At 45.2% G+C, this 72,089-nt stretch overlaps 1 protein-coding gene and 1 pseudogene across 1 annotated transcript; both read left to right on the top strand.

Annotated features, from left to right (window-relative positions):
* Positions 1–11,435: 11,435 nt before the first annotated feature.
* LOC124250284 (leukocyte immunoglobulin-like receptor subfamily B member 2) lies at positions 11,436–50,069 on the top strand. Its single transcript, XM_046682102.1, is given in 23 exon segments — positions 11,436–11,635; positions 12,109–12,170; positions 17,907–17,957; positions 18,105–18,206; positions 25,426–25,710; positions 26,100–26,402; positions 26,626–26,901; positions 26,904–26,951; positions 27,213–27,500; positions 29,414–29,464; positions 29,617–29,661; positions 44,112–44,201; positions 44,363–44,398; positions 44,590–44,874; positions 45,023–45,325; positions 45,640–45,690; positions 45,973–46,020; positions 47,044–47,160; positions 47,474–47,549; positions 47,639–47,676; positions 47,923–47,975; positions 48,770–48,814; positions 49,015–50,069. Coding segments are annotated over 23 exon segments (2,997 nt in total). The 3' UTR covers positions 49,159–50,069.
* A 10,518-nt stretch (positions 50,070–60,587) lies between these two features.
* The window catches only part of LOC124250285 (leukocyte immunoglobulin-like receptor subfamily B member 5), a 19,028-nt pseudogene continuing 7,526 nt past the window's right edge, over positions 60,588–72,089 (top strand).

The following is a 72,089-nucleotide window of genomic DNA, read 5'->3' on the forward strand; positions in this document are numbered from 1 at the left end:
TCTCTGCTTTTAGGGCTCTTGAGATCAGATTGGGCCCACCTGGACAATACAGGTGTATCAGTCAGGGTTCTCCAGGGAAACAGAACCAGCAGGCTATATATATATATATATATACATGTGTCTATATATATGTGGATATATATATGCGTGTGTGTGCGTATATATAATATATGTATACTATATATATAGTACAACAGTATATATATACATACTTATATGCTCACACACACATATATATATCCACATATATACTATTAAGATATATAATTAAGATATCTATATATATAAAATATATATATATATATATATATATATATATATATAAAATATGCACCCAAAATACATATATTTGGTAATGGAAATGTCATTTACATATATGACTTACTTCAAGGAATTGGATTTTGTGTGCCAGGGGCTGGCAGGCCCCAAATTCATAGCAGGCAGACTGGAAACTCTCAGTCTGCTGCAGTCTTGAGGCAGAATTTCTTCTTCCTCAGTTAAACCCCTGTTTTCCTCTTTGGGCCTTTCAACTGATTGGATGTGGCCCACCCACGTTCTCCAGGGTAATCTCCTTTACTTAGAGTCAACCGATTGTAGGTATTAAGCACATCCACAAAATGCTTCCACAGCTACACCTGGATTCATGTTTGGTTGAATAATCAGGTATTACAGCATGGTCAGATGGACACACAAAAATAACCATCAGGCCAGGATAATCTCCCGGTCTTAAGGTCCATAACTTTAATTGCATCTGCAAAGTCCTTTTGCTATGTGATACAAGTTCACAGGCTTCAAGGATTCACGCCTGGACATCTGTAGAGATGCATTCTGTCTACTCCAACCACCCTCAGAGGGTATGTCCTGGGGGATGTGGGGCCACCCCCAAGGTGGAGAACCTGGGAGGAGGAGCAGGCATGCGAGAGATGCTGGAGACCACGCTAGGGAGAAAGGGAAGCAGGGCCAGCTTCATAGGGGTGACCTGTGCAGTCACTTGGGGCCCCTTGTTCTGAAAGGCCCTGCACTTGGTTTAATGATCTGCCGTGACCATCTTGAAATTACTAATAATTTTGGACAAGGGACCCCCCATTTTCATTTGCAATGCACCCTACACAGTATGTGGCTGGTTCTTGATGGAAGTGCAGGAGAGAGCAGAGGCCTGGGACAGCATCTGAGAAGGGCAGCATTCTAGAAACAAGAAGAGGCAATAGACCTGGGACAAGTTCCTGGCAGCAGAGAAAGAGAAGGAGGAGGAGAGAGATGGGTTCCAGAAGCCTGGGGAGGACGCACAGGCACTCTCCCTGCCGTCTCAGAAGCAAGCCAACTATGAAAAAAGACTGACTGGATTTGCTAACAACCCAGAGGCCACTGGTGGCCTCAGTGAGAGCTGTCGGAGGAGGCTGGGCAAGTGGAAACAGACTGTGGTGGGGGAGGCGAGAGAGAGAGGCAGGAGGTGAGGAAGTGCAGAGAAATCAGCAGAGGACTCAGGAGTGTGCTGTGCAGGAAAGGAGAGAGAGAGAAGATATCCAGCGGGAGAAGTCGGGGGTCAGAGAGAGTTTTGTTTCTGTGGTTGGTTTGGATACATTTGCTACTATTTTGTTTCTTTTTTGAAAAAGTTATTTTTGTTACATAGAGGCTACACAAACACATCTGTCTTGTAAAGAGAGAGAGAGAGAAAAGGACCTTAGCTAGTAAAGTCTTGATGACCTCATCCAATCCAATCTTCATCTCGTGCATCCCCTGAAATTAGTTTGGCGTGTACACCTCCCAACCCGGCTGGGCTCTTAGAAACACATAGACTAGCGTTTTCCCTCCTTGGTGCTACTGACACGTGGGACAGATCACTCTCTGTCATGGGAATGGCACTGTGCTCTATAGGATGTTGAACAGCAACCCTGGGCTCCACCCGCTAGATGTCAGTAGCACCCCCCCCCCCCCCCGCTGTTTGGACAAGGAACAGTGTTTCCAAATGTGCCCTGTAGGGGGGCTACTGACCCTGGATGAGAACTGCTGATCTCATGGCGCTCAAAGAAAACGCATTTTAAATACACTCATGAACTCCTGCTGGATGTTTTTTTTTTTTTTTCCCCACTTAGCAGTTTCTTTTGAGAATCATTGATTGCTGCCACATACAGATTTTAAAAGGAGATTAGAGCCTATTTCAGCATTTTGAAGAAGGCATCTAACAACAAAACAGCAACAATAAGAACCATAGCAGCTAATATTTATCTAGTGCTTAGAATCAACTAGGAGCTGTGCTAAGCCCTTTCTGTATGCAACCTCATTTAATCCTTGTAATGACTTTGTAAGGAGGTTGATATTATTACCCCCATTTTATAGTTGGAGAAACTAAGGCACAGAGAAGTTTTTTTTAAAAAAATAATTTATTTTGATTTTTAGGTAACCTAACTAATGAGCTATTAAGTTGTATAGGTGGGATTTGAACTCAGGCAGACTGACCCTGACAAAGGAGAGACGAAGGATACAGGAGAGAGTATGGTCTGTGATGCAGAGGAGCCCTAGTAGAAGGGAAGAAAGGGATCTGTCCAACAGAACTTTCTGGAATGATTGGAATGTTCCTCTTATCTTCACTGTTCAATACGGTAGCCCCATGTGGCTGTTGAGCACTTGAAATGTGTCTAGTGGGGCTGAGACACTGAAATTTTAATTTTATTTAATTTTAATTGATTGAAATGGAAATAGCCACGAGTGGCCAGTGGTCCAGGATTGGGCCGCCCAGGTCTAGAGCACTTGAGGAGAGTTTAGCCAAGGGCAGGAGAAGCTGCCTCTTGAAGGAACAGGAGGAAGGGTGGAGGAGTGACTTTAACCTCGGCTAGTGTACAGGTGGGGCGGGTGCTTGCAAGGTTCTCTCCCATTGGCCTGGTCTCTCCCACTGGCTTGGTCTCCCCACTGGCCTGGATCTACCTCACTGGCCTGGATATCCCCCACAAGGCTGGTCTCCCCCACTGGCCTGGGTCTCAGTGAGGAGGAAGCTGGGATGGGGAAGGCGAGGCTTTGGTTCAGCTGCACTGGGAAGGAAGGGAAAGCTGGCCTAGATCTGAGCCCCGGGAGAACTGTAGGACAACATCTCCTGAGCACTTGCTATGGGCAAACCGCTGTTCTAAGCACTTCTCACATATTATCTCGTTTAGTCCTCACATCAACCCATGAGGTAGGTGCTATCTTATGTCCATTGAGCAGATGAAGAAGTCAGCGTGGCAGGGCCTCCACCAAAGGCTATGGAGAGGCAGAGGCCATAGCGTGCAGTGACCAATGCAGGGGGTGGCGAGATTTTCTCCTGCAGATCAAGGGTGTGCACAGAGGAGGCTGACAGGTAGGGTGACCCAGGGTTGGGGCTTTGTCATCAGGAAGGATTTCCAACAACCAAAAGGACTTTGAAAGAGCTCCATCTAGATTCAGAGGGAGAGGGGGGAGACCCAGAGTGGGGATGGACAGGGAGAGAGTGACATAGAGAAAGATAGACAGACAGACAGACACATGCACAGATTGAGAGAGAAAGAAAGAGAGATACACACTCAGAGAGAAGAGTAGAGGCCCCAGAAAGACTGGGACATACAATCACACACCCACACAACACAAACAGAGGGAGAGAGATGGAAATAAAGAGACACACTCAGCACTGAGAGAGAGGCAGAGTAATAGAGACATGCAAGGGGGCACAGAAATACAAACACCCAAACGTAAAAACAGAGAGGATGATGAGAGGCTCTGAGCACAGGGAGACGTAGAGACCCAGACTCCTGACAATTGAGAGGGGTAGAAACTCAGAGAAAGAGACAGAGGTCAGGACAGACACAGAGGCAGAGTGCCAGACAGAGTGATGGAGACCTAAACAGAGAAGGAGAAACACAGAGAAAAACCCAGGGAGGAAGACAGGGGCAAAGACACAGCAATATGGGGCAGAGAGAAAGACAGACAGAGACAGGCAGAGAGAGAGAGACACATACACACATAGAGACACAAACAGAGATAGAGATACAGACAGAGACAGAGAGAGAGGGAGAGGTAGAGAGAGAGTGGGAGATAGACTGAGGGACAGAGAGACAGAGAGAAGGAGAAAGAGAGACACAGAGACAAGAAGAGAGAGACAGAAATAGAGAGACAGAAACAGAGAGACACAGAGTGTAACACAGAAAGAGATGCAGAGGGAAGCAGAAGAGGAGAAAGGAGCATGCCAATAGAGGGAGCCTGGGGAGAAGCCATCACGTCATGCCAAGGAGTGGACTGCAGCCAGTCTGCTCACTTCCAAGGACAGCTGAGCGTTGTCTCTGGAGCTGCTTCCTCTTCCAGCTGAGCCATCTCCCAGTGCCTTGTCCCTCTGCAGCCCAGACCATCTGTAGTTTCCTCCCCCTCTGCCCCACAAGCCCACCAGGAAAACTTCCTTGGAGCCAATTGCAGGTTCTGTGAAGGCAAGGAGCATCTTGGTACAGTTGGAAAAGCTGAGGAAGTAGGGAAGGACCAAGAGACAATTGTTGTGAACTCCTGCCCAAAGTACCTCAAGCCTTGCTCTTCCCTCTGGAAGTTGAGGGGGTTCCTAGGGTCCTTCCTGCCTTGATGCTAAATATGGGCAGGTGGGATTGTGGCCACAGCCCATGCACTGGCATCACAGAGGCTTGGCTCTGAGTCCTGGTCCAACCAACTCTTGCTCACGTGGCAGTCGCTTTTCAACACTTAGCTTCAGTTTCTTTATCTGTGTCAGCTGTCCAAGGAGCCTGACAGCAATTCTAACAATAATTCCTGAAAACAGCTATCCACCCTGAACACAGGTAGCTTATCAGGCTGTGTCTAGACACATAATGATTAGGATCATGATGATGACGGTAGTAATAGTAATAACAGCTCACATTCTTGAATGAGTGCCAACTGTATGTCAGGCACCTTACTCCACGCATCACATGATGAAACTGTTTAGTTTCTCACCCAAACCCTATGCAGTACGTCCTAGCATTATCTTCATTCTATAGATGACAAAAGAGAGTCATGTGTGTGACTTTCCCTAAGTCATATAGTTAATAAGAGACAGACCTATGAACACATCCCAGGTTGCCTTGCTCAGTTCCTACCCTCTTAGCTAAACTGCTTGCCTCCTGTGAGAGGCAGAATATAATCATCTCTGACCATCGATCCTCCAAACATTCCTACAAAGCAGACACCATTATCATTGCCATTTCACAGAAAAGAAAAGCGAAACTAAGAGAGATGAAATGATGTTTCCAAGGACACAGAGCTAGCAAGACACAGATCTAGGTTTTGAGACTAGTTTGGTGTGACCCCAGGCCTACTATCTTTTGGTCATACCCCAGTAGCTGGTATCCTGAACCTGGTCTGGTAACAGATATTCTGAGGTAGACAGAGGAGAACTAACATTATATAACACCCTGAGCTGCTCCAGTGGTTGTCAGTGCTGAGTGTGGGGTCAACATCCCGAGCTTCCAAATTCTATCCCTTTTCAGGATGCACTGATTGTGAGGGGAGTAGGAATTAATGTCAACTACTGCCATTTTCTTGTATTTTTCCAATCTACTCCGATGCTCTGATTTAATATCTTTTATTAGACTCCTGTGTGGAGACCATTTAGGGGGACCAAAGATGGGGGCTCAGCTGATGCAAACTTGCCAACTGAGATATCAGAAATCGGTGAAAGCGCCTTTGCCCTCATAGACTCTGACCATGGTGCTGAAACTAGACTCGAGTGGCTAAATCTCAATCAGCACTGTGGACAGCAACCACAGAACCCACCCTCCTGGGATGGGGTTCTCATGGGTGAAACAGGGTAGGTGTCTAGGTAGAGGTCTGGGGGTGTTGGTGATATCCAGAGAAGGAGCCGGAATTATTCATGAGGCAGGGAAGCTCAACATGTAGGTGAGGATCAGACTGACCCCAGAATGCTGTCATCTGACGAACACTATCTCTTTCCTACTCTACCCTGGGGCAGGCAAACAGGAAGAAAAATAGCAGCACCCTGGACCTGGCTGGTGATAATGTTGTCTTTTCTGGATACACTATGAGTGTGCATTATGGGTTCAATAAGAATCCACTTTTAAAATGTCAGGGCTGTGCTGCATGCTTTACAAACATTACATCATTACTTTTTTTCCTATTGCAGTAAAGTTCACATAACAAAGTTAACCATTAACCATTTAAAAGTGTACAATTCAGTGGCATTTGTTGTACTCACAATCTTGCACAACCATCACCTCTGTTTAGTTCCAAGATATTTTCATCACACCAAAAGGAAATCCTGTACACATTGTATTAGTCAGGGTCCCAGAAACAGAACCAATAGGATACACACACACACACACACACATATATATATGAAAAGATTTATTTTATGGAATTGGCTCATACAATTATGGAAGCTGGCACATCCAAAATCTGAAGGGTGGGCTGGTGGGCTGGAGAATCAGGAGTGCCAAGCTTCAGTTCAAGTATGAAGGCCATCTGCTGGCACAATTCCTTCCTTCTCAGGGGAGATGAGTCTTTGTTGTATTCAGGCCTTCAACTGATTGGATGGGGCCCACCCACATTATGGAGAACCATCTGCTTTACTCAAATTCCACTGATTCAAATGTTAGTATCATTCAAAAACACCCTCGCAGAAACATCCAGAATAATGTTTGACCACATATCTACCACGGTCCAGCCAAGTTGATACATAAAATCAACCATCACAAGTCATCCACCCCTTGTCAACTTAGCACCTATACACACCTCCTTAAACCATTCTTTTATTTATTTATTTATTTATTTATTTATTTATTTATTTATTTATTTATCTGTCAGAGCCCCATCCGAAATCCTCTCGCTGAGCAAATGCATCCCCCATAGTCTTCACTCTCCTGCCTATAAGAGGGGTAAGAGCATGTTTAGCTATTGGCGCCTGTCATCTGGTGGAAACCGCTACAGAGAACTTTTAATAAATCTGTGGCAGCGTGTTGTGCTTTGGTTTGGCGATGGCAGGATATCTCTAGAAACTTTCGGTGATCAGTGCAAAACTTCACACTTCCCTCTCCTTTCCTATGGATTCTGGGCAGCAGGATGCACTTTACTGCCCCAGTAATTTCATGTCTATAGAAAATTTCTGGGGTCAGTGTGGAGAAGGGAATTATAGCTCCCATTTAGAGGAATAGAGTCTCCTTTAAGTAAAAATGTGCTAAGAGATTTCCCGGCTTAGGGAGCAGGTGGAATCAGGGACTATATCTGTTTTGAGGTCTCGGTGGGAGTCTGACATGTAACCAGATTTAGAAATGCCTTCATACTCCCCAAACCTCTGCACCTGCCCCAGATCCACCGGGGTTTCTAAAGCTGTCACCCTACTCAGCCTGCAAGGAGTGAAAATTGGGTCTGCTCTGACTGTTCAGCTCCCAGGCAGAAGAGCTATGTGTGTGTGTGTGGGGGGGGGGGGGGGGATTTTCCTGTCGCTGTTCCAGGAGGTAAGATGTCCCTTATTTAGTCCTGAACTGTGCCTCCACAGAAATCACTCAAAGGAGAAAAGTCTTTATTTTTCCATGAAGGACTGCAGTTCTTAAAGGCCACGTGGGACCCATAACCACAGCTGGTCCAGATTCACAGATATTTTCTTGTCTCCATGATGTACCAAAATGTTGTTCTCCTTCCTGCTCAACTGACTTACTTTAGGACAACTTAAACTTATTTTTATGATTCCTCCATGATTTCTAGGGCCATTTCTGTCTTTCTCTTCTTTGAATCTGTTGATCAATCCCCATTATAAATTTGCTAATTTTTTCAATTTGTCTTTATAAAACATTTTATTGTAATGAAATTTTACACAAATTAATGTGCATAAACATGAAATTCGTGTTCTTTTCTCCCCATCCTCCATCAAACAGGGTTACACTGTTGTTAATTATTGTGTATCCTTCCAGAAATGTTTTTGACTTTTTTAGCATCAGTTTCCCTTAACTAATTTGTACTTTACCAAGATTCTCATATTTCCCAAATTTTAACACCAGTTAAATCACTTGTAATTTAGTAACTGGTAATTATTAAAGTAAACAAGTAAAATATTATTATAAACATAAAGACACTTGTTTTTATTGATAATTTTTATTGATACATGACTCACATAATATACAGTTCATTTTTAGTATATAGACAATTATTGTTTTGAGGAATCCTAATTTGATTCTTTAGAAAACATCTAAATTTTAGGTGATTATAAAATTTCCTGTCAAATTAAATGTGACTAGAACAACCATATCTTTTATTTCATAGCACTGTGTAAATGTAGAAGTCTGCCCTCCTCCTACTTTAAATAATACCAAACTGAAAAACTATAATTAATTCACTTTATTTTTGTCTAGAAATGGTGATGCAAAATTCCAATAAGACTATTCATTACACAAAGTGAAGCTATGAACCTAAATTAAAAATTTGACAAAGAAATGTATTTATATCTCTTTTGGAATTTATTTTGTATTTGCACAATAACTTCTGAGAAAAGCATATTTTATATTTATGCATTCTTTTGTCATGAGAAATGCTCATCTATATAATTTTCCTGCTTAGAAAACACATGCTTTTTAATTTAACTGTTTAGAATGGGCATTTAAATCTTAAGGACAGTATCCCTTTTTCTATTTTGCTATATAAAATATTTTCTAATATTCTGAGTTACATCTTTATATCTTTCCTGTCCTCCTTCCCTCTTTTGTTCTATTGGGACCCTCAGGGGGTTGGATGATGCCGCTCACACTGGTGAGGGTGGATCTCTTCGCTCAGTCTTCTGAATCAAAGCTAATCTCCTCCAGAAACCCCCTCACAGACACACCCAGAAGTAGTCTTTTACCATCTCTCTGGGTGTCCCTTAATCCAGTCAGGTTGACACATCAAAATAACCATTACAGTTAGAATGGTGCATTTTCACTTAAAATCTGGCTTGCCTAACTCTGATCCCGAGGCAGACAGGCGGGTACACAGGCTCCTTAGCAAGGAGGGGGTGGAGAGGCGGCATTCATAGAGAGTGGATTCCTGAATATTCCACTCCCTCCAGAACACAGGACGGCTGAGCAGGTCCAGCGTCTGCTCCAGTGAAAAGGCGTCCCGTGAGTCCAGGCAGTGAGGCCGCAGTGGGGACAGACACGATTTAGGGGAAATTAAAACCGAAACCTTTTCCATCTCGGGGGATGGTGGGAATAGGAGGAGGGCTCAGAGAGAGAGCAGAAAGGCAGATGTCAGGAATAGTCTTTGCTTCTTGACCCTCAGGCCAGAGAATGGAGGGGCCAGGACTCAGGGTCTTAGGAAGCAGGGACGTTCCTGTGTGGAAGGACTTCCCACAAGCACCATCCAGAGGACGAGCCACGTTTAGCACGCCTTGTGTTGCAGAGAAGCCAGCGGGGCTGGGGATGGGGTGAGGGTGGGGTGTCTACCTTGCACTTGGACTCTCCCCAAGTCCCCTGAGGTGCATCCAGGGAGCGAACACCAGGGGGCCACAGTGGGGCCCATCGTGGTGGGAGGAGAGATCCCGCTTGGACCAGATTGGGCAGGAGCAGATGCTCAGACATGTCTACTGAGTCCCTGGGACAAAGTGGACGTTGACATGGCCAGAAGGGTCCCCAGGCCCCGAGGGAGCAGAGAGAGGATGGAGCCCATGACCAATGGGGACAGACATCAGCAGGGTCTTCAGCAATCTGGTGAACACACCCCAGAGATCCCAGTCAACTCAGACCCAGGGCCAACAGGAGGACACAGAGCCGTCCATCCCCCCAACAGTCACATCAGCCACCTGCTCCCTCCACCTGGACCATCCTGGGAAGGAGCATGGAGATGGGGACCCTGAAAGAAGGAATTAAAGCTGAAAGAGCATTTACAATGACAGGGAGGGGCTGTGTATGTGTGTGTGCATGTGCATTCCATGTTATTTAGAGCAACAGCTCCCGAGTGAGATCACATCAATGATGGACAAATAGAAGTGTTTTATTTCTTCTGCAGAAGTGAGTTGCATTGTGATCTTCTACACACGTGCATGCACACATGCACACATATACATGCACACGCATGCACGCCCAAATACATGCACACACAAACCCCCACACAAAAATAATACATACCTATGATGGTACTTTCACTTGTACGTGGTACCATTTTACTCGTCTAGGTTTTAATTTAAGGAATGGCATGTACCCTGTGTGACTTTTAATGATGCTTTGACAAACAAAGCAGCATCACATCAATGGAAAATCATTGATTCAAAAAAAATAGTATGTTGTTTCATAATATAAGATAAAATGATCAAAATGAATGATTTATCAGAATTGTATAAGAGGCTAAATAACATAAAATAGTATAAAATCACTATTTTAGATGTGTGTGTTTTTTTTAATAGCATCAGTTGTGCCCGAACACTTACAGAATCTCTTAGCAAAACCTGGAGTCTCATGACGAATAGATGACTGGATTGAAATCAGATTATTCAAAATTTGAATAACTCAGAAAAAGACCCCCAATTTTGAACAATAAATATTATAAAGTGTTCAAACATGGCTCATTCAATAAGAAAATATGTTGCTATTAACTCCTTCTGAGCTCACAAAGAAAGACACCAAAATGGAAGGTTCAGGAAGCAAAGTTAAAATGGGAACTGAGAGTTGATTTGGGTCACTCTCCGAATCTGCATCTACCGCTGGAAAACAGAGTGAAGAAGGCAAATGATACATAGCCACCGCCCCCCCACCCCCCCGCCAAAAGCTAGACGAATGCTGGCTATTGCTATTGTTTCTCCCAGGTTTTCAAGCATATTTATCTTTTTTTCCTTTGGCAACATAAGAAGACATTTAGAGGCCCTGCTTTAAATTATGTTTCACTTAAAAATCCATCAAAAACTTCCTTCCTCACATTATACTTCCACTCGTAGGTCTGTGGCACGTTCCAGTGAGCGCGAGTCCTCTCTGGAAGGCTTGGTTTGTCTAGTAAGGTTCCCGCCTGTCCCCCCTCACCACCACATTTCCTTCATAGGGCAACATCGTACAAACATGTGGGGCTATTTGGGAGGCAGTAAATGGCGCTACCTGTTCCCTGTGTTTGAGTGTCTTTGCACACGGGTGAGTTTCCACAGAGAGTGTGTGTGTCGCCAGCCTTTTCTTCCTCTTTCGTTGGGAAGCAAGGGTGCTTGTCTTCACACAGAAAGAGAAGTGATTTCTGAGCAGAGTGTCTCTGACCACAAACCCCAGATTCCCTGCAGCACGTGGGGGTGCCCTGTCTTGTGGCCACATCACCCTCAAATCTAGATTCAGGGCCACTTCCTGGGTTCTGTCCCAGGGCAGAGCCTGCGGGTCTGGACCTTCCATTTCTTAGATGCGCTGGGTCAGCTGGGCTGGGGGAGCTTGGAGGTCTTGGCAGATGTGGGGGTTCAGGCCAGGAATAATAAAGTTCAATGAGCCATGATGCCAGGAGGGATGGCAGACACCGAGAGCCTGAGTCTCTTCTCCTTGAACAAAGTAACCACAGGGGCTGGGCTTGAGTGCAAGTTCTGGGGAGAGCTGCAGGTCTGCACCCGTGCAGAGGCAGGGCCCAACCTGGTCCAGGAGGACACCACTGCCAGTGCTGAAGACCCCTCCTCTTCCTCTATCAGACCTCACCTGCTGACCCCAGGACCGTGAGGAAGTCCCTTCCCCAGAACTCCAGCTCTGCCTGTGAGCCCACCTCATGCCACGGCCTCAGCCAGCCACTCCCTTGGGCTATGACCCTAAGAAGGTGCAGGTCTTTCCCTCCAAATCCTGATTCCCTTGTCTGTCCCCTCCTCAAAGGCCTCCCCTGGGAGGTTGTGATGGTAAGACTCAATGTAGTCAGAGATGCGGCTACAAGACTACCCTTCCCTGGTCACAGTGCCCATGTTCTGGCCATAAATGGACACTGGGAAGCCCATCAGGGTCTAGACAAGAATCCAGCCACCATCTCAACCCATCAGGTTCTTTGCAAACTCAACAGTCCAAGAAACTCTGCTCACCAATATTTGGACAGACATAATTGTTTCTTTAGTGTATTTACATCTGTAGACTTAGGGGCTTTCAGTTTAAAATTGGGATATTCGAGACCAAGAAACTCACCCTGTCCCGCCTCCTCCTCCAGACCCACAGCCTCCTTCAGTGCCCTAATGAGAGAGCCTAACCAGCGCAAGCTGGGGGGCAGGGGTGAGTGTGCAGAGAGCAGCCCACAGTCCCGGGACACAGAGGGGCACAGAGGCAAGAGCATCGGACCTGCCCAGGGTGCCACCTGCCCTCGAGAGTATGAGGAAGCCCTGACTGAGTGTTCTTCTGTGTGCCACATACCTCCTGGATGTAATACCATGAAGTTGCCAGGAGAATTTTATGGTTCCCCCTTGCATTTGGGATACCTAAGTATCCAAATTGCATGAGGAAATGTGTGGTTTAAGAGCAGTCAGCCTGTCAGCACCCCAAGCCAAGCCAGAAAGTTTCCCCAAGTGTATATTACACTCATCTGTCTATTTATCTATGTATCTATCTATGTATCTATAAGCCTATTTATGTATCTATCTATGTATCTATTTATCTATCTAGTTATCTTTCTATGTATCTATGTGTCTATGTAGCTATCTATATATCTATATGTAACTGTCCCTGATGAGTTAATACTATGTGGGTCTCCTCTGGACATGGGTTCAGCCTGGTTATGAGATCTCTCACCAGAAATGCCTTCTGGGAACCAAGGCCTCTCTGGACCCACACAGAGGAAGCTAGACTCGTGCCTGGGAACCAACCACCTCCCTTCCTCTGAGACCACAGACACGAGCCCATAATGTGACCTCTGAGAGCCAGTCCTGCACACTTCCAGCCCTCACAGCCCCAGGACAAGGACAGAGCAGACGGTGAGAGGCTGGCCATGTCACCCAGTCTCCCCATCCTCCTGGGCCAAGGTGAGTCTGGAAAGCTGTGGGAGGACTCCAGGGAGGGAGAGGGCTGGAGACTCTGGGTGGGGGTCCAGGCCCTGCCTCAGTCCAGCCTGTAATCCAGGATCTCCTGGGCCCGTGGGGAGGAGAGTCACCCCTGCAGGTCCTGCCCGCTCTGCATCATCTGGGCCTAAGGTGACCACCGAGGGACCAGGGCCTCTTACATGTCACAGACATTGGGATGGGGACAAGTCAGACAAGAGAAAGGCCAGAGGGAGTGTCTGGCTGGGAGGTCACCTAGGAACTTGTCTGGGACTGGCTATAGGGCGAGGGAGCTCTTGTACTGGGAGTTGATGTTGCTTAAGGATGGTTTGGAGATTACTGGTGGCTAAGTCTTTCTCTGCATCATATTGTCCTTAATCACCCCTGGTTTAAGGAAACAAGGCGGTGGACATTTTTCTCACTGGGGCTTTTCTTCCAGTGCTCTGCCCAGGCCAGGTAATCCTCATGCAGGAGGGTGAGTCATTTCTACAAGATTCCTAATCCCCCTGCACCCCAAGGGCAGCTCTGGATGGGAGTCTCCTTGGTTCTGGGAGGGAAGTTACACCAGATGATTATCCCTCCTCAGTCTTGTTCAGAACACATAACACATCATCATCCTTGATTGCCCCCAACTCTCCCCCATGTTGACTCCATCGGAGAATCCTGTGGATTTCACCCCTGCATGTTCTCACGTCTCCCACATCTCCTGCTGGGCACCGTCTCCCCAGTCTGAGGCTCCATCATCTCTCACCTCAACACCAGCTACTGGGGCCTCCAGGGGACGCTGCCCACATCTCTTCATGCCAGCTCTGCCTGTCCATTCTCTCCCTGCAGGTGGATTTAGAAAACACAAACCTGATGATGTTACCTCCAAGCTTCAGCCCTTCAATAGTTGAATTCAGGTCACGTCAGATCCCTTATCAAGCATTTCCTCTGATCCCGTCTGTCTCTAGACACATCCCGCCCTGCTCTCGCTCTCTTATCATCAGGCACATGTTTTCTTTCAGTTTCTCAAACAGCCACAGTCACCTTCCACTCAGGACCTTCTCACAGGCTGAGTTCTGCCCCTCCAACAGCCCGGCCTCCCCTTCTCTGCTCAGCTGAGGTATTTCCTACTCGTCTCCCAGATCTCAGCTCAGACATCTGTTCCCAAGAGAAGTCCCCTGACTCTCCAGTGAGGTAGGGCTTCCTTGTTATGTGCTCTCCTTATACTGGAGGGCACTTATCATGGGTCTGTCTGCCATCAAGCCTTGCTCATCACTCCAACTGCTCTGTACAATAAAGTGCATATTGGCAGTTTATTTCTCTCTCACAGAAATGTGGTCTCTGCGGAGTTTGGCCAGAGGTCATGTGGCAGCCCCATCATGTCTCCAGGGATGCAGGCTCTCTCCATCTGCTCCACAATTTTAGTTCACCAGCACTAAGGTCACCACTTGATGCAAGACAGCTGCTAGAGCTCCAGCCATTGCATATGTTTGCAGACTGGATTTCAAAGAAAGGTCACAAAGAGAAAAGGGCACCTCAGGCTTAAAATTGCCACCCTTTAAGCTGCCTTCCTGAGAATCTCACAGAAAAGTTTCCTTCCATCTCATTGGCACAGACTTGGTTACACAGCTGTACAGCACAGATCTTGGGGTTACAAAGTGTTGTCTATTGTTTCATGAGGCCCTGTGCCCAGCTAAACAGTGATGCTCTGATTTATGAGGATGTAGAGTGCAGGTGTTGCAGAGGCAACAGCAGCCTCTGCATCATTTCCCTCCTGTCCCTCACAGGGAGGGAAAGTCTATTTCCTCATAATGGACCCTGAGATCCTGCTCTCATCTCTCACCCCTCCAGGGGCCCTCCCCAGACATGCCATCTCTGCTGAGCCAGGCTGTGTGATTTCCTGAGGGTGACCTGTGGCCATCGTGTGCCTGGACCTGTTGGTGCTGTCATTCCCCCTGGAGAAGGAGGGTAGCTCTGACTATAGGGGTGAGAATATCATGTCTCAACTTGGTCCACATGAGACAGAGGCCAGATTCCCCATCACCAGAGTGAGTGACGACACTGCTAGGCATTATTGCTGCTACTACCATGAAAGGCCCACCTGGTCTCAGCGCAGTGAGTTCCTGGAGCTGGTCATGACAGGTGAGGATGTCTCTGCTCTGCCTTCAGGTTTGCTCCCAGGTCCCTAGACCCTGTCCTCAGCTGTGTCCTCTGTCCACGGGCTCCCCTGCCCTCCTGCTAACCCCAAGCCCTCTGGCTCTCTCTCTACCCTCTGCACACATGTCCCTCTGCCCTCACACCTGGTTCAGGTCCCTGGAGCCCTGGCCCCATCTGGACACCACAATGGCCTGGACGCTCAGCCTCAGCACTGGGGTGGGTATCCCCTGCTGGGCTGGGTGGGGAGTGGACTTGCAGAGATTGGATGTTGGACAAACTCCTTTCAAGGAAATGTGTCTTTCCTCTCAGGATGGTGTTAAATCACCTTTTCCACTGGATCAAAATCTACGGGGGCCCCAGGCACAGTGTCCCCTGTGGTGTGGTCCACTTTCCACTGGGCAAGTCACATGGTCCAGGGGGGCCTGGGCTGGATGGTGCTTTGGGGAACCTTTGGGATGAGGCTGTCCCTGCCTCTGTGTGTGGTCAGTCTCTGTGACATCTTGGACTCAGGGTCCAGAGAAGAATTTTGCCATCCTCAGGGAGGGAAGATGGGAGGAAAGGAGAGGGGCATTCCCAATTTAAAGATGACTGCCTTCTCTCCCTTTTCTCTTTATTCTGTTGTGACTCAGACATCCCCTGGCTCAGATGCACAGTGTCCAGGGGTGGACCCCAACATCCAGGCCCAGGGGTATCCACCTGGTTTATCCTGACCCTTTGACGCCCCCATTGACCTGAGGGAAATGTAGGGTGCACAGAGGCCCTGCTAGGTGGGGTCAGACTCCAGAACTCTGACCCTATAGCCGGGTGAAGTGGGTCCCATCCATCCTGTTTATCCATGGACCAGGGACCAGCCTCTTTGTGCTGATGTAGAGAGGGGTGTCCAGCCCCTCAGGTGAGTGGAAGCAGAGACAGTGCTGTCCCTGTGCCCCCTTGTCTTCCTGTCCTCCTTCTGGGGATTGTGGAGGGCATCATCTATACTTGATAGGTGAAGAGAAAGAGGCCAGGTGGGTGGACACTGCTGGGTGGCCAGGTGAGGGTCCAGGCTGAGCGGACAGACCGAGCAGCTCAGCTTCAGCCCTTCTCCTGCCCTGTCCACAGGAGCCCTGGAGAACTCAGCCCCCAACACTCAGTCCCCTCCGCAGCTGGGGACTTACAGACCTCACCTGGGGCGTCCACTACTAGGGGCTCTGCTGGGGAGTGGGCTGTGGGCGGTCCTTTCAGCCCTGCCCTGATTGCAGCTGGGCCTGGGTTTTAGCAGGGTGAGGATGACATTCTCTGATCACTGCCCCCTACATCCTCCCAGCTCAGTGCATCACGTCTGTCCTGGGACAGACAGAATGTGTGGACCCTTCGAGGAAGGGGTCTTCATGGGTGAGACCCAGAGAGAGTGACAGTGAGAGAGAGAGAAGACAGCATCGAGGGGAAGTGCGTGTGTGTATGTGTGTCTCAAGTCCATAACTATACATTGATATAGATATGTAGGTATGGTTTTAAAATATTATAGACTCTAAAGTCCACAATGATATAAATATATTTTGAATGAATCCTTAAGGGGATGCAGATCATGTATCATTCATCCTTTAAGGGGATGTTGCCTCAGCGTGGGGAAGTGGTCCTGACAGCAACTGGCCTGAGTCCCCACCCTCTCTGCCTCCCTGTCAGTGTGACAGGGGTTTAGTGGCCCCACTGTCTGGACCTCAGTTTGTCCATCTGTGTGAGTGGAGTCCTATCTCATCCTCTCCCTGTGCTATTTGCGTGGAAACTTCCAGGAGGAGGACAGCCCAGCATGAGGCCTCTCTGGACCCTCCCCCATCCTCCCCCTCTTTGCCCCCACATACATAATGGTCCTGGTCCTCTCTTGGCTTTATCAGTGTCTGTGAGGCTCATGGCTCTGACCACAGAGGGAGGTACTTCCCCATGTGCCTGCCCACTGAGATCTTAGCAGGACCTCCAGATCCTGGAGTTCATACAATCACCACCCTCATGAGAGGTCGGCTCCCAGGGACCCACTGGAACTGGGGATCCCAGCACAGACCCCGCCCCAGCTCATAAGCTCCCAGAGTCTGTTTCACTCAATCATCCGGGCCCCAGGGAACCTCAGATATTATGAAGGAGGAGGGTGGCCAAGGGAAGAGTGAGCAGAATCATCCTTCCTCTTAGGGGCCATGCTGACTTCATCCCATTCCCACATCCTCTCCCGAGATGCTCAGATGCTGGTGTCTGAAGCTGTGAGTGGAGAGAATGGGAGAGCACAGGTGAACCAGGGGACAAAGGCGCTGGGGTGAGGTGGGAAGAGCAGAAGCAGCTCCACTCTCCTGTCTGGAGCTCAGGGACCCTGCAAGTCCCAGTCCCTCACCCAGAGCCAGGACAGCCAGCTCAGGGCTGGGAGCACATGAGGGCAGTATTCAAGCTAGGGGCCCCAGCCTCTGGCGCCTGCACTGAGGGGGCAGGGGTCCTGCTTTTTGCACTGGGCAGGGTGGATGCTCACTGGACAATGAAATCTCCTTGCACCTTCCTACAGCAGAAGCCCTGTCGCCTTCGGGGCATGAGAACCAGGAGTGGGGAGATGCCCCTGCATCCCTGAGCGGGGTTGATCAAAGGCAGGTCTGAATTTATAAGTTGTACCCAGCTCTCGGGTCCTCTTGTTGACTGTTTGTGGGACCTGGGGGGTGTGGACTCAGGGATCCTGGGGTGGAGGAGGGGTGGAAGGGCCCAGGGGAGGCGGGGCCTGGATAATCCCAATGAAGGGAGAGTCTCGGGAGGGCTCAGGATGCGAAGTCAGCCTGAGAAGAGGGAGAGGCTGCCCCAGACATTCACAGCCTTTTCTGACTCCTAGGAACCCCCGTTGAAATCAGCCCCCTGACCACAGAAGTGGGCTCCCAGACAGGTAGGTCATCTGGGAATGTGCCCAGGGGAAGTGCTGGGTAGGGACAGGTCCTGGTGTCAAGTAGGGAAGGAGCTCCTGTCCCAGTGGTCCTGGGCTGGGCTGGGTCTTGTCCACTTGTCAGTAATCGCCCCATCTTTCTGCTTCCAGTGCCCACCTCCCAGAATTACACGGTGGTAAACTTTGTCCGCATGGGCCTGGCAGGTGTGGTCCTGCTGATCCTGGTGGTGATTCTGGCAAAAGCTTGGCACAGTCAGCGCAGGTCCCAACATGGACCACAGGGATGGAGACAAGAGGGTGACCACCAGAGAGATTAGACCCCAGGGCCCCAGGGATGGACATCCCCAAGGCTCTGAGGCTGACACTGGAGCCCAAGGAGACCCAGCACCCACTGTGGGCTGGGAGTTCCATGGTGTGCCCCAGGCAGGCTGCCCCAGGGGACTCAGTCCCTGTGGTCAGAGGTGCATGGGGTGCAGCGTTGGTGTATCCCGGCTCCTCCTAGGTTTACCAGTCTCCCAGTCTCCAGTCTTGGAGGGTTTGCCTCTGCATCCAACACTCATGATCACAGCCTCTGCCTCACTCCTTCCTGGGTCTCCCTTCCCTCCAAGACAGGATCCCGGTTCCCTCCAGCCTCTGCCTCCCTCTTCCTTTTCCTCCTTTTCCTGCCCATTTCAGAGGCTCCATGAAGCTCATTTGCTCAGTGTTTTCTCCTTGCCCTTTGGTGATGTCAGCATCTGGGGCTTCCCTTCCACATCTGAGCAGAATTCTCCATGTTGGAATTTCCCATGCCCTCCTCCTCCTGGAGCCCCACATTCCCAGCTGCCCCCTGGGAACCAGGAAATTGTCCCATAAGGCCCTAGCTCTCACTGACATCTGTCACCTGCCTTACCCAGGGAGGCCCCACACTGCACCTGCCCTGGGCCTCCACACGTCCCATTTCTCCTCTTCCTGGAGTGGGCTCTGCCCTTCTTGATCATCGTCTCCTTGTGTCCCCACTGTCTTGGATCAAAAGTCCAGGGAAGGAATGAGAGTCAAAACCACAGTGAGATGTCACCACATACTTGTTATGGTGGCTGTGATTAAAAATTAAAAAAAAGGAAAGTAATCAGAGTTGCAAAGATGTGGAGAAATCAAGCCGTTGTGCACTGTTGGTGGAGATGCAAGATGGTGCAACCACTGTGGAAAATGGTGTGACACTTGCTCAAAAATTAAATAGAGTTACCATGTGGTCCAGCAATTCCACTTCTGGGTATGAAGGCAAAGAAACGAAAGCAGGGCCTTAAGCAGATATTCATATATTCGTGTCCACAGCGGCATTATTCACAATAGCCAACATAATCACAAGTCTCCTTAAATATGGAAGAAAGAAGCGGAATAATCAGTGTCAGAGTGATGCAACGTGAGAAGGACTTAGCTGGCCAGTGCTGGGTTTGAAGATGAGGAAGGGGCCACACGTCAAGCATGCAGGCGCCTCTAGAAGCTGGAAAAGTCATGGGAACAGATTCTCCCCTCAAGTCTCCAGGGAGGAACGCAGCCCTGCAGACCCCTTGCCTTTAGCCCCATGAGACCCATTTCAGACTTCTGACACCCAGAGCTATAAGATGATGAATCTGTGTTGGCGTAAGCCTCCCCATTTGTATTAATTTGTTACAGCAGAGGAAGGAATTTCATACACTTGGTGTCCGACACTCTTGGTCTCAGGAGGCCCCCAAGCTTCTGGAAACTGACTCAGGTGCAGACCATTCCTCACAAACTCTGACCTCACCCCCTGACATTTCATCCGAAACCTCTGACCAGGAGCATCCTGAAGCCCAGCCTGGCACACATTCGGTCCCAGAGTCTGGAGGACGGGCTTCGTCTTTGAGGCAGTGCTGAGGGGAGTGGGTTGTACCCAGTGCTTGGAGCCCAGTGTGGCCGGGATGCAGGATAAAGGACGAGTTTCCCCACTCTCACTGAACCTTCCCTGTGAGGCAGGGCTGAGCAGGATGACTCTCCCATGTACCCTTCCCTTTTCTCAGCACAGACAAGTGACAGGTGAGGGGAGGGTCACTTTGCTTTGACTCAAGGCTTCTCTCAGGACCTGTGCCCAACCCTCCCTCTCTGCTCATCTGACTCTGTGTCAGTCTCTCTCAGTGAGTGACAGGGGATCTTTCAGCACGAGGGCTGCCTGCAAGGACCCCCTGCATCCCACTCAGAGTAGGGAGCATCCTCACTGTAATTTTTGGCATCCAGCTTCCCAAACATGGCCATCGAAGGCTCTTCCAGCTTCCTGCTGTGCTTTTTGAGAAGAATCCACTGATGATTTGAGCTCTGTCTTGCTGTCTGGATTAAAATGGGTTCCCAGGCTCTTCTTGTGTTCCTCCTGCGCTGGACCAGGAATCCAACTTCTCTCCAGGAGTTCTTGGGTTCCTTTTGGTGGGGAACAATATTAGAAAACAAGATCTGGTGGTTATGTGAACTCAAGGCTACTGGGATTTTGTTCTGTATGGACCGCTTAATATTCAGGGAGGATGCAAAGTGTGAATTCACATAGACATTTCCAACCCTAGTTAACACCACAGAGTTTATTAGCTTTTTGTGTTATTCTTGTATCACTTATATTTCAAACCCCAATTCCTAATAAATTAACATGGTGACTTTTTTCTCTTTACCCTGTGACTCTGTTGTGAATTGGATATAAGCTTATCTTTGTTTTTATTCCTTTATATTCATGTTAGGGTGTGTTTTTCCCATCTTTTGTAATTTAATTATGTGTTTTGGAATAAGTAGAATAGTTACAGGTTTCAGAAGTTAAAACTACATAAAATGGCACCTTCAGAGATGATGCACTTCATCATATTCCCTTCTCCCTGTGCCTTCACATATTGGAAGTAACTGTTTTTGTTAGTTTCTGGTTTTCAGAATGAAAAAAATGTGAAAAATAAATAAACATATACATGATCTTATTTAGCTACTTTCTTAGAAACAAGTAACACATTCTATATATTGTTCTGCATCTTGCTTTCCATCTTTCCAGTTTTCTGTTGCTCCTGTAACAAATTACCACAAACAGTGTTGAAAACAACACATTCATGATCCTACAGTCTGTAACTTAGAAGTCTGACACGGGTCCCATTGGGCTAAATCCCAGGTGTCTGCAGGGCTGGGTTGTTTTCCGGAGGCTCCGGGGGTGAATCCATCCCCTTGCCTTTCCCAGTGTCTACAATTCACCCACATTCCTCAGCTCAGGGCCCTTTCTCCATCTTCAAAGCCAACAAAGGGGGCAAAGTTCTCAGGCTGCTTCTCACTGACCCCGTTTCCATCATAACTCCTCTTCTCTGCCCCTCCCCTCCTGCCTCCCCCTTTCATTTTCAAGGAGCCTGGTGATTACATTAGGGCTCACCTGGAGGATCCAAGGTCATCTCTCCATCTCAAGGTCCTTAATTCAGCCACATCTGGCAAGTCTCTTTTGCCAAGTTAGTAAATTATTCACAGACTCTGGAGGTTAGGATGTGGGATCTTTGTGGGGCTGTCATCCAGCTCACCACACCACACATTGTGGAAGTCACGGCACAGCAGCTCACATACATCCTCTGCACTGTGTTTATGCCTGTTTGGTCCCCCAGATGCTTCAAAATAGTTTCCTTGCTTTGCTTTTTACAAATGAAGTTTTGATGACGCATATTGTACAAATGTCGCTCCATTTGTCATCATATGTCTCCAAGACAGATTCCTAGAGAGAAGATTGCTGTGCCAGAGTTTTACGGACAACACAATCTAGTGGATTTTATGAAACAGGTGTCGTGCCATTTTTCAGTCCTGTCAGCCACATGGAGGAAGAGTGACTGCTTCCCTACGTCCTTCCGGGAGTATTCGTGGGCAAGTGTTGGAAATGTCGTAACCTGATAGAAAAGAAACGATTTCTCAGTGCACCTTTCACCTGAAGTTCTCTTGTTATGAATGAGCTGAGCATCTGTTTACATGAGTGAACATCATCTGCACGTACTTGATACGAATTTTCAGTTGATATATTTTTATTTGCTTCAGATTTTGCTTTTGGTAACAGTTTTATTGAGGCATAACTCATATACTATACAATTCACCCTCTTTAATGTGTACAATTCAATTGTTTTTTTCTTTTTAATATATTCGCAGAATTGTGTAGCTATCGCCACAGTCAATTGTAGGACATTTTCAATACTCTAAAGGAAACCCCATAGCCATTGGCAGTCTTTTTACTACTTTCCCCTTTACCCCAGTCTTAGGTAACTACTAATCTTTCTGTCTGTATGGATTTGCATATTCTTTTTTTTCTTTTTTTTGAGGAAGAGCAGCTCTGAGCTAACATCCGCTGCCAATCCTCCTCTTTTTGCTGAGGAAGACTGGCCCTGAGCTAACATCCGTGCCCATCTTCCTCTACTTTATGCGTGGGATGCCTGCCACAGCATGGCTTGATGAGCGATGCCATGTCCACACCCAGGATCCGAACTGGCCGACCCCGGGCTGGGAAAGCGGAAGGTGCGAACTTAACTGCTGCGCCACCCCGCTGACCCCGGATTTGCATATTCTTGACATTTCATGTAAATGGAACCACACAGCAAGTGGTCTTTTGTTACTGGCTCCTATCGCTTAGTATCAAGTTTTCAGGGTTCTTCTATGCTATAACATGTATCAGTACTTCGTTCTCTTTTGTTGCCAAATATCATTCCGCAGTATGGATACACCACATTTTATTTATCTGTTCATATTTTTTTTGTCCATCATTTTAATAGGTAATAGGTTTTTGCCCATTATTTTTCTTTTCTAACTTACTATATTGGATAAATTAACCCTTTCATGTAAGTAAACTTTTTTGTAATATATGTTTACGTATAACACATTATACTCGAGTGTCTACTCTTTATTTAATTTATTTTTTATTATTACTTTTTTATTTTTTTAAATATTGGCACCTGAGCTAACAACCATTGCCACTATTCTTTTTTTTTTTCTGCTTTTTTTTCCCTCCCCAAATCCCACAAGTACATAGTTGAGTATTTTTAGTTGTGGGTTCTTCTAGTTGTGGCATGTGGGACGACATCTCAACACGGCCTGATGAGCAGTGCCATGTCCACGCCCAGGATTTGAACCAGTGAAACCCTAGTCTGCCGAAGCGGAGGTACAAACTTAACCACTTGGCCATGGGGCCGGCCTCTGGTCTTATTTTTATCAGCAAGAAAATGATGGCTTGTTTTTTGGACTCAAGTTTTCTCCCCAGTCAGAAGAAAGGAGCTCAATTTTGGACACGGCTCCACATCTGAGGATGAGCTATTCCATTCCCCACCATGAACAGACTTCAGACTCACAGGCAGCCACAGTGCCCTTTCTCTGCTCTGGAAGATATTCCTACTGCGCGTACGCATCGTCTCAGTGCAGACGACCCTTAGCTGGTCCCAGAACAGCATCGGCCACCCGGCTTTAGCCGTTGATCACCACTGCGCACTTCTCATCCACTTCTGGCACTTTCATTTCTCTCTCTTTCTCTGACCATGGCCACGTCCTTTGCAAGCATCTTATCCAGAACTTCTCTGTGTTTGGAGCTAAGGGGGGAGCTCTGAACATGGGCTCGATTGTCCATCTCGACTGGACGTCTGACACCACAGTCAGTTCTTTTTAAAAAATTTATTGTGCTGAGTGCACTTCACAAGAGATCCGCCCTCCTAACAAAGTCTTACGTGTGCAGTACAGTCTTGTTAGCTGTAGGCACAGTGTTGTACAGCGGTTCCCTAGAACTTACTCATCTTGCGGAACTGAAACTTTATGCCCATTGCACAATAGTTCTCCACTTGCCTCTCCTCTCAGCCTCTGCCTACCACCATTCTACTCTCTGCATCTGTGACTTTGACTATTTTAGATACTTCTAAAAGTGGAATTCTGCAGTATTCGTCCTTCTGTGTTGGGCTTATTTCACTTAGCATAATATCCTCCAGGTTCATCCACGTTGTCACAAATGGCAGGATTTCCCTTTTCTTGAGGCTGATTAATATTCCATTGTGTGTATACGCGTGTGTGTGTATACACCACATTTTCTTTATCCATCCCTCTGTTGTTGGGCATTTAGGTTGTTTGGTGAATGAAGTTACAGTGAAGGAACACAGGAGTGCTAATTTCCCTCTGGGATCCTGATTCAGTCCTTTGGGATCACTATCCAGGAACAGGATGCTGGATTACATGGTAGTTCTATTTCGAATACTTGGAGGGAGCTCCATGCTGTTTTCCACAGGAGCTGAACAATTTTGCATTCCCACCAACAGTGTACAAGGGTTCCAGTTTTTCCACATCCTCGTCAACACTTCTTCTCTCTCTTTTTTTTTTTTTGTTAAGTAATAGCCATCCTAATAGATGTGAGTGGTATCTTATTGTGGTTTTGATTTGCATGTTCCTGATGATTAGGGACATTGAACACATGGTCAGTTTTTAAGGTGACCCCTATACAGATGGGTACTAGGTTTTTATGTTTTGTAACATACAGCTCATATTTCCCTCCTGTTACACATTTTCATATTTCCTTGTATTTCTCTATTTCGAATAGGTAACTAATGATGAAATTAGTCACCGAAAGTCTGTCTTTTGGTAATCTGACCTCTGCCAGGAGTGTGACTATATCACTCTGATTCACAGATGGCCATTCAGGACCGGGAACAGCAGACGTTTGAAGGAAGGAAAGAAATCCCCATATATGGAAGTCCTGAGAAGGGGCGTGATGTTCCCTCAGGCACACCCAGCTCGTAGGTGGACAATGAGGACAACTCAGGATTGCAAACTGGGTCCCCACCCTCTCTCTCCAGGAAGGCGGTCACGCCTGGTCGGCACAAGCTTGGGGTCCAGGTGACACCTTGGATTGGGTCTCAGTTGTCCACAGGGAAGCAGGCGCCCTCTGGAGCCACGAGCAGAAACTGTTCCCCTTCCTGCAAGCCAGCTGGTGGGAAAGCCTCGAACTGCCCACATCCTGTGGGTCTGTCTGTTCTGCCAGGTTCTGTGTCTTTGTCCATCTGCCCAGCCTTGTCCAATGGGAGGCAGCATCATGACCATCACCTCTACAGCCCTTCTCTGTCTCGGTGAGTTTTGGGGAAGAGAGGGATAAACACCCGTGTGGGAGGGGGGTGCCCTCTCACTACCAAGCTGTCATCTCTTGGAAGACCCCATGAACTTGGGAGGCTCAGGGCAGGTGGGGATGTGCTCAGGATTCAGTGGCCTCTCACCGAGATCTCTTTCAGGGCTGTGTCTGGGCCACAGGACTCAAATGCATGCAGGTGAGTCCATCCCCAGGTGTCCCAGGATCTGCCTCCACCTTGGGGACAATGTGAGCCCCTGCACCCGGGCATCTGGAGGGTTGAGAAGAGGAATTCTAAACTGATCAATGGGGCACATGTGTGAGGGACCCAAGGGCTGAGAGTTAGGGGAAACTGAGGCACAGAGAATACATGGACTGTGACCTCTGTCTCTCCTCTAGAGACTCTGCTCAAACCCATCATCTGGGCGGAACCCAGCTCTGTCGTCACTCACGGGAGGCCCGTGAGCATCTGGTGTCAGGGATCTCAGAAAGCCAGGCAGTACTACCTGTACCAAGAGGGGGTCAGGGAGCCCTCGAGAAGTGAGTTTCCACTGGGACCCGGCGACAAGGTCAAGTTCTCCATCTTGCACATGACCGACCACCTTGCTGGGAGCTACCACTGCTCGTATCGCAGCAGAAAAAGCTGGTCGGTTCCCAGCGAGACTCTGGACTTGGTGGTCACAGGTGAGCCGTGCCTTGGGAAGGACCTCCCTTCTACAGCCCAGCCTTGTTGACTATCTGGGGCTGCTGGTCCCCTTGCCCCGCTTTTTTATTATAGTAAGAACATTTAACGTGAGATTGACCCTCTTGATAAATTTTTAAGTGCACAATATAGTATGGTTAGCTACCGGCACAACGTTGTATAGCAGATCTCTAGAACGTAATCGTCTTGCAAAACTGAAACTCTGTACCCCTTGAACTTCTCGTGTCGCCCTCCTCCCAGCCCCTGGCAACCACCATTTGCTTCTACGAATCTATTTTAGCTTCATCATTTAAGTGAGACCATGCCTCTCTTGGCATGATGTCCTCAAGTGCCCTCTCCCCTGTACCACCTCTGCCTCGTTCTCTCCCAGGAATGTTCAACAGACCCACCCTCTCAGCCCTGCCGAGCCCTGTGGTGACCTCAGGAGACAGTGTGACCCTCCAGTGTGGCTCACAGCAGGGATTTGACAGGTTCATTCTGTGTGACGAAAGAGGAGAACACAACCCTGGACGCCTGAACTCACAGCGCCAAGCTGACGGGTGGTCCCAGGTCCTCTCCACTGTGGGTCCTGTGAGCCCAGGTCACAGGTGGGCGTACAGGTGCTACGGTTATTTCTCGACTTCTCCCTATGTGTGGTCTTCCTCCAGCGACATCCTGGAGCTCCTGATCTCAGGTGAGAAATTCACAGCATTGCCCCTGAACACCCTGGGTCTCCAGACAGATAGAGAGGAGCCTTGTCTCAGGTGGATCATCAGGTAGGATGAAGTTGGGATGAGAGAAGTCAGGACTCTGGGAGCCAGAGACACAGAAGCGTCAGAAGTCCGGAGGCCCAGGGGAGAGGGACATGTGTCGGGGAGCCTGACCCTCTTGGAAATCATGAACACCTTTTCTCCCAGGTGTGTCTAGGAAACCGTTCCTCTCGGGTCTGCCAGGTCCTGTGGTGGGCCCTGGAGAGACATTGACCCTCCACTGTTGCTCTGATGTCGGCTATGACAGATTCGCTCTCTTCAAGGAGTGGGGACATGACCTCCCCCAGGCCCGTGGCCAGTGGCCCCAGGCTGGGCTCCCTCAGGCCGACTTCCCCCTGGGCCATGTAAGCAGTTCCCACGGGGGCTGGTACAGATGCTATGGGAGACACAACCTCTCCTCGGAGTGGTCAGCCCCCAGTGACCCCCGGACATCCTGGTGGCAGGCGAGGAGCCTCACCCCAACCCACACTTCTGTTTTTCCTGGGTCTCAGAGTGGCATCTTGGGGTCTTCTTGGGAATGGAGGGTGGGGAGCACAATCAATGAGACACAAGGATGGCATGGGATGAGGAATCTGAAGATCTTAGGGCAAATGGGAACAGTAGGAGAATGAAAGCCCTTGAGTTGAGGGCTTGAGAGGAATCACAGTTCAGGTCAAAGGACCGGGGGACAAAGATGGAGTTTTCCCCTAACACCATGGACTTCTCTCTCCTAGACTTGTTTCCTCACGAAGAAGCTCCCACTCTGTCAGCCCACCCAGGCCCCACCGTGGCCCCAGGAGGGAACGTGACACTGCGGTGTCAGACCAGGAGGTTGTTTGACACGTTCTATCTGTCCAAGAAAGGGAAAACCTGTCCCCCACTGTACCTCAGGTCTCAGTACCAAGATGGGAAGTTTCAGGCAAGCTTTCTCATGAACCCTGTGACCCTGGACCACGGGGGGACTTATAGGTGCTACGGGTCACTCAACAGCGCTCCCTTCCTGTTGTCACATCCCAGTGACCCCTTGGAGCTCGTAGTCACAGGTGAGGAGCTGTCCATGGCCTTCTTCCTTCTCCATCTCATCCCATCTGTCATGCTGTCTGGATAATCCCACAGCCTATGACTTTCTCCTGTGCACCATGTCTTTCCCACCTCTGCCGTCCTCCAAGTCCAGGCCCCAACACCTCCTGCTGGGCTCCTATTCCCACATGTGGAGTGCACCATTGCCGAAAAATCCGAAGTGGTCTTTATTCTTCCTCTTCTTTAATGGCGATGCATTGATGTGGTACAAACCTGAAACTGTCCACAAATATTGTACAGAAAGAGTACATCACCTTTCAGTCTCTGTTACCATTTGCCCATCCCACAGCCCCCTCCGTTAAAGTCAACCACTGACCATATTCTTCTATCTTTTCCCCAAATATTCAGGAAAATCCTATAAACATATCTTCCGTCAACACCTTATAAACACAGTTCTGAACTCTTCTATTTTAAAAAAATGGACTATTGCATTCTAAAGAATCATCTGCTATCAGCATATACAAATTCATTTTAGACTTTTTAATGGCTGTATAGTATTCCCTTGATTGAAAGTATCAGCATGTATTTATCCAATGTCCTGTAATTTGGCATATTGTTTATTTCCAGACTTTTGCTATTTCAAACCATCCTGTGATGAATATACTTGTACCAACCTAATGCGCAGGGATATGTGGAAAGAATTACTCCTTATGTCTTGGTTAAACTTTTACAATAGGATAGTCTAGGCAAAGGACACAGACATTTATTATGTGATGAATATTGGCAATCTCTCTTCACATGCCTTGCTCCTTTTCACTGTTCAGGTTTTGATTTAAGATCCTCCTCCAAATAAAATCGTAGCTGGTGATCCTATTCAAATAGGTCCTATCCTTTTATCACTTACTATAATTTTTCAAGGTGTTTTAACCAATCCTAACGGTACTATACATTTTTCCACTTATAGATCTAACTTATCTGTTATACTTTTTGCTGCTTAATAATTGGTATCCCCTACCAGATAATATATTCTTTGAAAGTAGAGGTTGGATAATTATCCTTTATCATCTTTACCAACACACATGTGTGCCTGTGCGTGCACACATGAACATGAATGTTTATGTGTATATACGTATATACACATACATTCTCTCTCTAAATACATACATATGTTTTCCATCTATATGTCTATATATTTAGATATAAATATAACTAATAAGTAAAATATATATAATATACATAGTATAAACACATTATGTAATGTATACACATATTTTACATGAATATATATCATATATAATACATGTATATAGCATCCAATTGCACATAAATCTATATCTACATATTGTATGTGTATCTAGATAGTCCATAAATATTTGGAAAATGAATGAATGAATGAATGAACGAATGAAGTAGCAAAAGAAAACCAGTTGAAGGTTCTTAATGCAGACACAGGAGTGGGAGTGAACTGGCTGAGGCTGGGCAAAGACTGGCAGCCCCAGGCCTCCACTCCTTTGTGTTCCCGACCCTCAGAAGCCCCTGGGCCCGAACCTCTCATCCATGGATCCAGGATTCTCAGCTGAGGATTAACTCAGGACTCTCCTTTCCAGGAGACTAAACTTAGCTTGGGCTATTGCTCCAGACTGAGAAGACAGCAAGAAAGAAAGAAACTTCAAGAGTTTCCAAACTTGTTCCCTCTCAGCTTGTGGCATGGGGTGTGCACAAACACTTTTAGGGTTATCAAGACCCCAAAACTAATTCTAAATCTGAAGAAATCAGATACAATAGGGTTGTCACCTCACCTACATGTGCAGAAGGGGTCATTGTGAGAGCACAGGAAAATGCTGACTCGAGTAGGGAGATTTAATGATGCAGATCTCGGGAGAATGCTGCTGAGAGGCTTTCAGCTCCTCACCCTCTCTGCTTTCCTGATTCTCAGGGCCTCCTATTCCTGTCACCCCCTCAGTGCAGACCCAAGACCCCACGAGTGGTAAGTAACCTAACCTGTTCAGCTTGGGGAGCAGGGTGCAGACAGGGTACATAATTGGTTCAAGAAGAGTGGGATCTAAACCTTCACTCTGGCGGCTGTGTGGAGTGTGACCTGCCCCGTCTTCCTTGACTTCTTTCTCCCATTGTCCCCAGGCCCCCAACTCCCAGATTACACAGTGGAGAATCTCATCCGCTTGGGTCTGTCTGGATTGATCCTGGTGGTGTTGGGGCTGTTGCTATTTGAGGCGTGACACCGTCAGAGAAGGTCCCCAGGCAAAAGCAAGAGGTAAACTGAGGATGGAGCTGTGCACACTCTTCGGGGTTTGTAGAACCTTAGGACAAAATGATGCAAGGTTGTGATGACAAAGAAGGTTCTGGAGAGCTGAAGGTACGAGACAGTGAACCCTGTGTGAGGACCTAAAGGCAACGAAGCAGTATTGTTGGCAACTGGCAATGATGGAGGCTGGGAATGCTCCTCTGAGAAGTCTGCTCCACCATGAGTCTTGCCCCTCACCATGCTGTCTCCTCAGTGTCTGGCTTCTCTTATTCCCCGACCTTGAAGACACAACACCACGCCTACATGAAGAGTTTGTGTCCATAACTCCACTGTGTCTCATGCTCTGTTCCGACATTGTGTATCACAGATGTCTTCTTTATAGCATCCATGTTCCCTTATATGAGTTGCTGAGTCTCTGTGCCTCCAGCTCTGAGTGCAGAGACTCAGCTAATGTGGTTGAGTAACTGATTGAATGGGCTACAATTTATGTCCAGCCGGGAAGGTGCAAGCCCAGAATGACACCCCAACACCCCGTCTGGATTCTGCAGGCTCCTCTCTCTTCACCAGATGTTTCCCTGGGGGCTGCTCCCACAGCATCCACACCTGGAATCAGCAATCTCTTGTGCGACCTCCTGCAAGTAACAGCCCATCTGTGAGCCTCTGTTGCCTTCCTGTGTCACTGGTAGTGATGGTGGCTCCTTCAGGGCTGTGGCACCGATTAAGTGAGATTGTGAATTCCAAGGTGGTAGATGCAAGTTTGTTGTTTGTTTGTTTTAATCTCAAATCAATTGTTGGAGAGGGGACAGAGCGAGTAGAATCTCACAGACTGCTGGGATGTATACAACTTGCTTCAGCCAATTTGGGGAATAGTCTAGAATTTTCTGATGAAGAGATGCACACCTATGACCAAGCAGTCTCACACCTAAGGAGGCTCCCTAGGGAAATCTGTGCTCACATGCCCAAGAATATAGGCTCTGGACATGGGAGAGGAGCATTCTTCCCATTAGCCAAAAACAGTAAACAACAAAATTCCATCAGTTGAAGAATGAATAATGTTTTTGTTTTACTTTTATACAATGGCATGTTAAACAGCAATTAAAAATGAATAAATTAGTACTACAAACAAAAATACAGATCAGTCCTGCAAACATAATGGTGAGCAAAAGAAGGAAGCCAAAAAGAATGTGTGCAATATTATCGCACTGCTAAAAACAGGCAACACAAATGATTTAGAGAGGCAAAAACTATGAAAAAGGGGTGAAGTGATTAACTTAAAATCACAACGATGTTACCTACACACATAATGAAGGAAACTCAAGACGATTCTGGAATGCTGGCCATGTTCTTTTTGACTTGCCTTTGGTTATACCTATGTTTGATCTTGATTATTATTAGTAGTTAATTTTGCTTAATGCTCTTTCTGTACATTTTAGTCTTCTCAATAAAAAATGTAATAAATTATAGAGAAGTCTCAGCATAACTTCAGGGTGTAAAGTAGGGTATTATCACAATAGAAATTATTGCTGGAAACCACATGGAAATAGCAGAATGTCTGAAACCTCAAGCCAAGTTCAGGTCTAGAGAGGCATCCAGTGTCCTGGACCCTTAACACCACATAGGATGGACTTGCATAGGGTGGACTTCTGACCTTTAACCCTCATAAGAAGGGTCAGCGTTACACGGTGATCATGTACTTCACCTCTGATGCTCTATTTTATTTTAAAACTTCTTTGTTAAAATTATCCATTTGCTCTATTTAACAAATAAAATACAAAATTTTTAAATATTTTTAATAATAAATAAAATACAATATAATTTTTAATAAATAAAATACAAAATTTTTAAATTGGTAAATAAGCCTGAGCTATAAAGAAAAAATAGGCACAATAACCAACTACAATATGTAGCTAAAACTCAAATTATAAAAACTAGAATAATTAGTTTAGAAAGTTGTATACACAACTCTGAAGGAAATATTATTCATAAGATAGAAGAAACTACAAAAATGATGCACAGAAAAATAAAATAATTGAAAATGTGAAATAGTTTGTAATAGGGTAACAACTGAAAATATTTCAGAATATTTATTTTTGTTATCGAGGCATAATTGACTGTTAAAAATTGTATAGTGTCAAGTGCCACATAATGATGTTTTGATCAGCAGCGAGCCACATATAGGATGGTAGTCCCGTAAGATTAGTGCCATAGAACCTAGGCGTGTAGTAGGCTCTACCATCTAGGTTTGTGTAAGTGCGCTCTACGATGTTCACACAACAAAATCGCCTAACCATGCATTTCTCAGAACATATTTCTGTCATTAAGCAACACATGACTGTCTACTTAAGGTGTACAATTTGATGATTTGATATACGTATACACTGAAAACAATAACCACAATTAAGCTAATTAACATGTCCATCACCTCTGATAGTTACCACTATTTCTTCTCTCTCTTTCTTGTTTTTGTGGTGAGAATATTAAGATCTACCCTTTTACGTGATGCTCTGTTTTTTTTTAATGAAGATTATGATAGTTAACAACCTTGTGAAATTACAGTTGTACATCATTATTAGTCATGTTGTAGGTGTACCACTTCACCCCTAGTGCTCTCCCCCTACTCCCCCTTTCCCCTGGTAACCACCGATCAGTTCTCTTTGTCTATATGTTAGCTACCACCTATGAGTGGAGTCATACAGAGTTTGTCTTTCTCTGTCTGGCTTATTTCACTCAACATAATACCATCAAGGTCTATCCATGTTGTTGTGAATGGGGCAACTTTGTCCTTTTTTATGGCTGAGTAGTATTCCATTAGTATATATATACCATATCTTCTTTATGTGATGCTCTGTTTTAAATCCAAGCTCCATTACTTACTCTGAGTGGGACTATGAAAAAGATACTTAAATCATGAGTGCCTCACATTCAACACCTGTAACACTGGGATGGTAGGAATGCCAACCTTATTCGCTGAAAAGTTCCAAAAAGATGAAGTATCAAAATTACTAAGAAGAGGAGTCGGCATCCTTTCTCTGTAACAGGCCACATGGTAAACATTTTAGGCTTTGTGGGCCGTATGGTCTCTGTTGCAACTATGCATCTCTGCCATCTTAGTGTAAAAGCAACCATAGCAACTATGTAACTGAATGCGTGTCACTCCGTTCTGATAATATTTTATTTATAATAGTGGGTAAGGGACTAGATTTGGCCCATTGGTCATAGTTTGCTGATCCTTGACTTAAGGAGTAGATCCTGGCATATATGATTTTTGTTCAAAATATATTAGCTGTCACCATTACCACCATCATAATCAGCATTTTCATTATCACCACCACCACCAACAACAACAACATCAAAATTATCACCAGCATCATCATCACCACCACCATCAACATTAATGTTATCACCATCTTCGTCATTACCACCATCGTCATCATCAATATTGTCACCATCGTTGTCATCATCACCAGCACCAATATTATCATCATGCCTTAACTATGACATGACATAATGAACCTTTGTTCAAATAAAAAAGATATAAATCTCCAACATTTCCCTCTCTCCAGGCTGGGAGTAAATTCAAACCCAGACATATCCTGAAGGAGAAGTAAAACTCTCTCTCTTCCCGTCTAAGTTCAGCAACTCTTTCTAAACGAGAGATAAAACAGACAATATCCTTAGGTGTTGTGAAATATTGAAAAGACCATAATAAAACATTGCTGGAATAAATACTTCAAGGCCTATTTGTAGTATTTTGTGGGGTTAAGATGAGAGACACTGCAGGGGTACTGAATGTTTTCTACTGCTTTCAAGCTTTTCTCAATCAAGCAGAACCTGCAGTGCTAGGTCAGAGGCAGCATGAAGTACCCCAGGAGCCCTGGAGAGAACTCAAAGCCTGGGGGGGTTATTCAGAGAAGGCTTCCTGGAGGAAGCGATGCCTAAGCAAGGGCTTGGAAAATCAGTAGGAGTTTTCCAGTAGATGGAGAAGACAAGCTTCATAAGAAGCAGTGTATGCAAAGAATCAGATTGCTGCAATAACGAAAAGGGTAAGAGAAGTGCAAATATTTTAATGTGGTCGCAGTGAGTGAGATACAAGAGAAAATAATGAGAGCTGTGAGTTGGCAAGGAGAGACTTGGAGGTGCACTGAGAGGCTCAGACGATCCTGTATACAGGGAATGAGCCAGGTTCAAGTGGAGAACTCGCAAATTTGAAGATCAATAGCACCATTCATTGCTTCAAATTCAGATCTGAACATAAGGGATACTTTGATGTTTCCAATATGGTGGATACTTCTCAGATAACAGCTGATGACTGACCACACTACTGAAGCTCCAGAATCCTGTCCAGTGTCAGGAGCCATGGAGAGGTGGTCAAGCAAAGAGCTGGAAAGACTGGAGGGGGTGTCTGGAGCAAAGCCAAATATAGCTGCTCCCACCTCCTTTGAAGCCATGCTGGGAAGTGGGAAATCTGCACACTAAATCCTTAAAATGTGAACAAAATCTCTGATTCCAAGGGAACTCTACACCTGATATGAGGATCTCAGAGCAGTGCTTAGGAATTCTTGAGGTTTTCCAATGGATTCTACAAGTGGATCACGTAATGAGAGAGGATGCGGAGAAGGAGAGAGAGGTCTTGATGACCCTACTCCTGCTGAGAGGAGGAGCAAGAGAAGCACATACATAACGGAGATGCATCATCTACGTGTGTATCTGGAAGGGGTGAGGGAGAGGGAGACAGAGACAGAGACAGAGATTAACCAAGTGAGAAGTGAGCTCCTCACATCCAACATCCTGTCCCCCTCCATATCATCTGCATAGTAGGTCCTGAGTCTCCCTCTCCTCTTCTTTCTCCATAGGATCCATGTCTTGGGGGAATTCTGGATCCCGCCTGGCAGAGGGGAACAACAGCAATGTTGCTTCTCTGTCACGTGCTTAAGGGTGGAGGAATTTGACCCTTTGGATACATGGACCTGATATCTGGCCTGCCAAATACTGCTCCAGACATCTGGTGGTTTGGCACCCATTTCTCCTGGGTGACTGAATGCAGAGGGGTTGTGGTGGTAATAAATCTAATGAAACAGCCACAACCTTTAATATGCACAGAATAAAATCTAAATCAAAGGAGCCAATCTGTCCTCTAAAAACCTGGAGATACTTAGTGCTTTGGAAACACTGCGTGTGTGGAGTGTGAAAATGACACAGGGAAAGAATAGATCAATTGATGAAAAGTATTTTTATGGAAAACTGAAACCCCTTGCTCTTCTACACCCGAAATACAATCTAAAAACTTGGAGTGCCTTCCTTTGAAAACATGGAAAGCTCAAAAACAAACTCTTCCCCCTATTGTGTTTTAGTTAGTCCTATTGTAACATCTGCTTGATCATTTGGTTAACCCAACCAGTAACTGGGGATGCAATGAGCGCCTCATAAATAAGGAAATATGGATTTAAAGCAGAGGATTTCATTGTCCAGGGGCCAATAGCCTTCAACCGAAGGAGTTAGTTTGAAATGAAGTCTGGGTAACAGCAAATACAAGATTAAATGTACCCTCACGCTTGTAAATTGGGAGTAAGATCATCAATCTGGACTTTGGGGTTTAGCTCATTGTCCATTGGGTCCAGTGCAGTTAAGCAATGCTTGGGGATCAGGCATAAGATTTATTCTGTTCTGAGATAAATCTCTTCTCAGTCCCTCTGAATTGATAGTCTGAAGCAAGGAAATGAGGATGTTATGCACAGAGCAGAGAAAGCCAGATTTTAGCACATGCTCAGAATGACCCAACCAATGGGAAAGTTGATCTATCATAGAAAATATTCCACTTGCTGGCATTTTGGGATCCCCCATGTATCAACAGGCTCCCCAATTGATCAATCTTAACTAAACCTAATCAGAACATGAACCTTGCCCTGGAGATGCAACTTGGAGTTAGACTTGGGAACATCTTTCCCAATGTCACAGGCCATGTAATTGAAAATGAAACATGGGCTCATATAAGTTCCTGAATACCCGTGCCCCCAAGTTACAATGGAGGTTAACCATGTATTCCAATTAAGTAGTGTTTTGAGTGTCTCACAAAGGCTTGATTCTAGAATGAAACCCATTCAGGAATCAATTAGACTTAAACACTCCTGTGAAATTTTATTTCTTCTAATGTGTTAGGATCCACTCTTTGAAGACCTTTGCCCATGTTAGTCATAAGGCCTACCTCTTCCTCCCTACGACATCACTTAATTTAGATAATGCCCATTCGTTCTTGTCATTTATCTGCAATTTAAATAATTTAGCTTCCCCTCACCACCTTCAATTACAAATCCATAGAATAGGTCATGTCTTTATCTTACACTTTCCTATTGTTTTACACCTTTCCTCCGTGGGACTAACGCTAGTTCCCATTTTAGACTTATTCGTGTAATCATTTTATTTATTCAGTTTTTCTTATGACACTAGACCTTTCTGAGGGCAGAGAATATATCTGCCTTGCTCAACGTTATCTCTTTGTTTCTTGGGATGGCCATGAGTTGACAGCCTTACGTATTTCTTTATTTTTTTTTTAAGATTTTATTTTTCCTTTTTCTCCCCAAAGGCCCCTGGTACATAGTTGTGTATTATTTTTTAGTTGTGGGTCCTTCCAGTTGTGGCATATGGGATGCCACCTCAGCATGGCCTGATGAGTGACACCACGTCCGCACCCAGGATGTGAACCGGCGAAACCCTGGTCCGCCAAAGCAGAGTGCACGAACTTAACCACTTGGCCACGGGGCCGGCCCTCAGCTTACATATTTCTTAAATGAAGAGGGATAAGATTTGTGAATGGTGAATGGATGAATAAACAAGTAAAGTCCAAGAAGAAGTTCTGAATTAGTTAACGTGAGGAATCTTGTGCAGTTAGAGAATGGATCATGTTATTGGAAAAAAAAAAACCTCATGGTGTTTTCCAGTCCTTGAATTAGTGTGAGTTAGTCTGAAAGCAAGACCTAAGACAAGGACACGAGTGTGGGTAGTTTATTTGGGAAGCAAGGATGAGGGAGAGGGATAGGGGGAGAGTGAAGGAAAACATTCCTGAAATAGGGATGCATGACTGAGTCTCACTGCAGGAGGTGATGTGGGCAAGACTCTACTAGGATCTCTCATAGTTTACAGAATACCTTCCGGAATTTTCCTTCCAGAGGGTGAGACGCTTGGAAATATATTCATGGGCTCCCACCCCCAGTTGCTTGGAATTTTCCCCAGGGATTGTTAGAGTCTTCACAGTTTTGGGCTGAAATTTCTTCAGATAAGGTCCTCACACCCAAATGTGGAGAGACACATGGGTATCCTTGAGGATGGATATCGTCCACATGATTCGAGACCTACAGAGCTGTCAGCCAAATACAAGATAAAATCAGCAGTCACCCAGGGGGAGGTGCTAAAAATATGTGCTTGGAAACCTAAATTCAATGGATTTAATGCGTATCTACTAACTTGACTCCTAGCCCTTCTGCAACACTCTGCTTCTTGGCCTTCTGGACTATAAGATGAAAGTTATTTACCTTCGCTTCAATCCTGCTTCCTCTTTCCCCTGCCACCCTTTGTTTCAGTTCTGAACTTAGAAGATCCTCTCACCCTTTTAAGAAGAACAGAGCTGAACAACAGTTAGTCACTGCCTAGAACAGATCACAATTCCAGATAATTCCAGGCTACACCCATTGAACTGACGTGTGTAGAGTTGGACAATTGCAGCACTAACACCAGAAGCTCTCTAAGGATGGAAACCACATGCTGGGCATCTGAAGGTGCGGACTGAGTGATGTGGAAAAGTAAATGGGCACTGGTTTCCTGCCTGTGCCTTTCTGCATACACTCAGGGATAGTAGAGAGCTCAGATAAGGGTGACCTGGAGTGGAAATGGCTAGCTATGACATAGAAAGAAACATGTAAGAATTTTCTCGAAGGCCAAGGGAAAGTAAGGGTCATAATCAAAGGCCCCCCCGTCCTAGAACATCATCCCTTTCCATCAGCTCTTAAAGAAACTTCTGGAAATCCTGGACTTGAGCAAGAGTTTATTCTTACTGTTTTGTACTTTTAGATTTTTATTTTATGGTATTAGCTGCTCCCCAAACTAGGCATATCATTACAATTATTGCATTTTCACACATTTTTCATTGCTCTTTATGAGCTAGAAAATGAGGCCAGTTGCCAAGAAAAAAAAAATCGGAAATATATTAGGACTTAGAATAAACTATAGCCAATTCTTTTGTTTTTACTGAGTTTTTGGCAACACAAGAACTTGTCCTCACATGGGCTGTTGTTGTTCTACTCTGGTAGGGATATTGAGTGGAAAGCAGAGTTGAAAAGGCAAGATGAGGAAGTTCTTTGAAGATCTTGAATACCAGGGAGAATTTGGGAATTGGGCAAGCATGGGATGTGGGTGAGGAGGGATGTCTCAGGCAGCAAGGGCGGAGGGTCAGGAAGGGAAGCAGATAGAAAGGCCCTGGAGACTCAATGGTAAAAGTTGCTCAACAGTAAAACAAGTCAAATAAGCAGTTGTTATAAAATTACTTATACGAGCCAAGATCTTCCATATATACAAATAAATCCCAACCTTGCCTTAAATATCAACAACAAAAAAGAAAAATTCTAAGGAATAAATGTAATAAGAAACGTACATAATGTAACACATACAAATACATTCCTTTCAAACATTCCTGAATGGCACACAAATTAGTCTTGAACAAAGGGAGAGACACCCATTGACTCTGCATCATGAAGTGTCAGTTATCCATACGTTAGTTTATAAATGTACTTCAGTCCCCAAAATATCCCAAGAAGCTTTTCTTCTTGAATTAAACAAGTTGATACTAAAGTCCATATGGAAAAACTAAAATATAAGAATAGCTAAGAAAACACCAAAAAAAATTAGAGCTATAAAGAGAGGAGGGAATTAGTTCAACCAGAAATTAAAACATGCTATAAAGCCTCTGTAATTAAAATAACTTGATGAGGACACGATAATAGAAAAATGCAATGTAATATAAAACTCAGACGTAGATTCAAGTACATATGGAAATTTAGTATGTGATAGAGATGATACATCAAAGCACTGGGGCACAGATGGATTTGGGGGAGAAAAGGACGAAATTAGAACCATACCTCACCCAGTACACAGATTAAATCCAAATGGTTCAGAGATATAAATGTAAAATGAGACGACGAATGACCAGCAGAAGTGTGTGAATTAAACACGACTCTTAAAATGTAACTCAGTTATGTGTCAGCTATGTCTTAACAAAGCTGGGAAAAATAAAAATAAGTGTGTTCATTACAAAAATAAAATGTAATTCAAAATCCAAATGCAGTCGCAAGAAAATATGGGAAATTGGACACATAAAAATGAACATATCTTTTCATGGCACAAGAAATAAAAAAAGATCAAAACACAAATGGAAAACCAGGAGAAAATATGTCAAAGATCTGTCTATGCATGCACGTCGTATATGTGGATGTTATGTAGATATGGATGTCAATTATTGAAGAAAAAGTAAGATAGACAAATGGCAAACAATGTGAACAAGAAATTACTAACAAAGATAAAAACGGCACTTTAACATATGAAAAGCTGTTCAGATTTAGCTACATAAAGAAATGCAAATTTAAACTAAATTGCAATGGAATGTTATCTATTAGGCACAAATCAGACGTCCTTTTACAAACCTGTGAGCAAACTGAAAAGCTCTTATGTTGTTGGTGGGAATGCGAAACTGGACAATCCATACTTAGGGGAAATTGTTATTATCTACCAAAACACCATATGAAAATCATGCTTTTGCCCCAGGAAATGCCTTCAAGGAGTTTTCCATGAAGGAACACCTCCAAATATATGAAAAGATATATCCTAGGTTTAATAATTGAAGCGTGATTTGTACTTGAGAAATATTGAGAAAGAAACCCTAAATGCCCAAGCCACTGGGCTAAATGGACTCAGGTTCACAGTCAAAATGGAGTAAGTTCCCACTGTAAAAGAAAATAGGAGATTATCTTTATAGGGAGTGAGTTTCAGGATGTAATATCAAGTGAAAAGAACAAACTAGTAAAGAGCAGAAAAAATAGTGCTGGAAGAACGTTGGGTATCAACGTGAAATCGCGGGGACAGGAGAAAGTCGAGATGTGTCTGCTAATTATGGCAGAAACAAACACGAAAAGGATTGGCCAGATTCCACAGGCACTTAAAAGCCTTGGGATATTAGAAATAATGTTATTTATATATAAATGAATACATTTGGGAGAAGAGAAGGAGTTTGCTTCAGCATAACGGTCAGTGGCTGCAAAAATTACTAAGTGGAAGTTTCATGAGGAAGGTGCTATGTACTGACTCACAGAGTATCTCCCCACAAATCAAAGGGCGAATAACTTTACAATGTAGAAACCTAGGGGGTGCCAAAATGACCAAGTTATGAAAGCAAAATCACCAATGTGGAAAACAAAGGACATTATCGCATCAGTGGTGTTCCACCTCAAAATGTGGAACCTGAATCTAAGCATGAGGTGCCATTGGGCAATCAATATATATACTTTGTATATATCTTGGCTTCTTTCTCTCCCGAGTCTCCCCTTTCTCCAACAGATGCTCATGAACCCTAACTGTGAACAATGGCTGGAAGAAAAGGCACTCAAGGTCCTCATTCAGGCACTGGTTTTAAACTTCATTAATCCAAACAGGATTCCATTCTCTAAGATTTGGAGATGAAGACAAACCACTCCAGTGTGGAGAAGGGTAGTAACCTGGAAAGAAACCATTAATCTTCTGATCGTCCAGCTCTAAATCCAGTGCTCACTTGATGGCATCTTTGGACAATGTCTGAAATGCAGAACTGGGAATTTATGATGGGCAGAAATTGTTTTCTATGAAAGGAGAAGTCATACGTCTTGTTTGGGACCACAACAGAGACTGACACATGGGGAAATAGCTGTTCTACTTCTTGCGAAAACACCAGTGTTGAAACACAGACTCGGGGTGATGGATGCCCACAGCATCCTCTTCATTAGCATGGCCTTCAAGACTCTATCCTCTTGCCTCTCTCCACTGACAGGGCAACAAGGAAAATCACCATGATTGCAAAACTCACCACCCTGCTCTGCCTGACTCTGCGGGGAAGGAGAGTGAGTCAAGGTTTTATGATTATCATTTTGTGCTTTTAGAATGAGTCTGGAATTTCACTGTAAAATTCTCTAGAATTTGTCTCCTCAGTGTTGTGTTATTAATTTATGATTTATTAATAAATACTTTAATTTGAGCATTGATGACAAATTAATTAAAAATTATTTGCTACTAATATTCTAATTAGTCTTCTCAGTGTGCTATCAATTAATTATTTATTAATCAATATTCTTAAATTAAGCATTGATTGGTTAACCAATTATTAATCACTTATCATTAATAATGCATTTATTTGTAACTCAGTGTTCATTTATTGTCTTTTATGAGCTGGAGCACAGTGTGAGAAGTGTTGATGACTCAGCAATGGTAAAATGTGGCTTGTAATTCCATGGGGAGTCTTATTTGCTTAACTTCTTGCGTCTGTCTACAAAATCATTATAACAAATTCTGAATTACACTCCCTACCCTATCAAGGACAAATTTTTATGTAGGTGGGGAAAGACACTGAATGTGTAGTTTGTATAAAATTCGTTCAAAATGCAAAATTAGTCACTTCCTTGAAGGTCCTGGATCCCAGGAGGGAAGGTTATGCTGGGATCTGTGGATGGAGGGATGAGTGGGGGGTGGGAATCCAGGAGAGGGTAAAGGCTGGGATGGGAGTGGACATTCACCCAGAGAGGCAGATGCAAATCTGCTATCTGCTCTGAAATGGGGCGTCACAGAGTAAGAACTTCTTCCTAAGAGAATTGGGGGTGAGATGTTCTCTCCAACACAGCCTGTTTCTCCAGATGGAAGAAAAAAATCTATGAGCTGTGCACATTCACATTTTGGAAAGTAGTTGTAAGTTGAGGGTGGAGGGAGTAACCATTCCCTGTGTGTAAGCTTTCAAGTTTCTGATCATTTTGTCTCTCATCAGTTAAAAATTATGCCATCACCTTCTTTATTGGTAAAATAGCAGCCTGTTGTCTCCTGCAGATTTCTTCTACTAAAACATTCATTGTTCACCTTACCATTTTGTTAAATATTCGTTTACTTCCAGAGACCCCCAAACCACTGACGTCTGCCAGTCAGAGTGAAGGCTAACAGAGGTGGTGTGATTGATGGAGATCTGCTTTGGGTTCCTGAAACCACCCTGTAGTTATTTCTCTAGTTCTGGAATTCTCAAATGGTACAGACAGCCTCAACAACTGGCACTAGTTCTCTGATTTGTGGAGTAAGAGGTACGATGGAAGGAAAGGCCAGGTGGAAGCACAGGAAACGCCTCTTCCAACCAAAATACTGAAACCAAAGTAATCCTGCATGCCCAGGGGGATTGCAAAGATTTCTACCACCATCAAGAGCTTGAACAATACAGAGGCAATGATTCCTTCCACATCTGCACGTGACTCACCTAGTTGGCTTGTGCAGAAGACAGATGGAACTTGGAGTATGGTAGCGGATACTTGCATATCAGCTTCTGCTCCAGTTGAAGACCCATCGAGAAAACCCACACATGGCCTGGCACCTGATGTGCAGCTGTTGATCTGGTTAAAGTTTGTTTTCTCTGGGTCTATCTCTAAAGGCTGTAAAGTCTGTCTGCTTTGGGCTGTCAGGGCCAGCAACACATCTCCACTGCCCTCCTTCAGTTCCGAGTTAACTCTCCAGTCCTCTGTGATCTAGGCTGCAGGGGCCACATTCTAGGTGCTTTGTAAGACTGACGTGTTCCAGAGTGTGAGAAATAAATTTTCCCAAATTGCCTTGGTGAAAATTCTGAGTCCAGTTGCCTGAGGCATGTTGAAATATCCCATCCAAGGTGAAGACTCATTGCTCCATCTGACCCTCCTACTACTGAGAAAAAAGTTCAATCTCTAGTGGGCCTTCTTAGGAATTTGGAGACAACATACACCTCCTTGGGCATGCTCCCTCCACCCACTATGAGTGCCTGGTGAGGTTGCTGGTTTTGAGTGAGGCACAGAAAAAGAGAAATCTTTCCAATGGGTCCTGGCTGCAGAGAGCCTGCGCTGCGTGACTCTAAAGATCCAATGGTGTTTGAAGCTTTGTGGCAGATGAGGTCATTATACAGAGCCTTTGGCAGAAAACTCTAGGTGAATTGCAACACAGGCATTTAAGATTTTGGAGCCACACTATGCCATTTTTGCAGAGAACTATTCTCTTTTGATAAACAGTTTCCAGTTTGTTACCGGGCTCTAGTTGAGATGCAATGCTTGGCCATGAGTAGGCATGTTACTATGTGACATGAGCTTCCCATCATGGACTGGGAGCTGATTATCCACCAAGTTTTAAACAGGGATGTCCAGCAGCACTCCATCATCAAACAGAAGTGGTTCATATGAGATATGGGTAAAGAACTTCCTGAAGGCAGAATAATGATGCCCATTATTCTAAAGATGTCCACGTCCTAACCCTCAGAACCAGAGAATGTCTCCTCACACGACAAAAGGGACTTGGCAGGTGTGATAAAGTTAAGGACACTGAGATGGGGAGATGGAATTGGATTATCCAGATAGGCCCAATGTCATCACAAAGTCCTTCTGAGTGACAGAGGGAGGCAGAGGAGCCAGAGCCAAAGAAGGAGATGTGACTCCAGAGCAGCAGATGGAGCGATGCAATTGCTGGCTTTGAAGATGAAAGGGATGACGAGGCAAGGGGTATGGGAGTTTGTAGAAGCTTGAAAAGCAAAGGCAATAGATTCACCCCCAGAGCCTCCAGAAGGAGCACAGACTGATGACAACTCGATTTTAACTCAGGGGTGTCCATTTTGGACTTCTGATATCCAGAACTGTAAGATAATAAATCTGTGTGGCTTTAACCCGTTAGCTTGGAGTGACTTGTTATGGCAGCAACAGGAAACTGGTACACTGGATATCTGTTATTTTGTTGATGTTGGTCTCTTGACTTGTTTTGTTGTTTTCCTAATCTGAGCTCTGCAAGCCCAGAGTTTGAATCTGTCTAATTCAGTGGTGTATTTCCAGGTAGACATCTTGCAAATACTCAAAATACGTGTTTATGCTTGCCTCAAGAAAGGAGTTCAGGACAAGCAGAGAACAGCTTATGGATCAAGTGAGGCCTCAGATGTGGTCAGAAATGTCTCCAGAAGCCTGTTGCCTGCCCCAGCCCCAGCCCTGGAGAGACGAGAGCCCGGCTCCTGGGGAGGGCAGTTCCCCTTCCTGTGGGGCTGCTGACGTGATGACCCCATGACAGGGAAGATCAGTCTCCCGGTGGCCACATCCTGTGCACTGACTGTCCTGCTGGGTACTGTGGTTTCCTCCATCTGCACAGCTGGGGCCACAGGGAGGAGATACCATGACCCTCACGGCTCTGCTCTGCCTGGGTGAGATTTGAGGAGGGGAAGGGGAGGCCCTAGGCTGGGAGGGACCCCATTCCACAAACAGGCCCGGGTCTGTCAGGAGACCCCAGGATTCAGAAGGCTCACGGGGAGGAGGGTTCTGCTCAGCTTCAGGTGCAAATCTCTCACAGGGAACTCTCTTCCAGGGCTGAGTGTGGGCCAGTGGACCCAAGTGCAGGCAGGTGAGTCTGTCCCCAAGTGTCCCAGATCCCACCTCCTCATTGGGAACAAAGAGTACACCCCCAGGGCAGCTGGGGTCAGAGAATAGCAGTTCTGGGCTGAGGGATGAGGCATCTGGGAGGGTCCTGGGGCTGAGAACTTGGGAACTGGGGGTGGGGAATGTCTTGTGACTCAGTCTCTGATTTCCTCCCAGGGACCCTCCCCAAACCCACCATCTGGGCTGAGCCAGGCTCTGTGATCCTCACGGGGAGGCCCATCACCATCTGGTGTCAGGGGACCCTGGAGGCCCAGGAGTACCGTCTGGATAAAGAGGGAAGCGCATCACCCTGGGACAGACAGAGCCCGCTGGAGACCAGGGACAAGGCCAAGTTCTCCATCTCATCCATGACATGGGAATATGCAGGGCGATATCATTGTTACTATCTCAGCCCCTCTGGCTTGTCAGAGCACAGTGACCCCCTGGAGCTGGTGATGACAGGTGAGAGGACACTCAGGGGTCTGAGTCTCAGGTTCTGCCCTCAGGAAGAGGGTCTGCTCTCAGGGGTGTGTCCCCTCCCACAGCCCAGCCCTGAAGGATATGAGGGGAGTGTGAATCCCATGTAACATGCTGCCTCCTCCTCTCCTAGGAGCCTACAACAAACCCTCCCTCTCAGCCCTGCCAAGCCCTGTGGTGACCTCAGGAGGGAACGTGACCCTCCAGTGTGACTCATGGTGGGGATCTGACAGATTCATTCTGACTAAGGAAGGAGAACACCAGCCCTCCTGGATCCTGGACTCGCAGCCAGAACTTGATGGGCAATCCCAGGCCCTGTTCACTGTGGGCCCCATGACCCCCAACCACAGGTGGATATTCAGATGCTATGGCTGTAACAGGAACTACCCCCAGGTGTGGTCAAACCCCAGTGATCCCGTGGAGCTCATGGTCCCAGGTGAGGGTCCATGACTCTGTCCTTTCTGAGTCAGCCTGCTCAGGGCTCAGGTCCCCAGAGAGCTCCGGGCGGGGATGGGAGTGAGGGCTCCCCAAGGGAGGGTCACCGAGAAGGGGATTGGCCTTTTGGAGTGTAAGAGGATAAGAGGACCCTCTCATGCCTGCCCTTTCCCAAATCCCCATCACTAGGATTTTCGAGGTGGATGGACGGAGAGCCTTGGGGACCACAGGGCAGATGAAGGACAATTGTGTGAGCAGAGGCGGGGTCTCTGGGGGAACCTCCAGCCCCTCATCTCCTCTTGTCCTTTCTCCCAGGACCCTCTGGGGACCCCACCCCCCCACCCACAGAACACAACTTAATGGCTGGTGAGTCACAGGGGCCTCTGTCCAGAGAGCTCACAGTTTCTCCAGGCCTGTCTCTCGAGATGCAGCTGATCTGACTCCTAATTCCTCTCTCAGCACAGCTTGTCTCCAGGGGGCTGGGAGTCGGGCAGAGATGGGGGGTCCACAGGGCTCCAGGGCTGTGATGCTGGTGGATGGTGGGTGAGGTGTTCATGGCAGAGGGAGGCGTTGGGGCCCAGCCTGGGGGAGGGTGAGCTGGGCTGAGGTGGGGAGAAGCAGCCCCCTCACCTCCATCCTGATCCCCAGGAGACTCTGAGGACCAACTGCTCCACACAGAGTCAGGCGCCACGAGTGGTAAGTGAGGGTCTCTGTGAGGAGTGGTGGGTGGGCCCATGGAGGGTGGGGGCTGAGTTAAGACATCAGGAGACTCTGACTTGGACATGCCTTCCCCTGTCTGGGCCTCAGTTTCTCCAAGTGTAAAGGAGAGCATCGTAGCCCAGAGATTAGATTTCCTGTCGGTTCTGACTATGGCTCTGACTTCCTGGGAGAGGAGGCCTCACAAGGAAGCCCCCCAGGATGTGATTTTATGGGGTCCTGTCCCCTCTGCAGCAGTGGTGGTGACATTGTATGGGGGAGGCAGGGGAAGGACAAGGGTCAGGGTGCTCATACCCTCTCCATTCAGCTCAGGGCACTCAGCTCTAGTGGAAAGATCAAGAAGGCAGTTAGCCCCCGGGTTCAGTTCTCAGCTGGGGTCCCGGGCAGCTCATTTCTCTTCTTTGAGTCTCAGTTCTTTGTATGAAGCTCCCTAGTCCTGTTCTACTCACAGGCCTGCTATGACATTAGGCGAAATAAGGGGCCTGGGCTTTCCAGAGGTCAGGAACAGCAGAGTCTCCATCCCACTGGAGCTTTCCAGGGAGCATCAGGGCCTTTCAGAGAGGCTGATGGATCCTGGAGAGATGCAGAATTCACTTCATGCAGCCTACCTTCCCCAGCTCCCTGCTGTGTGGGGAAGGGAGGGTAATGAAGAAGGACCCTCAGCTCCAGATGAGACACTGGGACAGGCCCCGCCTGCACAGAAGGGGCCATGAAGCTGGTGTCTGCCTGGGGGCAGATGATGAGAGCACAGGGAACTCTCAGCCCTGTGTTCCAGCCCCAGCTCTGCCACTTCAAGCTGGGTGACCTGGGGCGTGTGATCTTCCTCTCTGTGCCTCAGTTTCCTCATCTGTGAAATGGGTGGGTGGGGATGGCAGTCTCCTGTTGCATGACTGTTGGGAGTTAGAGGAGGTGAATGCACAGACCCCAGCAGGTGTGTGACACACAGTAGGTGCCCAATTAAACGGCATCATTGGCTCATTCATGACATCACTCGTGCCCAAGGTCTCACCTGGTACCTGAAGGTTCTGATCGGCGTTTTGGTGGCCTTCGTCCTGCTGCTCTCCCTCCTCCTCTTCCTCCTCATCCGACACCGGCATCAGGGCAAACGAAAGATGTCAGGTGAGTAGAGAACAGGGTGACCTGGGTCACAGGAGGAGGTAGGCTTAGGGCACCAGCCGGAGGGAAACCAAGTAAATGGGAAGGTCAGCCTAAAAAGACTTTTCCAGAATCGCAAATCAGAATATGCAAAAGAAAACACTTAATACAGCACAAATGTATATAGTTAAGGTGTCCTTTCAGCTTTTCAGCCTCACGAAATATTGAAACCTACACACAAGCATGTGTACTGGTTTCCTTCTTTCCTCTGGAATCGCATGTGGTGGGCGGGTGGTCGTAACCTTCCAGGGCTGAGACTCTGTCCGTCTTGACCCAGCCCAGAGACGGGCTGATCTCCAAATTCCTGCAGGGGCTGCAGACCCACAGCCCAAGGACAGAGGCCTGCAGATCAGGTAATTTCTGCCCCAAAGACCCCAGACTCCCACCCCGCCCTCGGCCCCATCTCTGTCCCTAACACTCCTGTCTTCTCCTCCTCCTCCAGCTCCAGCCCAGCTGCAGACGCCCAGGAAGAGACCCTCTGTGAGAGGAAGGGGAGGGGCTGCCCTTGGGGTTGAGGGGGCACACAGATTTCAGTGGGCCATGGGGGGACTGGATGGGGGGGTCTGCGGATTTTGGGTGAGAAGGACTGAAATCCCCCTGAGTGACCTCAGGCTCATCTCCTCACTCCTGGATCTCAGTGGTCCATCTGGGAGCAGAGGGGGCTGCAGCCCTGAGAGACCTCAGGGAATCCTGATGAGAGATGCACCCTCTGTTCTGCCCCAGCAGATGCTGCCGTGAAGGACACACAGCCTGAGGAGGGGGTGCAGCTGCACCATCAGGTGAGATCCCTGCCCTGTCCAGGCTGCCAGGGACCATCTTATTGCCAAACTTAAACCTATGGACACTTTGCTGTCCTCATGTCACTCAGCTCTCAGCAGCGTCCCACACTGACCTCTCCTTCTGAGGTACCCTGGGTTGTCCTGCTGTGACTTCACTCCTCCTGGTTTCTGTGGCCTCATGGCCCCTCCTATGTGGTCCCCTTTCCTGGTTCCTTGTCCTCTGTCTGACCTTCTGGTTGTTGGAGGGCACCCCCGGGTCTCAAGAGGATGCATGAATAACTGAATCACCTGCAAGTCCCTAGGTTCCACTTCATTCATTCACCCAACAATGTGCACAGGGAGCTCACTGTTTACCCAGCTCCACTCAGATGCTGCAGGTACAGCAGTGAGCAAAGCTGTCTCCACACTCCTTGAGCTCAGCTATGGGTGAGAGAGACAACATGTAAATACTCGGATAGCTTCCTAGAGTGGAAAGTGCTGTTAAGGAAAATAAAGAAAGGACAGAGGTAGAGTGCACGGAGGGGGCAGAAGAAACAGCATATGCAAATTTCCTGAGGCCACAGCTTGCTTTTTCAGGAAGACAGGCCGTGTGGCTGGAGGCAAATGAGTGAGAGATAGCATGTTACCATAAGAATCAGAACCATAGAAAGCATCCAGATGTCCAAGGCTTAGGAAGTCCCTGAAGATTCCTTCAGGAAAGTGGCCTCATGGTGGTAACAGTGTGTACAACTGACTAGAGGAGGTCAGCAGTGGGATCAAAGAGACACTGTTTCTGTTCCTCTGTCTCTCACCAGCAGGGCACTCATGATGAAGACAACAAGAGAGTAAAGTATGCCCAGGTGAGCTGCTCAAGGTCAAGACTCAGGCAGAGAGTGGCCACCTCTCTTTCCCCCCGTCAGAGGAATTGCTGGATACTAAGGACAGACAAGTAGTAGTGGGTAGGGAGATGAACAGTCAGGTGGCTCCCATCCTTTCCAGGCCTCAAGACTGCCCCCATCCCAACCATGTACGTATCCCCCCAACTCTCCCCCTGCTCTAGGCTGCTATATCTGAAGCCCCCCAGGACGTGACCTACGCCCAGCTGAACCACTTGACCCTCAGACGGGAGATGACATCCCCTTCCTCCCAGTCAGAGGAGCCCCCAGCAGAGCCCAGTGTGTACGCTGCTCTGGCCATCCACTAGCCCAGCAAGGACCTGGATGCCACCCTCCATGGAGGGAGACTGCAGGGACCCCAGAAGACATAGGAGCTGCCTCCAGAGGACACTCAGCTAATGACCCCCAGCCAGCCTGGACTCCTAACATGGACCACCAGGAGCTTCTGGGACTTTTGGGGAGTCACCTGATTCTGCAATCAAAGATAACTGATATCCCCACATTTTGGAAATAAAGCAACAGACTTCTCAGTAATGCATGAGTGAAATGAGAAATCCAAAACAGAAGTGAGAGAACGTTTTAAATAGGGTGATAATGTAAATATTATACAATCAAACCTATGAAATGGGAAAATTAAGAACCATGAATGAATATCTTGGAAAAGAAAAGCCTTAAAAAAATCAATGACCTAAGATATTACACCAAGAATTAAGATAAAGAAGAGCAAGTTAATCTAAATGAAGGTAGAAGGAGGAAATAATAAGACCAGCTCGTAATGAGGACAAAGAAAAAATAGAGAAAAATCAATAAAGCCAAAAAATTTCATCCTAGGCAAAGTTAGTCAAACTTACCAAATGTAGTCACAATGACCGATATAGAAAGAGAGAAGGCACGTATTTCCAATATAAGGAATGAAACTGCAGACAGCACTACAAATCCTATAGACTTTAAAAATAGAGTAACCAGAAGGGGCTGGCCCCGTGGCCGAGTGGTTAAGTTCGCGCGCTCCGCTGCAGGCGGCCCAGTGTTTCGTTGGTTCGAATCCTGGGTGCTCATCAAACCACGCTGAGGCAGCATCCTACATGCCACAACTAGAAGGACCCACAATGAAGAATATACAACTATGTACCGGGGGGCTTTGGGAAGACAAAGGAAAAAAATAAAATCTTTAATAAATATATATATAGTAACAGAATGTTAAAAACAATTTGATGCCAGTACATTAGAAAAGGGAGATAAAATGGACATCCTCACATGTACCATTTACTAAATGGACATGAGAATAAAGGGAAAATATGTATCACCTTATGTATACATTAAATACATTGACTGTAATTAAAAATTACCCCAGAACTGAATTATGTGGAATCTAAAAAGATCAGAGAGAAATAGAGAGTAGAATGGTGGTTATCAGGGGTTGGTGTTGGGGTAATGGGGAGATGTTGATCAAAGGGCAGAAACCTCCAGTTATAAGTCCTGGGGATCTAGTGTACAGCATGGTGATCATAGCCAGCCAGACTGTATCATATTGTTGAGTGTTGCTAGGACAGTCGATCTTAAATGTTCTCGCTAGAAAAAGGAAATGGCAGTCATGTCAGGGGATAGAGAGGTTAGCTAATGCTGGGGTGGTAATCATTTTGCAATAAGTTTATCAGTTCAGAAGGTTTCATTGGTGATAACTTCAAAGAACTTATACACTTAGGAAACACACATACACACACACACCAAACTGACACAAAATTTTTCTAAGACTAGAAAAAGAAGAAATAGAGCCCAAATCAAGCTAGTAAAATATTGACACCAAACTCTGACAAGGAAATTACAAAATGGGAAGATCTCTCTCATGAACTTATTTGTAAATCACTAAACAAAATATTCACGAGGAAGCGTCAGTGATATATAAAAAAGTCATTACATTACATTGCAAAAGACCACATTGAGGTTAGGTTGTTGCTTTTGTTTGGAAGGAAAGAGTAGCTTAAAATGTAAAGAAATCAATGAATTTAATCCAACATATTAGCAGAATAAGTACAAAAATGATCATTTGACAGATACAGGCAAAGATTTTGATAAAATACACCAACAATTCATAATCAAAATAAAACATCAGAAATAAAATAAAAAAGGAATTTCCTGTGAGTTATAAAGGCAGGTTTAAAAATCAACACTAGACATCATTCCCAAAGGTGAGACATTTAAATTGCGGGGAAAAAAACATAGGAAAAGAACATTAAAAACCACTTGTTGCTAGTATTTACTCATAACATTGGGAATGTTCCCTGTGACCATGATATCGACTCTGATATCAGTTTCCCCACACTAAACCCAGCATATATGGGGTTAAAACCAAAACACTCATTCCCTGTTTACTCTCTGGCTTCCTGGCTCCAGAATCCACTATCCTCCATGGAGACAGACACTGTCAAGGACAAGCACCTGGACCATCTCCTCCCCACAAAGAGATACGAGCTGGTGGGAAAGCTGCTGACCAGCAAGGTCACAGGCTTCCTCCTCTCTGCAAGTGTCTCAAGGCCAAAGACAGGCTGGCGGGAAAGCTCCGATCAGCAAGGCCATATGCTCCCCCTCCCCTACCTGAAACCCCAAATAGAAACCCTTCCTTTTAGCTTTTTGGGGAGTTTGGGATTTGAGCGTTAGCTGCCCTCTCTCCTTGCTCAGCGCTGTGCAAAACCAAAATTCCTACTTTCTTCCAACACACCCGGTGTCAGAGATTGGCTTGCTGTGCAACGAGTGAGCGAACTCACTTCAGGTTCGGTAACAACCACTTCCATTCATCATGGTACTGGAGGTACCAGCCAATTAAACAAAACAAAATGATAGGAGCTGAAATGGGTAAGAATAATATTATATTACTCTGAGATTACACAGTTGCGTGCATAGAAAATCCAAAATAATATAAAGATGTATTACTCAAATTATAAAGGAATTTTCCAATGTCCTGGATACATGGTCAACATATAGAAATCAACACATTTCAGACTTCCAGTTCCGGATCGAGGTGACGTAGTTGCATGTCTTCCTGTTCCTTGCCTTCTTATCAGTGAGCCAGATTTTATATTTCTGACCTCCAGAACTGTAAGGTAATAAATCTGTGTTGTTTTAAGCCACTAAATTTGTGGTCATTTGTGACAGCAGCTATTGGAAACTAATATAGCCACTTAAATTTTCTTTTGCTTAGTGTTTGTACAGTACATTTAACATCTTTCCACTTTGTTAATATGGTAAAAAATACATAGGAAATTTAACATTTTAACTATTATTACAGTGTACAGTTCAGTGGCACTAAATATATTTATCACGTTGGGCAGTCATCACCACTATCCACTTCCAGAGCATTTCCATTATCCCAAACAGAGGCTCTGTACCTATTAAACAATAACTCCCCATGTCCCCTTAACACCAGCCCCTGGTGATCTCTCTCCACTTACTGTTTCTAGAGATTTGGCTGTTCTAGGAGGCTCGTATAAGTGGAATCACACAATATGTGACATTTCCCGTCTGGCTTATTTCACTGAGCATAGTGTTTCCATAGGTCACCCACATAGCTTACTCTTTTACTTTAAACTTATTTGCATCATTATATTAGAAGTGAATGCTTTCTGGACGCATATAGAAAGGCCTTATTTGTGGTTGTTTTTTCCTAAACCAGTCTTATAATCTCTGTCTTTTAATTGCTATGTATACACCATTTATATGTATATGTATGTAATATATATGTAATATATATGTAATATAATTAATAATAGATTGTTATTTAGGTTTACTATTTCACTTTGTTTTTTTTCTGTTTGTCCCCTCTATTGATTTTTCTCGTTCTTCTGTTTTCCTTTTCATCCCATTATTTGGCATAAAAAATATCTTTAATATTACATATTAATTTCTTTATTGGTGTTTTAACTATACCTCTTTGAATTCTGTCTATGTGGCTGTGCTAGATATTACCATATGCATACCTAATTTTACTGTCAAGTTAGAGTTAGGATTTTACTCCACGAGAAATGTAGAAACCTTGCAAATATATAGGTGTCTTTATTCTCACCCCTTTACATTGCAATTGTGATACGAATTATATCTACATACTCTTCCAGGGCGGTGTCGGAGCCCATGGGACCAGGAATGGGCAGATGGATCCTCCCCCAGAACTCCTGCTTCAGCTTAGTGAATCCCTCTTGGCAGCTGTGGGGAGCACTGAGGATGTGGGCTGATGGCGACAAGTCTGGGAGGGGTCTTGAGTGACAGCTGGCGAAGTGGAGGGAAGAAGGACTCCCTGCCACTTCAGGTCTTATTCCTTGCCAGGAGTCCCCCTCAACCCACCTCTGGGCTGACCCAGGCCCCATGGTCACCAAGTGGAGTCTTGTGACAATCTGGTGTCAGGAATCTCTGCAGGCTGATGTCTACAATCTGTATAGAGAGAGGGTCTCTAAACCCTTCAATAGAGAGGCCCCACAGGACTCCAGCAAGAAGACCAGTTTCTCCATCGAATCTATGAGCTCACACACTGCAGGACTGTATCAGTGTGCATACAATACCAGCAGAAATGGCTGGTCAGAGCGCAGTGACCCCCTGCCCCTGGTGGTGACAGGTAAGGGGGAGGAGCCGTGTCCCCTCCCAATGTGGGCTCCTCCTCACAGGCAGAAGGGAGCAAAGTGTGGCCTCAGGGGATCTCAATCCTCACAGTCCACACCTGGCATATGTGGGATGACTGTCCCCTTTTAACACAGCCCCCTCCTCCCTCAGGAGTGTATGGCATATCTCATTTTGCTTGTTTCTTTCAATAACCCTATCTAGACCACAAAGTGAATGAGTAAGTGGAGGTTATGTTGACTGTGGTATTCCCTTCTCCTAGAAAGATTCTCTTGTGTGTTGTAAATATCCCTTCATGTGTTTTTAAAAATAATCGACTGATAGAGAGGCGAAAGAAATGTGACATGGCAATATATAATCCTGAGCCAGAGACAGAAAGGCGCATGCTGAGGTGGAGGAAATGAAAGCTAAACGGTCTTTCACTTCTTCATGTTCCTGATTCTCAGAAGAAAATGATGCCCTCAGATGTTCATCTCTACATCCTAATCAGTCAGAAGATGAGACACCAGAGAGGCTCACCTCAAGGAATTGAGATTGGCATTATCTAGTTTTAGAGACTCACTGGAGAGCAGAGAAGAGATTACCTAAGTCGCCTCACCCACACTCTATTTTTGGCCCTGAGGGGCACCTGATACCCTCAGACTATCACCAAACAAGTCAGACTCTAAGAAGGATGAGTAAGGAGAAATAATCAGTATGGAGTTGGGTAAAGAGGGTCAAATCCTATCAGCAGAAGGAAGGTGCCCAAGATAGACACGCAGGGATCCTGGGGTGATTTCAGTCTGCCCTGATGACTATGATCTCTTTGTCCCCCCACTCTAGAATCAGGTAACCAAGATTACACAGTGGAGAATCTCATCCAGATGGGCATGTCTGCCTTGATCATGACAGTTATGAAGGTGTTGCTGTTTCAATCTTGGCACAGTGAAAGAAGGTCCCAAAGTGCAGCCAGGAGATAAACACAAGAGAGAACAAACTTACCATTTAGTGACGTAGAACCTTGGAAATAAATGTGATGATATCAAGAGGTTTTGGAAGAAAATCAGAGCTGTAAGTTAGGGGAACTGTGTGCTGAGAATATTGAGAATGCAAACATATTTCAGTGCAGGAAAATGTCTGGATTGTTCCTGTAGAAGCTTTACTACAACTAAACTTTGGTAATTTCCCTCCATACCACAATTCATTGTCCTTGACTGGACCCCTTATTTTTTTTACCCCTATGATGTGCGGCTACCTCCACGTGGCAGGTTTGGGTCCACAGGTATACTCACCTGCATGCTCAGGTCCACTTTCATGCAATGCATTTTTCTCTCTTTTTATTTAACACATCACCTGATGCTTGCATCTTTTCAGCTCATGTTTTAGTATTTTACTAATTTCATGAAGTATTAGATGTTTTTATAATATCTTCTTATTCTTGATTGCTAATTAAATTTCAGCATATTCAGGGAACATAATGCTTATGCTAGAAATACGAAAAGAATCAGAGATACTAATAAAAGCTTAACATTTTAGGTATAATATGGGCCTTAAATATGTACATTCTGGAGTGACATCAGCATCATGGTAGAGTGATTTGTTCCTTTTGTCTCTCCCCTCTTAGTTACAACAGTCAGGACATCCACTGACCAACAAGAACTCCCTGCACAGCATAAGAGAGTGCCTGAGAGAGCCATAAATCTATACCTCTGAAAGTGGGTGGACTGGACCTCCATGTAGCAGTGGAACCAGGGAAGCAGCTGCTTCCCCCTGCCCTGGCAGCAGTAACCCAAAACTCAGATTGTCCCAGCAGTGGTGATAGTACTGTGATGTGAGGTTTAAAAAAAACATACCAGTGCACACCAAAGACCAGAGGCTACAGGAGCAGTAGTAATACTCATGGCATAGCCCCTCCCCCTTCCCTAAGCATGGCATGTGGCAACTGTGATCTGAGAGTTCAGGAGCCACAAAAGAAGCCATGACATAGTCCCCAATGCTGGCACCACTGACACCATCCCTACTGGCAGCAGGAGCTGCATGCAAGACCCCAGCCTCCTGGCAGCAGAAAGGACACCTGTGAACCCAGTGCCATTGGCAGCAGTGACTCCAGCATGCTTAGGTAACACAGAAGCAGGAGTGTAGGTGGTGCACATAGCAACACCTGAGACCATGGAGAACCCATGTAGAGCCAGTAGAGGAACACAAGACCCAGGCAACCCTGGAAGCAAAAGAGGTGTTCAAAGCCTGGTGACCCCAGTGGTGACACATGTGACTGCAATGACATTGTATATAGCAGGGCACTAGCAACTTTGGAGTCAGTGGTAGCACAAGGAGGGCACTGAGGCTTACCTCAGAAAATAGACTTCAAAGCAAAAAAGATATCAATAGATAAAAATGGACCTTATATAATAATAAATGTAACATTCCACCAAGAAGACAAAACACTTAGTAACATATATTCACTTAACATAAGAGCACCAAAGCATATAAAGCAACTATTAACAGACCCAAAGGGAGAAACTAACAGCAAGACAATAATAGTAAGGGACTTTAGCAAACCACTTAGGTCAATGGATAGATCATCCAGACAGAAAGTCAATAAGAAAACATTGGCCTTAAATGAAACACTAGACCAGGTGGACTTAATAGATATACACAGAACATACCTTCCAAAAGCAACAGAACACACATTCTTCTCAAGAGCACATGGAACATTCTCAAAGGTAGATCATATGTTGGGAAACAAAATAAACATCAATAAATTTAAGAAGATTGAAATCATATTAAGCATCTTTTCAACAATGGTATGAAACTAGAAATGAACTGTCAGAAGAAAGTTGGGAAAGTCGCAAATATGTGGAGACTAGACAATACTGAACAACTATTGGATCAATGAAAAAAATCAAAAGAGAAATTTAAAAATACCTGGAGAAAGATCAAAATGAAAACACAGCATAACAACTCTTATGGGATGCAGCAAAAGCAGTACCATGAAGGAAGTTTATAGCAATACAGGCCTACCTCAAAAAAAAAAAAAAAAAACTCAAATGAACAATCTAACGCTATATATAAAAGAACTAGGAAAAAAAGAACAAACAAAACCCAAATTCAGTAGAAGAAAGGAAATAATAAAAATCGGATCGGAAATAAATGAAATAGAGACTAAAAAGACAACAGAACGGATCAATGAAACTAAGAGCTGCTTCTTTGAGAAGATAAACAAAATTGACAAAAATTTTGCCAGACTCACTAAGAAAAACAGGGAGAGAAGACTCAGGTAAGTAAAGTGAGAACTGAAAGAGGAGAAATTGCAACAGAAAACACTGAAATGCAAAGGATTATGAGAGAATACTCTGAAATGCTATATGCCAACATACACACTAACCTAGATGAAACGGATGCATTCTTACAATCATACAACCTCCCAAAACTGAATTAAGGAGAAAGAGAATCTGAATAGACCAATCACAAGTAAAGACATTGAAACCACCCAAAAAGCAGAAGTCCAGGAGAAGATGGCTTGTCTGGAGAATTCTACCAAACATTCAAAGAAGATTTAATACCTATCCTTCTCAAACACTTCCAAAAAATTGAAAAAGAGAGCATGCTTCCTAACTCATTCTACAAAGCTAACATTACCCTGATACCAAAACCAGACAAAGACAAGACACAAAAAGAAAATGGCAGGCCAATATCATTGGTAAACATAGATGCAATAATCCTCAACAAAATATTATCAAATTGAATACAGCAATACATTACAAGGATCATACACCAGAATCAAGTGGGTTTATTTCAGAAACATGGGGATGGTTGAACATCTGCAAATCAATCAACGTGATACACCACATTATCAAAATGAAGAATAAAAGTCACATGACCATCTCAATAGGTACAGAGAAAGCATTTGACAAGATGCAGCATCCATTTATGATAAAACTCTCAACAAAATGGGTATGGGAGAAAGTACCTCCACAAAAGCAATGCCATAAAGACAAACTCACTGCCATTATACTCAGTGGTGAAAAACTGAAAGCTATTCCTCTGACAACAGAAACAAGTCAAGGGTGTCCACTCTCACCACTCTTATTCAAGATAGTACTGGAAGTTTTAGCAAGAGCAATTAGGCAACAAAAGAAATAAAAGGGATTTTAATTTAAAAGAAGAAGCAAAGCTGTACCTATTTGCAGGTGACATGATTCTATACAGGGAAAACCATAAAGAATTTATCAAAAGCTATTGAAAATAATTAAGGAATACAGTAAAGTTGCAGAGAACAAAATCAACATAAAAATCAGTCACATCCCTAGACACTAACGACAAACTAGCAAGAGGAGAAATGAAGAATAAAATCTCATTGAGTTTTACAACCAAAAACACAACTAGGAATAAATTTAATCAAGGAGATGAAAGACTTACACACTGAAAACTATGAGACGTTATTGAAAGAAATTGAAGGAAACTTAAAGAAATGGTGAGAGAGTCCACGTAGATGGATTGGAAGAATAAACAGTCAAAATGTCCATATTACCTAAAGCAATCTACAGATTCGATGCAATCCCAATCAGAATATCAATGACCTTCCTCACGGAAATAGAACAAACAATCCTAAAGTTTATATGGAATGAAAAAGACCGCAAATAGCCAAAGAAATGCTGAGAAAAAAGAACAAAGTTGGGGGTATCACATTCCCTGAATTCAAAATATACTACAAAGCTACAGGAATCAAAAAAGCATGGTACTGGCACATAAACAGACACAGAGATCAACGGAATCAAATCGAGAGCCCCAAAATAAGCCCACACATCTATGGAAAACTAATTTTAGACAAACATGCCTAGAAAATAACAATGGAAAAAGGAAAGTCTCTTCAATAAATGGTGTTAGGAAACCTGGACAGCCACATGCAAAAGAATGAAAGTAGACTGTTATCTTACCCCATACCCAAAAATTAACTCTAAGTGGATTAAAGACTTGAATGTAAGACTTGAAATCATAAAAATCCTAGAAGAAAACATACACAGTACCCTTTGACATTCGTCTTAGCAGTATGGTTTTGAATACCACGTCTCCTCAGGGAAGGGAAACAAAAGAAAAAGTAAACAAATGGGACAACATCAAACTAAAAAGCTTCCTCACAGCAAAGGAAATCATGAACAAAAAGAAAAACAACACATCAATGTGGATAAAAATTTGCAAATCATATATCCAACAAGGCGTTCATTTCCAAAATACATAAAGAACTCATACAACTCAACAACAAAAGAACAAACAACCCGATCAAAAAAATGGGCAGAGGAGGGCCAGCCCCATGGCGTAGTGGTTAAGATTGGCATGATCTGTTTCTGTGGCCTGGGTTAGGTGGACCAACACCACTCCTCGGTGATCATGCTGGGGTGGCAACCCACATACAAAATAGAGGAAGATTGGCACAGATGCTAGCTCAGGGTGAATCTTCCTCAGCAAAACAAGAAACAAAAAACAAAAAAACAGGATAAGAACAGATGTTTTTCCGTAGAAGATATACAGATGGCCAACAGGCACATGAACAGATGTTCACCATCACTAATTATTAGGGAAACGCAAATCAAAACTACAATGAGATATCACCTACCCCCATCAGAATGGCTATAAAGAACAAGACAACAAATGGAGAAGATATGGAGAAAAGGGATCCCTCAAGCACTGCTGGTGGGAATGCCAACTTGTGCAGGCACTATGGAAAACAGTATGGAGATTTCTCAAAATGTTAAAAATATAAATACCATATGATCTAGCTATTCCACCTCTGCATATTTATACTAAGAACATCAAAACACTAATTCAAAAAGACATATACGCCTGTATATTCATTGCAACATTATTCACAATAGCCAAGACTTGGAGGCCACCCGAGTGTCCATCAAAGGACGAATGGATAAGGAAGGTGTGGTATACATATATAGTAATTGTATATATACAAAGTAACTATACACACACACACACACACACACACACACACACACACGCACAATGGAATACTGCTCAGCCAAAAAAAAGATGAAATCATTGCATATGGGACAACATGGATGGACCTTGAGGTTGTTACGCTAAGCGAAATAAGTCAGATGGTATGATTTCACTCATATGTGGAAGATACAGCAAACAAACACATAGATAGGGACAACAGATTGGTAGGTACTACAGGGAAAGGGAATCTGGAAGGGCAAAAGGGCGAAAGGGGCGCATATGTATGGTGATGGCTAAAAACTAGCCTTCTGGTGGTTCCTGCCATGTTTAGAGCACCACCGACCCCACAATCACTCTGAGGATTGGGGTTCATGACAACCTGCTCAAACCTGGAAACTGAGGCCCAGGGATCCTGTGTTACTGCTCAAGGTCACATGGGTAGTATATGAAGGAGGGTTGTTTAAATGATAATCAGATTTGCCTCTCAAATTAGAGCACTAACCCACTTGTTGACCCCTAAAGCAAAGACACGACCCTAGCATGAGGAGGAGAGCTCTTCCTGAGGAAACAGGGGCGGTGAGGTGGCAGGAATGACTCAGAGGTTTGTTACCAGAGAGATGGGGGTGGACGCTGTTGCAAGAAAAAAGAGAAGTCTGTAAACGTGGTTGTGATGGAAAGAAAGCCCACACTCCGGAACCAGGAGAGGGGCAATGTTTCCTTCCCTTATTTCACTGCATTTCTAGCCTGTGCTCATTGTCACAATGACCTTGACCTGAACTGTGCAGCTACATGCTGAGTGTGTGTCTCTGCTGATCTGAGCTCTGCAGGCAGCAGGAACCTGCATCTTCCTTGAAGCATCTCCAGGGACTGGATGACCACTGTCCATGGTGAGGATCCCACAGGGATGTTCTGATGGATGGGCTGAGAATGAAGGAGACCCCATGGGGGAGGCTTTGCAGGGCAAGCACATGCTCTGGGTCACCTCACCTGGAAGGAGGTTCTCTGTGTCTATTTGCTGCTCCAAACTGTAAATGGGTACCAGGCTCCTTGAAGGGGTGCTGTTCCCCTGTCTGTGGGGCTGCTGACATGATAACCCCATGATGAAGAGGAACAGCCTCCAAATGGCCACATCCTGTGCATCTGTCTATCCTGCCGGGCACTGTGGTCTCCTCCATCTGTACAGCTGGGGCAACAGGGAGGAGATGCCATGACTCCCACTCTCACGGTCCTGATCTGCCTCCATGAGATTTGAGGAGGGGGAGGGGAAGCCCTAGTCTGGGAGGGACCCCACCCCACCTCCAGGTCCTGTTCTTTCCGGAGACCCCAGGACTCAGGAGACTCACGAGGAGGAGGATTCTGCTCAGGATCCAGGGATCTCTCACAGGGAATTCTCTTCCAGGCCTGAGCGTGGGCCCGAGGAGCCCCATGCAGGCAGGTGAGTCTGTCTCCAGGTGTCCCAGGTCCCACCTCCTCACTGGGAACAAGAAGCCACTCCTGGGCAAACAGGATGGAGAACAGCAGTTCTGGGCTGAGGGGTGGGGGACGTCTGGGAGGGTTCTGGGCCTGAGAGGTAGGGAACTGGGGTGAGGAATGTCTTGTGACCCAGACTCTGATTTCCTTCCAGGGACCCTCCCCAAACTCACCCTCTGGGCTGAGCCAGGCTCTGTGATCCCCTCTGGAGAAGGCCCATCACCATCTGGTGTCAGGGGACTCTGGAAGCCCAAATGTACTATCTGGATGAAGAGGGAAGCACAGAGCCCTGGAGAAGACTGAACCCATGGGAGCCTGGGGAAAAGGCCAAGGTCTCCATCCCACACATGACACATTTATATGCAGCGCAATATCTCTGTTGCTATCTCAGCCCCGCCAGCTGGTCAGAGCACAGTGACGCCCTGGAGCTGGTGGTGACAGATGAGAGAACACTCAGGGATCCCAGCCTCAGGCTCTGTCCTCAGGAGGGGGGTCTGCTCTCAGGTGTGCGTCCCCTCTCACAGCCCAGCCCTGAAGGATATGAGGGGAGTGTGATCCCCATTTAACACACTGCTTCCTCCTCTCCTAGGATTCTATAGCAAACCCTCTTTCTCAGCCCTGCCAAGCCCTGTGGTGACAACAGGAGGGAACGTGACCCTCCAGTGTGGCTCACAACTGGGATTTGACAGGTTCGTTCTGACTAAGGAAGGAGAACACCAGCCCTCCTGGACCCTGGACTCACAGCGACGCCCTCAATGGGCAGTTCCAGGCCATGCTCCGGGTGGGCCCCGTGACCCTCAGCCACAGGTGGATGTTCACATGCTATGGCTATGACAGTAAAAACCCAGGTGTGCTGCACTTCAGTGACCCCCTGGAGCTCTTGGTCCCAGGTGAGGAAGTCCCATCCTGGTCCCATCCATGATTTGAGGCGCCAGACAGGGGTCTGTAGTCTCAGGGAGCCCCAGGTGAGTGCGTGGTGTGAGAGGATAATGGGGCTCCTGGGCCAGAGACACAAAGAGTGAGAGACAGTGAGACCTGGGTTCCAGAATGGAGAAGGGGTTTATGGGAGGAATGAGCCCCTGCATCCACAGGTGGTCTTTCTCTCAGGAGAGTCTGGGAAGCTCTCCCTTCTGACCTAGAAGGGACCTGTGGTGGCCTCTGGGCAGAGGCTGACCCTCCAGTGCCCCTCTGATGTCGGCTATGACAGATTTGCTCTGCCCAAGGAGGGTGGACATGACCTCCCCCAGGACCTTGGACGGGAGCCCTAGGCTGGGCTCTGTCAGGCGGACTTCCGCCTGGGCCATGTGAGACCCTACCATGGGGGCTAGTATAGGTGCTATGGTGCATACAACCTGTCCTCGAAATGGTCATCCCCCAGCGACCCCCTGGACACTCTGGTGGAAGACGAAGAGACAGCAGGTCAGTCAGGGACCCAGACCCTGCACAGGCCTTGCTGTGGTGATTCCTGGATGAGGGAGGGAGAGAGATAAAGAGAGACAGGGGAGAGAAAGGGAGAGAGAGACATTCAAAGGGAACAAGACAGACAGAGATGAGGGTCCTCAGAGAGAGGCCTGGGGACTTTCAGTTAAGAACATGGTGAGAGGGCAGCCCCTCATACACCCTTCCTCTCTCTTAGACAGCTCCCTGACACACCCTCTCTCTTAGTGCAGCTGTGCCCCCTGGTGGCCTCAGGAGAGAACGTGACCCTGCTGTGTCAGTCATGGACCCCGAGGAACATTTTCCTTCTGTCCAAGGAGGGGACAGCGGATCCCCCACTGCGCCTTAGATCAAAGTACCAAGCTCAGTAGAACCGGGTCCAATTACCCATGAGTCCTGTGACCTCAGCCCACAGGGAGACCTACAAATGTTACAGCTAATACAACACTATCCTCTACCTGTTATCACACTCCACTGACACCCTGGATCTCACGGTCTCAAATGAGGGGCCCTGACTCTGTCCTTTTTGAGTCAGCCAGCTCAGGGCCCTGTCCTCAAAAAATCTGACACTGTAACAGATGAGGGGCGCATGGGGAGGGTCACAGAGGAGGGTGCAGGTCATGAGAGGGTGGAAAGAGGTGGAGGCCTCCCATCCCTGGGGCACCCCATCCCTGAAGTCTCCGCAGAGATACAGAGTAGGAATGACAGAGTGAGATGTGAGTGAACCCAGGAGGAAGGTGACCAGACTGAGCCTAGAAGACAGGCCCCATCATCACCTCCTGATGTGTCCATATCTGAATGTGAGCCTCTGGTGTCCCAGGTCCCACTGGACACTCTCCTATAGACAGAAGCATCCCCACCTGTGGGTACCACTCTGCACGGCCCTCCTGTGCTCACCTGGAGGCCTCCAGCCACTCAGTGCACACCTGAGACTAAGGAGGGACCATGCACGGCTCACTGGAGTCACTTAGGGGATTACTGCAAACACGTCTGTGTGCTGCTCAGGTCCACTCTGCATTTTCTGCTCATACTTCTCTGTTATTGCTCTTTGAGAACTATTTAAGCAATATTTTAATGTATAAACTTACAGATTTAATTTGTATGATACAGATTTCTGCTTCAAAAATAATTCTCCTATTATTATTGGGATTAGATTAAATTCATACATTCCAAAAAGTTGGAAAACAACTTTTTGTAATATCAAGTCTTCTTATCACACAAAATTTCAATTGAGGTTTATTGCTGAACTTCAGAAGCATTTTCAATTTTATTCACAAGAATTGTGTCAGTTCATAGCCTATTTTAAGAATTTCTCAGCCTGTTTACTAAATATAAGTAAAGTGTTTGATTCCTTTATATTTTCTAAATAATAGTTACACACAATAAAGCCATTGGTTCGAGCATATTAATTTTATATCCTATTCACTTACTACAGATTCTCTCCCTTTCAATTGTTTTTCAATTGATCTTGTCTGATATACTGATAAAAATTTTAATTTCCACAAGTAAAAGGAAATTTCACTTCTTTATTCCAAACTGCATACCTATTTTTCTTTCACCAAATACCATATAGCAATGATGACACAGTAAAATGTTCTTGATCTTCACCTCAGGAAAACAGCTTAATTTATATCCGACAACATTTTAAGGAAACCCATTAAAAATCTATATTTTATATCTCTGGTGCTATGGGCCTATCCCTTTCAAATCATTTTCCTGTTTCTTTAGGGTTTTGTTAGGAAGGCTTTCTTTTCCTGACAGTTGTACATCTGCACAGTTATCTTTTCTCTTTAACTTATAACCATCTGAGACACATTGCAACTCTTCTTGGTTTCAAACATTTGAATATTAACCCAACTGAATAACGTTTATCATTCATTCACATTTTCTCAATTTTATGTTAATATTTACTGAGAATTTTTGCATGGATCTTTATAGTTAGGATTAGTCTATGATGTGTGTCTTTTCTTTCTTTCTTTTTTCTACTATGTTGGTTTTCAAATCAAAACTGGGAAAAAATTAACATGATTTCCTTTTTTTGTGCTCGCTCAACAGTATAATTCCACTGGTTTACTCTGTTCCTTGAATTTTAAAAGCAGAACTGTGGATCTCCTTGGTTCTGGATCTTTCACAAAGAGGGAGTGGAGGTTGCCTTTTAAAATAAAAATCACATGATTAGCTGCCCCAACTTGATACTTTATCAGACTTTCTAGAGTTTGTCCAAAAAAGACAGATGATGATGGAACCTCCCTCTTTTGGGCACTCGTCCCTGACCTGTCTCCAATTTACCATCCCCCAAGTGTCAGCTCTCCCTTCTCCTCTGCCCACTCTCTACATCCCAAAGACAAGACTTTATTCCTTATTGAAGAGCAGACTGAAACCTTACCTCTCTCTGTCTCTGTTTCTGTCTCCCTCTCTCTCTCTATATATATATACATAATTATGTATATATGTAGTTATATATATATCTGCTATCACATGAACATATACAGTTTATATATTTATATATACAGTTTTATATTTGTATATACACATCTATGAATATATACCAATATTCATTTCTATCTACAAATGTTCATCCATGTGCCTATAGTTTTCATCAGATGTGTTTTCACACATTTGTTGTTGGTCTTTCCACTTTGATTCACACTCCAAACAAGAAATAACAGTGTTTTTATAACCCAATGATTAAACATCACATTTATAAAATACACATTTGCATGTTTGCATCTACGTGTCTATCTGTCTACCACTGTAGGTATTACTAACTATATGAAGACTGAATTTATGAAAGAATAAATGGATTAAAAAGTCCTGGTGATGATAAAATGCAGATCCCAGAGGAGTGGGAACTAAGTGAGGTGGAAGAGAGGGACCCAGGCCCAGAATCTCACTCCTTTGTTTTCCTGACATTCAGAAGCCCCCTGAGACCAACCCTCATCCATGGACCCTGGGTCCTCAGCTGTTGAATAAGAGGAAACCCTCAGCTGTATGGAATAAGCTTTTGGGGTCTTGCGTCCCAGACTAAACAGAGAATACACAAGGGCTCAACTATTTCTGTAGTGAAAGACCATTTTTCTCTCCAATCCTGAGCTCTAGGGACACATCCAAACTTTGATCCACTGTGACTCAGAAGCAGGTTCTGAATTCAGAGAAAACAAGGAGCCTGAAAGAATCCAGTGAGGAAACCAGAGAGAAACCTGCTACAGCAGAGAAAGGGTTAATGAAGGAACTATTTATAAATTAGGTCATGAGAAGTGGGGGGATATAAAACACAGAGCTCAAAGGAAAGGCTGGACTCAGGTCTCTTCAATTCCTCACCCAACTGTTCCTTTTTTTTTTTTTCCTTAGGAGCTGCTGATGCCATCAACCCATCACGAAACAAGCCAGGTCCCAAGAGTGGTGACTAGGAGAAATTCTCAGTTATGGGGCTGGTGCAGAAGGTAATGTCTTGTCAAGGGGAGGCGCAGTGTCCTGAGGGGATATCCAGGGATCCTGGTGTGATTTTGACCTGCCCTGACCTCTGTGAACACTTAGACTGCAATTCTTAGAGTCACACCCCCAAGACTATACGGTGGAGAATCTCATCTGGATAGGCATGGCTATCTTGATCCTGGTGCTCCTTGGGGTCCTGCTTATTCAAGCTCCACACACCCAGAGAACGACCCAGGATGCAGCCAGGAGGTAAACACAAGAGGGAACACTGCACCATTCAGAGTGGTGGAGAATTAGAACAAGTCTGATGATCCCAGGAGGTTGAAAGTAAATCTGGACCATAAGTTTGGGGATCTCTCTGCTGAAAATGTTGAGGGATGTAAACCTGGTTTAGATTCAGGAAAATGTCTCGAGTGCTCCCTGTACAGGATGCTCCCTCCATTAAATTTGTATTTTCTCTCCCTACCATCGTTGGCTTTCGTTGACTGGCTCTCCCTTTTTCTCACCCCTATCACATGAGGGTACATCCTTCGTGGCTGGTTTGGGTCCACATGTAAAACCTCATGTTCTTAAACACTGTTCTGTAATACAATTTTCTTTACTTGCAACAAACACATTACCAGATGCACGTTGTTGAGTCTCCATATCTTCAGTCCACAGGACTTCACCTGGTTTCAGTAACTGAATAAAGGGGCAAAAATCAGATTGTATTCTGGACAAGATAAATCTGAAACTATGCCTACCATCCTCTCTGGATCCCACGATCCTTTCTCTCTTCACCATACGCCAACTATGTCATTTTTCCAGAAATGTCATCACTTGGAATCAACACATTGGTGTTTGAGGTGACAACTTAATGGTGTGCTGCCACTGAAAAAACTCTTTTAAAAAATCCAGCTATCCCACTGCTGGGTATTTATTCAAAGAACTTGAAAACACCAATGCATAAAGATACATGCACCCCTATGTTGATTGCAGCATTATTCACAATAACCAAGACTTGGAAGCAACCTAGGTGCCCATCAAGGGACGAGTGGATAAAGAAGATGTGGTATCTATACACAGTGGAATACTACTCAGCCATAAGAAATGATGAAATCCGGCCATTTGTGACAACATAGATGAACCTTGAGGGTATTATGCTAAGTGAAATAAGTCAGAGGGAGAAAGTCAAAGACCATATGATCTCACTCATAAGTAGACAATAAAAACAATGACAAACAAACACATAGCAATGGAGATTGGATTGGTGGTTACCATAGAGGAAGGGGGGAGGGGGAGGGCAAAAGGAGTGATTAGGTTCACATGTGAGGGGATGGACTATAATTAGTTTTTGGGTGGTGAAGATGATGTAATCTACACAGAATTCAAAATACATTATGATGTACATCTGAAAGCTATATAATGTTATAATCCAATGTTACGCAATAAAATAGAAAACCATCACTGATTTGTGGAATTTGCCAGTTTCTGTGGTGTAAATCCTCTCTTCAAGACCAAGAACAAAGTGCAAATGTGACTTCACTGAATGCAGAGTTGAGAAGAGACGGGCAGAATCATCCTCACAAATGTTTAAGGGCCATCTGCGACACACCTCCTTATTAGTGCTGCGTAGGTCTGTATTTCATTCTATTTTAGAGACAATGATAATTTCTACTGCTGTGTTATGCCACAGTTTCAGTGGAATTATGACACCATAATCCTAGCACATCCACGTGAGAGGCAAATTGAAAAAACCCAATGTGGGAGATAATAGGGCTTACTTATAATTCCAATACATTAGCAATGGGAGTAAAGGTTACTTCAACCAATTTGGGGAATATATGAGAATTATCTACTTAAAAGGAAAATACACAGAGCTATGACCATGAAGCATATACCCTAGAGGGAAATGTGTGTGTCAGCGTAAGTTACACTCACAAGAACATTGATAGGAGAGGCTCTTATTTAGAAAACATCTGTAAAACACAAAAAATCCATACGTTAAAAAAAGAACGATTGGTCGTATATATCTACCATGGAATATCACATGGCACTGCAAATGCACAGATTAAATCTACAAAGAGCGATGTATGTCGACCTTCAAACATGGTGATAAGCAAATGAAAGATTGTCATAGGAGGCATACAGGGCCATTTCATTATATAAAGTTCAGAAAGAGACATCGTTTGTCATTAGGTGGGCATACCTAAGGTAAATCCAATAAATAAAAGAAGGGAAAGACTCTGATGTGATCTATTTAGTGGTTAAATATATGTAATTTTGAAAAGTTTATTCAAATAGAAAACACAGGGACTGCTGGGAATCTGGGGAATGTTCTTCTTGACCTTCACCGGGTGACACAAGTCTGGTTGTCATACTGGTAAACAGTTCATTTCTATTTTGTAACCTATCTCTATTTTCTATACAATTTAGCAGGCTGGGATTGAAGTAGAGGGGGAGATCCACAGTCTGAACCAGGCATTGAACTTCCAACAAAGTGGCTGTTGATGTGTTGTAGCAAATATGTCACACCTTGACCATGTGTTGTCTCAAAACATGATCACCCCATGCCTGATTAGCCTCACAAAGTCCAGTCAAACAATGGGTCCCTGCCTGGGGGAGACACTGGGCCTCAGAGGAGGAAACACCTTGCCCAGTATTGGTTGATGTGCAATTGAAAAATTTTAATTGCCATTAGAATTTCTGATCCCATTTTGTTCAAAGAATCTGAATCATCATGGACTCCTCCAATATGAACAAGGAAGTTATTTCAGAGATGGGAACAACCCAATCACTTTAAGGATCACACAGGGATTGGTTCCAGACTGAAGAATACTCAGGTGGCCTGGTCGCTTCTTGGACTCCAATGAGAGGGAGTCAGGGAAAGGCAGCTGTGTGCAGAGGATTCCAGATATTGGGGTCAGGCTCATTTTGATTCAATTCCTAGACGGAAACTCACTGGGTGCTTGACCATGAGAAACAGACACAGTATCGCTAAGACTTGGTGTCTTTGACAAACAGTGTTGGATTACTGAATGAAAAAAGAAAACATGCAAAAGAATGAAGTTGGACCCTCCCCATACCATACACTGAAACGACCTCAAAATGGATCAGTATAACAGCAAAGATTATATAACTTGGAAGAAAACATAGGGGTAAATCTTCATGACCTTAGATTTCCAATGTTTTCTTAGAAAGAACATTAAAATCACAATAAAACAAAAAAACACCCCCACATACGTAGGAGTTCATCAAAATTAAAAATGTGTGTGGATCAAAGAACACTCTCAAGAAAGTAAACAGACAATGTACAGAATTGGAGAAAATATTTGCATACTATATATTGGACAATGGTCTTCTGTAGGATATGTAAAGATACAAACAACTCAACCACCAAAAAAAATTGTATTTAAAAAAATGTTCTAAGCACTTGAGTATACATTTCTATAGAAAAGATATTTTTCAAATAAGAAACATTTTTACAAATAGACAAGGAGAACAGGAAAATATTCTCACCATCATTAGTCATTAGGAAATGCAATATAAAATGACAGTGATGCACCTCAGCAAGATGGTGAGATAGGAGGGCCCAGCACTCATCACCCCCAGAAATCATGATTTAACCACCATCCACAGACATAAATATCGTTATGAAAGCTGTGGAGTCCAGGTGTGAGGTCTCAGCATGCTGCTGGAGCAGGAAATGGAAGAACCACATTGAAAAGGGTAGAGAGAACAGCTTCACCTCGCCCACATCACCTTCCCACGAGCTCAGCACACAGAGAGACCCCCTCCACCTGCGATTCCTCCCCGGGGGGAAAGAGAGCAATGTGAGCGTCTCTTACGCAGCCTTTCCAGGGGCTGCCTGAAAGCCCCTTTCTGTTCTGCAGAGGGAATCACCATGACTGGATCCTCTGGGGGCAGCAAAGAGCCAAGAAATAGAGAGGAGTTCACAGCAGACAACTCGGGATCTCAACCAGCCCACAGACGCTGCTTTCAATCTCCCCACTAAGGGGCGCTGCAGTTGCTACGGAGCTTCCTCAGAAAACTGAAAATACAACTACCTTGTGATGCAGCAATGCCACTCTGGGGATATAGAAAAAGAAAGTGAAATCAGGATCTCGAAGAGATATCTGCAGCCCATGTTCATTGCAACAGTGCATTCACAATAGCCAAGATATGGGAACAACAGGAGTGTCCAACAGATGTATGGATTAGAAAATGTGATATAATTACATATATATATACACAAACATAATGGGATATTATTCAGTCTTCAGAAAACAAGGAAGTTCTGCCGTTTATGACAACATGCATGAACTTGTAGGACATTATGCTAAATGAAATAAGCCAGATAGAGAAAAAAAAATATTGCATGATTTCACTTATATGTAGAAGAAAAAAAGCTGAATTCATAGTAACACACGGCAGAATGGTGGTTACCAGAGAATTGGAGCTGGGGAAAAAGAAGAGATATTGATCAAATGTTATAAACTGTCAGTTGTAAGATGAATAATTTCTGGAGACCTAATGTACAGTGCGGTGACTATAGTCAATAATAATGTATTATACACTCAAAATGTACTTAGATTTCTCAAGAGTTCCCAAAACATACAAACACACAAACACACAAATGCTAACTATGTGAGGTGATGGATATGTTAACTAGCTTGATATGGTGATCTTTTCAAAATGTACATATGTATCACAAAATCAAGATGTACATCTTAAATACTACAATTGCATTTTGTCAATTATATCCCAGTAAAGCTGGGGGAAAAGAAACAAAGTTTCTAGTTGACTTTTTTTTTCACAGAAGTAAAAATTTTGCAGCTAGTACAAGGCCTAAAAAACATCAGTGAGAGAAACATTAGATATTCATTCTGCAAAGAGTTGCATAATGTTAATGTTTATATATTAGCTTGAGAAGGGAATATTGCATGTTATAAATTGAATAACAACTATGCTTTACAAAATGCAGCCATATCTGTTAAAATACTTACGTGATTGTAGAGTTTAGGAAAAATAAATGTGATAATTTAGACAGGGGATGTGTTCTGTGACGTAGCTCAAGTTAGACCCTCAGCCCTTGACATCCTTGGGTGAGAAGCAGCTCCTTCCTGTGTGACAGGCACCTTGTGGACTGTACAATCTATGATGTGGGGACCTCGCCCACCACATCCTGTGAATTCTTCAGCTCTGCTCAGCATCTGTCTCTTGTCCAACAGAAGCAGCACCATGTCCCCCAAATTCTTTAGCTTCCTGGGTCTTGTTGAGTCCTTGAAGGGAAGGGAGGAGAGGGTCATGGTGGAAATCTGGGCTTCTTAATGGCACATGACTAGGTTTTGTGGGTGGCGGAGCACTGAAGACTGGAATCCACTGGGGATGAATCATCTCTGATGTGGTTTCCTTCAAGTTTTATGTCTTACCCAGAGGATCTGGGCACGTGAGTGAGTCCTCTCCATTCCCTCGTTACTGTGTGGATCAAGAACAGTATGTTTTGCCCAGGGCTGTGTGGGAGCAGAGGAGTTTGGACTGATGGAGATGACACTGGGGGACCCGAAGTGACACTTCTGGAAATACAAGGAGAGCAGCATGTCCTGTGGATCCTAGGTTCTTATTTCATCCTGGACACTCTACCTGCACACTCCCCAGACACTAACCCTGCTCTGTGTTCACCTGAAGGAGGCTGTGAATTTCTGAAACTAGGGTCCAGTGACAGATGATTGTCATCTCTATAATGAGAGGGGGACAAAATGTTGGAATCATAGAGCCCTCCTAGGACCAGCAACCCAAATGCATTCTCCAACCTGTCTTGAAATTAGGATCTGCAGGGCCTCCCATGAGACCTACCTCAGGGGAAGGGACTGGTCATCAGGTAGGGCCACCTGGACCTCAGGGTAGCCTCTGATGCAGTATCAGATTAGGGTTCATATTTCACCTCATTTTCCTCAAGTAGAACTTGATCCTTTCTCCCATGTATAACCGTTATTATTTAAAATTGCATTTTAAAAGAGGCTTTGTTCAAGTTTTTATCAACACTTTTCACAAGCAACAAAATCAAGAGCAAAGAAGTGAATGTACACTGGAATATTATTCAGCCATAAAAAGAAGGAAATCCTTCCTTTTGCAACAGCATAGATGGACCTTGAAGGCATTATGCTACATGAGATAAGTCAGAGAAAGACAAATGCTGTATGATCTCATTTATATGTGGAATCTAAAAAAAGAAACTCCTAGAAAAAGAGATTATATTTGCGCTAACCAGAGGTAAGGGTGGGGTTGGAGAACTGGATGAAGGGGGCCAAAATGTATAAACTTCCAGTTATAAGATAAATAAGTACTGGGGATGGAATGTCCAATGTGATGAGTGTAGTTAGCACTG

This window comes from Equus quagga, chromosome 13, assembly GCF_021613505.1.
Source record: "Equus quagga isolate Etosha38 chromosome 13, UCLA_HA_Equagga_1.0, whole genome shotgun sequence".
In the NCBI taxonomy this organism is placed as follows: domain Eukaryota; kingdom Metazoa; phylum Chordata; class Mammalia; order Perissodactyla; family Equidae; genus Equus; species Equus quagga.